The following is a 72,089-nucleotide window of genomic DNA, read 5'->3' as shown; positions in this document are numbered from 1 at the left end:
ACGCGAGGTGACGAGTACGTACTTGGGTTATATGTGCAAATTACATTGGTTAAAATCCTTAAACGCCCTTATGTATTAAATGGAAAATTATTGGCACTTATTAAATCCCTTAATTGTCTTGCCTAAATCCTTGCTTTGTTGGATTTATTTTTATATGATGATTTTTGGTGTGATTGTCACCTTGATTTTTATGTGAAATATTATTTTGTTGAGTTGTTCACTCTCGGATATATTTATTAAGATTTTGTGCACATTATGGTCGAGCCATGGGCTCCTTATTGTGGAAAATAATGTATTGTTGAATTATGTGGCGAGTTGAAATATTTGAGCATTTGATGTGCAATATGTGATAAATTATAACATTTGATCACTCGATGTGTGCAATCTGTGATAAATTGTAATATTTTAGCACTTGAGGTGCAATTTATGAGATGTGATATTAGCACGTTATATTATTGGAAAGTTTTGTTCGGGTGTTTGCACGAGGTTTCTGCCGTGCTATTATTACTATTGATTTATGCACATGCAGCGTGACAAGATGGGATATATATATATATATATATATATATATATAGAGAGAGAGAGAGAGAGAGAGAGAGAGAGAGAGAGACAAGGTGGGCTATGTCGGGGATTGATTTGTGATGGCCTGAGGGCATTGTTGTTGTTGCATATTTACTTTTGGGACTACGAGGCGGTACCTCGGGAGTGCCCTTTGTTGATATTTTTCTATGGTTGCACTTGCCGTTGGTTATTTTATTTTTTCGTGAAATGTAAATTCTTGTGTCCTTCTGTGATATATTATTTGATTTTACTATGTGTTTTTGTTTTCTTGTTGTATTGTGTTGATTTTGGCTCTTTGTACAAGACTCTGAGGATTTGTGTTTTATGATTTTTACTGGTTTTCGAGATTTGAGTTGTTTCTAATAAAGAAATTGCTATTATGTTCTAATTTAATAAATTTTTACGTCCAAATTAGTAGTCATTGGATGCTTCATTTTAATCGAAATATCATTTTCTTCACCCAAACGAATTCAAAAATAAACTCATTTTTTTGATGATTTCTTACTTGATTTATAAATTGTAAACTTACTTTATTGAAAATAAATTGATCCTACGGATCTTATATACATTGATATTTTTGACACGTGAGTTGCCCGTGTGGTTGTGATAGAAATATGGGCACGAGGTGCCGTAAAAAATATGAAAGTGGGCTGAGACCCGTAATTTTTTTTTTAGGATCGTAAAAGGAGGTGTCACATGGTGACTTTTACTTGGAAAGATATTTATTTGAAAGAAGTATATTCGAAAGATATTTATTCAAAAGAAGCATATTCTAAGATATTTATCTTAAAGAAAAATATGTGAATAATTTATATTTGAAGGACTTAATTAATTGATTGTACTTGTGTTCCTTACTCGTTTGAGCAATAATTATGATGTTCTTGTTGCCCTACTGTTTATATCACTGCTAGTTGTTTTCGATTATTTTAGTATGGTACAGGTTATTTGACTAGTGAGTGTCTTAACCGTACCTCGTCACTACTCCACTGAGGTTAGTCTTGATACTTATTGGGTACCGACTGTGGTGTACTCATATTACACTTCTGCACATTTTTGTGCAGAGCCAGGTAATGTGGAGTCAGTTAATCGATCGCTAGCAGTACGGATCTTGCTGTGGAGACTCAAGGTAAACATGTTGTTGTGTTCGCAGGCTTCGGAGTCACCTTCTAATTTGTATTCACACTGTTTACTTTATTTCAAACAGTTGTATTTAGAAAATTATAACAGACTCTGTAGATCTTATGACTTGTACTACCGGTTTTGAGAATTGTAAATTTTATAGAGATTTCCATTTCAATAATTATTGTTGTTATTTAGGAAATGTTAGGCTTACCTAGTCCCCAAGACTAGGTGCCATCACGATACCCAACGGAGGAAAAATTGGGTCGTGACAGATGCAAATTCGGTCGCCCGGACCCAGGCAGATGGTGTGGGGTATAGCACGCGAAAATTTAGGAGCCGGGCAGAATTCTAGTTTTATGTCCTTAAAATGCCAAAAAAGAGGAACGGTCATGGCAAGGCGATGACTATTATTCTTTAGATCATTTTTTATGGGTCCACAAAATTTTAGGCGATACGAGTCCAGTCTCCCGGACCCATATAGATGGTGTGGCCTATAGCACACGAAAATCTGGGAATCGGGCGAAATTCCAATTTTATTGCCCTAAAATGCCAAAAAATGAGGAACGGTCATGGCAAGACGATGATTATTTTTCTTTAGGTCATTATTTACGAGCCGGCTAAATTTTAGACGATTCGGGTCTGGTCGCCTGGCCCATGCAGATGACATGGGCTATAGCACACGAAAATTCGGGAATCGGACGGAATTCTAGTTTTATGGACCAAAAACTCCAAAAAAATGAGGAACGATCATGGTTAGCCGATGACTATTATTCCTTAGGTCGTTTTTGATGGACCGACAAAATTAGGCGATTCGGGTCCGATCATCTGGACTCATGCAGATAGCGTGGGCTATAGCATATGAAAATCTGGGTATCGGACGCAATTCTAGTTTTGTGGCCCTAAAACGCCAAAAAACGAGTAACGGTCATGGCGAGGTGATGACTATTGTTCCTTAGGTCATTTTTTGTGGGCTGGCAAAATTTTAGGCGATTTGGGTTCGGGCATCAGATTGCATGCCATGCCCGATCTCGTGTCATAGTGGCTTGTCGTGCCCGACCTTGTGTCGTTGACATAGGCATGCCACTACCGACCTCGGCCCATATTGCCCCGCCACGACCGACCGCGGGCCATTGACATAGGCATGCCACGGCCGGCCTAATTTCGGGCATAAATCCTGGGCCAAGTTATTTAGCGCAGCGGGAAGGAGAAGGTAGGAATCCCAGCCTTGTACCATAGTGGCCTACCATAGCCGTCTTCGTACCATTGACATAGGCATGCCATGGCCGACCTTGGCCAATAGTGGCATACCACGGCCGATTGACATAGGCATGCCACGACCGACCTTGGGCCATTGACATATGCCTTGGTCTCGCACGCGACACCTCGAAAAACCTCTATTTGCGACGTTGTCTTTGCATATTAGCCTCACTCTTGGCTTATGCCTGGGCATCGCACGCGACACCCCAAAAAGCCTCTAGTAGTGAAATTGGATTTAGTGTCATAGGCAAGCCTTTCCCTCGACATGACTAAATGACAAATCATGCCACTTAATACACAAATAGTATACATGCAAGGTCTTGAGGACTTATTCAATTTTCCAACACTTAGGCATATAATATAGCATCATTTAAGGAGTAAACTTTTTTTCAGGAAAGTTAGAAATTGATTGGATTGGAGGGGAGGGACGAATCGGAGTGACAAAGTCTGAATTTCAGTGGATTGTGGCAGTAAGGCCACTCAGCCACTTACAATACCCCGTCATGTAGTCATTTGCAATGGATTCTACCCCTTGGGTTGCGGCCCTTCGCCAGACTCTGCTTGAATGCAGGTTGCTTTGTACATCAAGCTGCCCTTTAAGGAGATAGGTGAAAAATCGGCAAGTGTGTGACTCTGAATCATATGAGAAGCTCATGGCAATTCTGGATGTAAAAGCTACCTTTAATGGGAATAGTTAGAAGCAGTATGGGCTTACTGAAGCAGAAGAAAAATGGAAAGAAGGATGTGTTCTGGAAAACTAAGAATGATTTACGACTTGTTCAAAGATAATTCCTCTCATTTGCAGTCAGAGACTCCTAATAAGATGCCTTTATTGTAGCCAAATATTAGGCTACGGTAATACATCTGGTCCAGCCAAATATGGAAGTTAAATAATGGTGGATTGGTGGTTGTTAACTAGCTTATTCATCTTTTGAAGTTTCATGCTGAAAAGAACTAGTACTAATTTTGATTTCAATACTCGTAAAAAGTCATTTTTAAGGGAGTTAATATCTTTTTAATTTTTTGTATTACTTAGTGCCAAAAGAATTATTAATCGGGTGTCATTTTATTTGTTCTTGGATTTTAAGAAATAAAGAACGAATAGAAGAAAAAAAGATTTTAGTAGAAGAAAAAAAGATTTTAGTGTGTGGAAAAGGCTTCTTGAGTTGAGTAGGACCACCATTTTATTCAAACCAAATTATTAATTACACGATTCAAATTTTGGTGATAATGAACCAACCTTTACGCTTATCTACTTAAATATCAAGCTTTTGTCATGTGGGAGAGTTAGAACATATAACATGCGTCTAATCCACGTATCACAAGTTGTACTATTACCACTAAACCAAAGCCCGGAGATCCTTTTGCAGCCAACTGAGCTTTGATTTCAAGCTTTTGAATGTGAAAGTCTGAAACTAATTGATCTATCCTAAAACATACAATAAAGTATCTCTAAAGATCAAGAAGCAACCAAGAAACATTGCATCTTTTGTGACATCTTTTTCCTTATCACTAACTTTAGTATTCCTGTACCACTTACAGCAATATGTTGTTCTTTTTTCTCTTTTAAACCAAGTAAAAGTACAACAGAAGCAAAATGGTACATCAGAGAGGTTGTATATAAGCAGAAACAAAGCTTGCTCTTAAGGAAACTATACATAGCATGCCAAGATCAAAAACTGGTACCATATGCCTTGAACTAATTTGCGCAAAATATTTGGGCTTGATGTGAATAAACTGCAGAACCCATTTTTTCCTAAATCGTTGAAGAATTATGTGAACACATCGAAATATCTACAAGAACGCCTTCGGTGGTATTCTAGCAAGCTTGCATACGTTCGATCCCAGATTCCAATGTAAAGAGACTCATCATCCGGACTCAGAGATACCCCTGATATCTCACCAAAAATATCAATTTCCTGACGTTTCTTGTAATCTGACTCGGTACTATAAATGTGGACAAAATCTGCAGGTTCAGCCACTACCAGGAACCGTCCATCGGATGAGAAACGGATAGATCGCGCAGCACCCATGTTTCCCTTCAAAATGGCCATAGACGAGGACAGGTTTCTCAAGTCCCAAATCCGACAGGTCTTATCTTGATTGCCAGTGGCAAATGTACGGCCATCTGGGTGCCATGCAGAAGCAAAAGAGTAGTCTAAATGACCCGCAATTGAGGCCACCGTCTGATACAGTAACAAAGAAGTTCAATTGTAAGTTCAGCAAATGGAAAAGTCATCATCAAAAACAAAAATATGGAGGAGAATTAGACATCTTCGAGCAAAAATAATAGTCTAAAATTCACAAACTTTAAGACTTATAGTGCAATGGAGAACAATTATGGATCAATAAAGACCGAGTTCAAACGCGTTTTGCTCCCACGAGAAAGATCTATATGAGAAAATACAAGAAACAAAAGCACACCGCAACTCTTTGCAAATTATTTTCCGGAATACTTTAGCCAAATAATCACCTCATCATAAGTGCAGTAACAATAACGACCTAACATGCTTCAGAGTGCGCTTCTGAACTAAGAAACTGACATTATGTATTTACATAACAAAAAAATCGCATTCCATCTGATGTAGAAGGTAATGACTAAAAATTTAAAATACCTTTCCATTGCGGGAATCAACAAGTAAACCATTTAGATCATCACCAACAACAGTAAAAAGCTTGCTATCTGGGCTCATCGAGGTGTGCTGCATTAATTACCAGTGAAATTATAAATACATGAGCTCCTGAAGGATGCAGTTTTGACCAGTATCGAAATATTTGTGCAACATAAAGCATGTAGACAGGAAGAAAGAATTTTTTTAATCCAGATGAAAATTGAAGCGAATGTGAACTAGCAATTTGGACATATAATGAATATCCCCACTTATTACTTTCGTATCCGAAAACCTCAGAGGAAATGCAATTCAAACTGGATGATGGACTAGGTCCTGAGCCCAAAGAACTAAATCCTCGCCTACCAATAACAAAATCTCATACTAGATCTGAAGAAACTAGTAGAAGGTTGATGGAACTTCTTGATAGCGGACAACAGCTTATGTGTTTCCACTATCTACACGCCAGTTCATCCCTCTAGTGGATATTTTCTTTCTTGGTGTTCGGGCCAGCTTGTGTGCACCTCGACTAATTCCACCGAGTACCTGCTCTTACCCACCAGCACAGGTAACTTTGCCCACCTTGAGAAGAAATTACCTAGTGTTTTTTGCAATCTTAAGCCTCATGCTAGAATTTCATTTAATTAAGAAAAGGCCTTATACTAGAAATTCATGAAGTTACTCTTTCCCGCCAACACAATAGATAATGATATGATGAAGGGGAGGAGGAGGACTACAATGACAATTCACTTATATAACAAATCGTATTATTACTTCACGAACAACCAAATAATACTGTGGTAAGTAGTAACTAATGAAAAGAAGTCAAAAAAAAGGAGCAAAGAAAGGGGAAGAACAAAAATAGCAGTAAAAGCACATAAAAAGACTTACATTCACTGGCCAAGGGAAGCGGAAGTGATTCATTTGCTGAAACTTCTCCATGTCGTACTCTCTCACACCACAGTCGTTGTTGGATGCCATAAAACGAGGCCCACCACTGTAAAATGTTTGAACTTTACTTTCATCAGTTGAAATTTTTTAAACTAGCTCAACAACTGATTGTGACATTCACACTCTACCTGACGCTTTCATATATCTCAATGGCATTTGTGATAGCATTATCCTCATAAGTGGTCCTTGCACAGAAGCTGACTCCCGGCTTGTCCAAACTCTGCAATATTATTTGAAAGCAAAGTTAAGCAAATACCACAACAACAAAAAAAACAAAGTTTAGCGGAAAGGAACTTCTTTTTTTAACTAAGAATTCACCAACATCACATCAGCTTTTTCCTGTGATTAAGAGATGCACTGACCTTACAAATGAGTTCTCCTTGGAAGCCACCAGCAACCACAAAACGGTTCTTCACTGCCATCGTGCTGATTTGGGTTTGTGTCAGACCCTCTAACAAACTTCCTGCGTGTTTCTAGAGGTCCAACAACAAAAAAGAATAGGTAAAACATAAACAAGAGAAGAAATAGTTATATCCATATGAAGCAAAGAGAAAAATGTTAAAGTGGAAAAATTCAAGTGGAACTTCTTTCTTTTTGCCCCCTGTTTTGTGGCAGGGAATGGTGCAGGATACTTCTATCAATACCCACCACAAAGCCAAGAAATCAGAGAACTGAAAATGCATATATGAACACAAGAGTCATTTTCCAAGCTATGTCACGCCTAAGAGGAGGAAAAAAGAAGCAAGAGCGTAGCAGAAACTAAAGTAGGGGACCATCATTAAATACTTTTCAATTACCTCCGTCGGTGTTATGTGTCCAGAGAAGTTGATAACTTCTGAGAGGTTGCGAGAAATGGATGACCAATGCATAAGTGAATAGTTCGAAATCATATACACGTCATGCTTTGAAGTTGCCCACACCAAGTTCCTTAGCTGCAAACAAGAGGCAAAAGAAGTCATTAAAAGACCGCCACTCAGCAAATTGACCACACCAAAAAAAAAAGGCCATAGGCAAAGATCACAGAACAAATCCAAACTTTGAAAATGTAATTAAGAGATACCCCCAAATAACATCACATATGGTATCTCACTACTTACAAGATAAGAAAATTGACATGAATCAAAAAACTAGAGATAATTCATTTGGCAACATAATGATTTTTGTTTATTACTGGAGGAACAAAAATATGCCTTGTGTTTTTATTTATTTCAATATGAAAGGGAAAAGAAAAACAGAACACAAAAAAACCGGGTCGTTGAGCGGAAGTGCCAAAAAGAGGACGAGGTAGACCTAAAATCACATGGAAGGAAGTTGTCTTAGCAAAAGATAGGACACAATGAAAGAAAAAGTTCTATAAATGCGATATATATTAGTTGAGAATATGTTTTTGACGTTAGCACTTTTACTATGTGTCCTATGCTTTCTAGGAGTGGTTTAGCCTTTCATAGATTTATATGTTTAGAAAATATACATAACTTATGATACTTTTTGTTTTTATTTGCATAATATTGACATAAGACGAGTTTAAATAGAGTGATGTGGTCGGCGAAGTGATTCGTATAGCTGGTCCCAACTTGGTTGGGACTGAGCCGTAGTTGTAGTAGTATGCCGATTGTCACAAAAGGAGTCCGAAAGAAGTCTCTGCTGTAGCATTAGGAATTCAACATTTTAGACATTTGGCAGGTCAACTTTAAGTAAGTGAGTAAAACACAAATTATTCTAGTGTAGGCGGAATCTGCAGAATAAAGCGGACCTGAAAATGGAGGATTGTAGGCTTAACGGATCTTGCATTATAAAAGAATTCGTAGTAGTTGGCACCCTTCTCCACTTGTTCGCATTCCTGAAAATGCAATCACGTAACTGACCAGCAAAGATGAGAATTTTACTGTGGTCGCAACGAATTGACCCAAATGGAATTCTTTAAACTAAAAAATTGCAGTGCAAAAACCTTATCGACAGCTTCCCCCGACAAAGGAATGTTCTCATAATTTCTATACTGTTCGAGCCTTGTCAATCTATAACTTTGCCTGGTTACATTCAACCTCTCCCACGGAATACCTTGTATATCCTTCCCTTTTCTTGCTTGTGCAGCCGATGTATCAGTCACTTTTGTTGGCTAACAAAATATCAAGAGTTCCAGGTAACTCAAAATACAAAAGGGGTATAAAAATTGATGATGATAATTTAGAACCAGACAATAAGTGATCCATCAGAAAAATAGGTAAATTTGACTTGGCCAAACAAATTGGACAAACGACAAAGAAACCTGACTAGATAAAATCCAGTAAAACTACACTAGTTCTCGAGTCTTGGCTGTTGGAAATTTTCAAAAGAGGAGCATTTTCAAACCATGGACCTTTGGCTGCTCCATGATAACATAATTATCAACAAGAACGTCTAGCCTAAAATGAATAGGAACAAACGAAGAACAAGGCAAAATTCAATAGAGGAGGAGAAGTGAATCAAGTTACTATATTTTACTAACCATATCATAGTCATCAAGATTTGTCTCCTCGTTATAGAATTCGCCCTCAAATTCATCGGCTGAATCAGTCACCTCTCTGTCGTCCGCCATGTAATCCAATTGGTCAACCCTTTCAAGAGACATGCCTTGAAAAATAGATAAAAATTGCAGATTAAAGGTTGCCCCAAAAAGAACAAAGAAAGAAAGGGGGGATATTAAAAAACTTAATCAAAAAAATGCACTCAAAAAATCCAAATAAGCAAATCAATGAAAAAAGTTTAACATCTCCTACCCCAAAAAACCACTAGCCAGAATAAGTTCCCAAATAACAAAAAAGAAAAACTTTCATTTTAATTACCAAGAAACTCCTAAAACTGAAATACCATTGATGAACATAATGCTGTGACTATCATCAATTTTACTAGTATAATTACCTATGTGTTGCCATAAATAGCAAATCCCAGAAAATCATTTCACAACAAAATTAAACAAAAATAAAAAAAATCATTCTTGAATTACCCACAACAGCTCCTCATACTAAACAACATTCAAAGCTTTAATGCTGAGATTACTATTGCTAATATAAATCCACAAACCAACAAAAATATTACAACAAACAATAAAATAGTAAAAACTAATTCTTGGAACCTGTGCATAAGAATTAATGCTGAGATTATTGCAGATAACTGCATAAACCCAAGAAACTATTATTACAATAAACAAAGAAATAGTAAAAGATAATCTTTGCATGAGAAGAGTACACACACCCAAAAAAAAAAAAAAGGAGGCGGCAAAAGAGAGTTTTGCAAGAACTAACCAGAAAATTTTCTTTTTGTTTTTTTGGGATAAAACAGCTTTTTTCAAAATACCCAGATGTATATTTATGTAAGAGGCACTTTTGTAGGAAAAATGGTAGTATTGTTTTTTCCAGCTTCTTCTTCTTGTTTTTGTTGTGAAATGCGTATGTGCAGTATGTGTAATGCTGAGATTACAACAGTCAAAGAAATAGTAAAAGATTTATATAATCTTTGCATAAGTACAGCACTTACAAAAAAGGCCATAAAAAGATAGTTGCAAGAACTAACCAGAAAATTGTCATTTTTTTCAAGAATAACCAGATGTTGGAACTTGGTATGCAAGGAAAAATGAGCTTGAAAATATTACAACAGCAAACAAAGAAATAGTAAAAGATATATTCTTTGCATAACCACAGCACTTACAAAAAAAAACATAAAAAAAGTTGCAAGAACTAACCAGAAAATTGTTTTTTTTTTCTTTTTCAAGAATAACCAGGCACTTGATATGCAAGGAAAAATGAGCCTTTTTTCACTTCTTCTTCTACTTGTTGTTGTGCAATGTCAATGTGCAGGTTGAATGATAGCTTCTAACCCCCACACACACACACACACACAAAGGATAGCAAAAGAGAGTTGCAAAAACTAACCAGAAAATCTTCTTTTTTCTCAGGGTGAAAACAGCTTTTTCAAAAATACCCAAATGTATATATGCAAGAGGCTTAAGCTTTTTTGTTTTTGTTCTACAAATGTGAATGTGCAGATTGAATGATAGCTTCTACGTCTGGTTTGTAGCTATGATATGATGCTACACATGTCTTGGAATTTGGGGTTATAATTTTTGTAAGATATAAATGCACGCGCCCGGGTATCAAGATGGAGTAAGTGGGCGTTTGGACATAAGAATTGTAAAATTGAAAAAAACAAAAGTGAAAAAATAAATTCACTTCAAAATGTTATTTGAAAATTAAAATTATGTTTGCACATAAATATAATTTTGGATTATTTTTTAAGTTTTGTGAATGGTCTGAGTAAAAAATTTAAAAAATAACTTTTTGAAATTTTTTAAATTTTCGAAAAATTCTAAAATTCGTCTTCAAGTAAAAATTAAAAATTTTACGCCTAAACACTGATTTTGAAAAAATAAAATTCTAAGAAAAGAGAAAATATTCTTATGCCCAAACGGACTCTAAGGTCTGCATACAGCCTCTCTGTCCCAGGATAGGGGCAAGGTCTGCGTATACACTACCCTCCTCAGACCTCACTAGTGAGATTATACTGTGTTGTTAGTTATAAACCGACTCTAAGAATCACCTTTTTACTTTACCTTTCTTATCAGAAAATGACAAAATGGTCCTTGTCATATATTTAATAAGCTCTAGCTGTTAGATTTAATGCAAATTAATGAAAAATAATAAGTTCCGTCAAATTTCAAAAATTAAAACACCAAAATGGCTCTAGATATCATAAATAGACCAAATTAAGGGAAACTACACCAGACGCCAGAAAATAGATTTGCATCAGACGCCAGAAAATAGACCCAAAAAAAGCAAAGATTGCAAAATTGCACCTTAAAATATGAGCTCATGTTCGATCTTTGTTAAATATTTAATGAAAACTAAAATTGCTCATTTTTTTACAAAATTGCACCTCGTACGTATATTTAAAAAGTTTATTTTAAACCTACCCCAAAAGGAAGACGATCATTTTTGCAATTTTCTCCATTTCTTACTACTCTTTTTCTTTATGTGTACTTTTTGACTTTTTTTATTTCCTTTGAATTATTGCAGAATTAGAACTAGAATATTGGACAAATCTATTAAAAGGGAATTTTAACCAGGAAATTCTTCAATGGAACAAAGAAGATATTGAAAAGAAAACTTGCAAAATATTTTCTATTTAAAAAGAATTAAATAAATATTTGAAGCACCAACACCAACTTTGTCATTTTGTATATTCTTTTGGGTCAAAGGATAATCATAATATACATAATAATATTTTGTATAGTATATAAGACTTTGTCCCTATAAGGTTATTTTCAAAAACAAAAGTTAGAAAAGAGGGAGAAAAGTCATAATACGTTGGTATATGAGTCCAAATGACTCGATCAACACTAATTGAGGACATCGAGCATTAAAGGATGCAACTATATTATGAGAATAAGTACTCAATTTAAGCTCTACATCGAATTTAGTAAATCAAATAAATTATGGTAAAATTCTGAAATCGAACTCATAAAATTTAAATTTTAAATTTATCTTTTATTTTCGATTGAAAGATTGCCGATGATTACAATTATAAAGATTCGTCCTAAGAGTTCTACCCAAAATTATGAAATGAGTGTGCACCAAATGGCGGCTATTCAAAAATGGCATGACATGAATAACAAACACAAGGCACAAATAACAAAATAGGATAAGGACAAAAAAAAATAGAGAGATTTACAATTACATACATTTTTTGGTAGGAAAGATAAGCTTATATTAATTATAAAGATGCATTCGTACAGAAAGGTTGGTGTTGGGGATGCACCAAAGTACTAATACTACAAATACTACTAGTAGAACTGTTAGAACATCTATTGTGGAGTGTTGATCCAAAGGATCATTACAAAAAGGGAGTTTCTACTATAGTAACTCCTGCATCACCATGTTGCAGAGGGTGAATGTCTGTTGCCAACAAGTTCGCCGGATGTGAATCAAAAAGTGGTGTTTGAGTGTCAAGCCTGATAGATTGCCATACTTGAGCGGATGGTACTTTCTGGAGAGTTGTAGCGTCTGATTGATCTGCTCTTAGTTGTTCGATAACAAAAATGGGTGGTGAGACAAAAATAGTTGGTGTTGAGTACTCCATCGTACAACCTTGCTTGGCTAACCTATCTGCTACCCGTTTTGCTCTATGTACACATGTATGAGATGCGGATCATGGAGCTGGTGGAGCATGTGCCTGCAATCATATTTTTATTACCCTTCTCATATATCTTGGACGCTAAAGAAAAAAGAAAAAAACTTAGAAGGGGTAAAAGGACTATTGGTAGGTGTAATAAGCTAGCTAACCAAAGAAGTAATTGACTAATTCTAGAGATTGTTGTAGATATATAAGAATCGAAAATGAAAACTTGGATAGTGAAAGGATAATTAATGTTGAGTTGTATTGATTGACAAACATTCTTACAGCTGGTCATACTATGAAATGGCAATATAATATAGACGACAATTTAATTGTTTTAAATATAATATACTCGATATTAAATTCCTTTGTGTAGTTAATTAGTTAAATATATTGCATATTTTTATTATCTTGACGTTATATAGTTTAGTTAACGACAACGCATGGTATGCATGAATTATCCTGACATTTTATAGCGAGATTTCATCAATTTTGAATTGAGAGTCAAGAGGTGTACATTACGAGTTCGAATTATATGACTTGTTTATTAATACTGTAATGAGTTTTTCCTCCTTCCATGTTAACTATTAAAAATAAAAAAAATTAATTATTTTCATAATTACAGGCTTACTGATTTAAACACTGTCACTATAAACGAAAACAATATATACACGTTTAATGTATGGAACATTTCAAACTAAAATTGGTCGAAGCTGCCAGGGAAATTAAAACAGCTATTGATAAAATGGACATTTTGATGCTTATCTATGGCCTGAAAACGACAAACCAAGTTAGGTAAAACAAATAGTACATGATTATTACCTCTAATTTAATTTAAACATGAGAAAACGTCCCAATTTATTCATGTACTATTGATCTATTTATACTCTTTTATTGTTAATTAGCAAATCGTCTTATATTTGTTTATCGTCAACCCAACTCCCTAGTGCGGATTCCACGTATGTACTTAGAGAGAAAATGTCCAAATTTATTCCTCGACCTTTAGCTCTGATTTAAAATATCCTGAGGTTGGCTTTAATGTCGAGAACAAAAAATGAGACTTTTTCTTAGGGAAGCTAATATCATATCAGAAAGTTTAACCAAAAGCAAAATTACTCAATTTCATATAGTACAGCAACAAATTTGACCATTTTTTCTTTAGACGTGTATCTTGTAACCTATGCCACAATTATGACACTTGTACCATTATCGATTCGTCTCATCCCTATTAAACTTTTGTTAGGGGCTAAGGGTGGTAAAATGGTTAAAAGAAAATAATTAATCATCCATATTATTCATTAAAAATGGGTTGGATAATAAATTTTTTTAAAACGGGTCAAATATAGATAAGAACCATATTATTCATTTTGAAAATGGATAACCAATTTATAACTAATGAGTTTAACTTTTATATTTGTAAAGCCTCAAATTGAGGGTTCCTCAAGTTTGGAAAACTAAGAATTCTCTAAAAAATGATCATATTCAAGAAGTCATAGACTCATATTATCCGTCGATTAACCTATTTTTTATCCGTATTAAATATGGGTCGGATCGGATAATTTATCCATTTTTTTATTACTCGTTTTTTACCCGACCCAACAGCCACCCCTAGGGGCTACCAACCATACTTATCAAAACAAAATATGTTGGCCAGATAAGCTCTAGCTAAGACATCACGAGTCATGAGTAGTCTTTTCTCTATCCCCACATATATACATCTTTCAATAATACTATAACACATATTGCCATCTTAATGTGTGATATGATATGATTGATCCCACATTCGGGACTGCTAGATAATGGAATATTTACATCATTAGGCCGTCACTTTTTTATGTATGTATTTCTTGGTCAAGGTATTTTGTTGCTGCTAGACTTTATGTTACAGCAAGAATCTCTTTGTTAAAGTACTTTTTAGTGGAAAATTCGAGGCCAATGTACAAGAATTACATAAGTAAGATCTAGCCAATGGGAAAGAATTACATAAGTAAGATCTAGCCAATGGGAAAGAATAATTCAAACCGAATAAATCGAAGTTACCGAACCGAATAAATCGAAATCTAAAGGAGAAAAATCGAATCTTACCGAATTTAATTAGGTACGGTATTGGTATAGCATTTTACGAAATCGAATAAAATGTCTAAATACCGTACTGTACCGACGGACAAAAACCCTAGTAAGATCTATCCAATGGTAAAGGGTAGGTAGTCACTGTTCAACCTTCAGCTATGTGTGAAGTCCGAGGAATTAAAATTCGAAATCCAGATCGAGATTGGCATATAGAACGGTATGACGTTCTAGCAAGCCTAACTTGTACTTATTTGCACAATCACATTTTTGGTTTAAGGGTTGCTCGCCCTGCCGAAAGGCTTTCGGGGCTTACATCTCGCTATTACAAGACCTAAAAAAATGCTTTCAGTAGCGCCCTTAATCTAAACTAACGTTTGATCATAGATTCTCAAATTTATTTTAAAAATCTGATTTGGATGAAGTTTAGTTTGAAGATGAAAATCTCTTTAGACATAATTTTTCAAAACGTGTTTCACTTTCTTTTTTTTTTGAAAAAACATGAAATGTGACTTATACCCATAAGTTTTAAAAACTATAAAAAATACCCAACAACTCTAAAAAAAATTCATACAAAACAAGCTAAACAAATCTGAAGAAAATTCATACAAAACAAACGAAACAAATCTGAAGAAAATTTATACAAACATTAGCAGATTTTAGCAAATTACCTTCAAATTTTGTCTTTGCGGTGGATTGCCACAGATTGGCACAACAACTTTGGCGAACGTTTTCTTCCGTCTATAGAGTGGCAAAGCCGCGTGAGTTTAATGAGGAAAAAATGGGTAGATATGGATTAGTTGGGTCATAATAACATAAAGTGAACTTTTCTTTGAAAAACAAAAGTTTAGGGCAATTTTTGAACAGCTCTTAAGCTGGTTTTGGGATTTTGAAATTTGCCAAAATATGAATAAAATCTATAAACAAACAGGTATTTATCAAAAAAAAAATATTGGAAAACAATTGACAAAATCTATGGCGAAACGGGAGCTAAGTCTTTCGCCAGTAGTTGTAGTTGTGGGTAGGGTTGTGCCGTGGATACCTAGATGATCGATTGAAAAGCTATGACATGGTACGTGATTTTCTGTAAAATGCAGTAAAAAAAACTTGTATTTGTCAAGACCCAATTCCATTAAGCATAATGCAGTTTATACCAGAAAAGAATGTTCAAACAACTCAAACCATCAGATATCATAAGAAGGCAACTCAACAACAAAAAGTGTTTAGTTTGTCAAGAAACCTGCCCGGATATTATAAGGATCAAAATTAAACTATATATATACAGAGATCTATTTACATTATGCGTTTTGTAACGTACAACCCAACTTCATGCAAAAATGGAGTGGTCTAGCAATTGTTCTTTAAAACAAACAAAAAGGCACGGTCCCGTGAGTATTCAGTATCTTAGTTTTCCTATCATCAGCCAATCCTGTATGTAAAATATGCACACCCTACTTGACATTCAGTGAATTGCTTTGCTGTGTCAATACTTGAAGAATCCCTTTCAATAACCGAGTCAAGTACCAGGAACTAATATTCATGTCAGCTCTGCCCATTAAATAGAGAATAGTGCAGCAGAGCTACTAATAACCAGAAGGTTAGAGCCATGTGAGAAGTCAAACTAGAAGCACCTGACAGAGAGTGAGCGCCTACTAAATGTACTGATCCAGTAATTTCATCCTTCAATCCAATGCTTGATGAGCCTGTAATAAACCACAGATAAGATTTTGATGAGTTAACATTGAGACTGAACAGTGGAGGCAACAATATAATAGTATCTCTTTAAACTCAAAATTTCAAGCAACATACAGCATCATTCAGTTTCTTCATATGTAAAGGAATTAATGATATTACTAGAGATAACGATCTCTGTAGTGGCAGGGCACTCATCATAGTGAAACTGACTTCGTGATATCATGTGTATTCAGGTCAATTAAAAGAGCCAGGTTCTACGTCAAATTTCAATTAGATTATCAGATCCAGGAAGCAGCATCATAATGTAATGAGACCATTTATACCAGGGACAAAAAAGAGGGAAAGTATACTATTACCAACATCCCGTTGTCAAAACTCAAAAGGCATGATTATTTTTCTCGTCGCGGTACTTATCATAACATGAACACTTGAGTAGCAAAATTTCCCCCCCCAAAAAAAAAAAGAAGCTAAAAATCCGTAACACTAAAATTGTTAATCTTTTGACCAGCAGATTACTCAATGGATAAACTATCCTGATTGGAGAAAAATTCTTCAGGATGGGCACAGTCGCTCAAATTCAACAGAAGTTAACACAACAGAGAAGCATAACATCAAATGCACTTGCCTAATTGCCGAAGAGCCCTGTGAACTTAAAGTTGGTCTAAGAGCATTCTATGGCCGAGACTCTTCCCTCTCTTCTTCTTCCTAAGATTCCACTACATCCATCAAGAGCCAAGCTTCCCGCGTCCAAACCCCAGTAAAGTTCTCCGGCAACCGAGCCCTCACGCGCCGCCAACTCGCCTGTTTTTCCGGCGACATCTCAGCCACGCGCCGGCGCGTGTGGCTTTTTACTAAAATTTTTAAATTTTTGACCAGCAGATTACTCAATGAATAAACTACCCTGATTGGAGAAAAATTCTTCAGGATGGGCGCAGTCGCAGTCGCTCAAATTCAACAGAAGTTAACACAACAGAGAAGCATAACATCAAATGCACTTGCCTAATTGCCGAAGAGCCCTGTGAACTTAAAGTTGGTCTAAGAGCATTCTATGGCCGAGACTCTTCCCTCTCTTCTTCTTCCTAAGATTCCACCACACCCAAAAAGAGCCAAGCTTCCCGCGTCCAAACCCCAGTAAAGTTCTCCGGCAACCGAGCCCTCGTGCGCCGCCAACTCGCCTGTTTTTCCGGCGACATCTCAGCCACGTGCCGGCGCGTGTGGCTTTTTACTAAAAAATTTAAATTTTTTTCTTCAGACAGCCTCTTCTCGAGGCTTTTCCGAGCCTTCCCGTGTCAGTTTCACCAAATTCCGACGACTTTTTCTTTTTCCGGCCATTAAACCCCAGATTCTGGCGATTGATTCCTTTGTTCAGTACGAGAAAACCTTCCTCCCTTCCTATATACTGTTTTCACCCACTGTGATTACTGTTATTCCAACTATTGAGGCTTTTTCGGGACAGCCGCATTTAGAATATGATGGAATGTATAAAGAGAAGCTCTTTCTTTTCTCTAGAATCTAGAAAACTAGAATACATGCCTTTTATCAAAGCTGTCTCTTGGCCAGCCCTAGAACTTGGGGGAAGATGCCATCGAAAGCTCGACGTAGGGTAAGAGCCGCACTTCTCGCTGCCCGAGGAGCACTCTCAGGCGCAAGGGTTTCTTGGAATCTAGTCTCATTGGGTCTTTCTCCAAATGGGTTGGTTCTCCAGAGGTTGTTAGGAACTGGGCAGCAGAGGCATGGAACGTCAAGGACGGGCTGAAAATATCGCAACTGGGGGACACTCAATATCTCTTTCGTTTTGTTGACAAGTCTCAAGCTTCAGAAATTCTTGTCAGAGGAAACAGGTGGTCCGATGGGAACTTCTTAAATCTATACAGATGGGTGGAGCATGATGGGTGTCTTGACCCTCGCTTCACTGGCGAAACATTGGTGGTCAACATGGTGGGTCTCCCGGTGCATCTTTGGTGTCTTGACCTATTCAAGAAGATAGGGAAAATCTGTGGGGGTTTTATTGATGTCACTTGCAGTTTACACGATCTCTCGCGAGTGAGGATTGTGGTGAGGAAAGGGGGCAGAATCCATGTCTCCACTGTGGTGGAAGATGGCTACTTGAGTTATAGGGCTTGGTTGAGCCCTGAATTTCACCTTATCTTTATGCCTGTGATAGTGGCGGAAGAAAAGGGAAGGTCAAATAGAAGGGAGGGGAGGGGAAATCAGTCTCTGAGGGGAGGGGAGGGCTCACCGGATCACTGGATTAAGCCGGAATCGGACGTTAGATCGAGAAGAGACGGGAGGTTTGAAACTGGGGGAGGAAGACAAAATTTTAACATGAGGGGAAGACGTGAAAGGGTTAGTGATGCGAGCTGGAAAGGCAGAATGGGCCGATCCTCTTCTAATTATCATAGGGTCGGGCAAGTTTTCAGCAAGTATAGGCCTGGGCCTCCTCACATGGGCCCAACAACTTTCCCCAATTCCATTAGAATTGATCCTAAGGGGCCCAGATTATTTCAAGCTGCGCATGATAAGGCTCCTAAGCATATGGGAACAGTCGTTCCTCCTTCTGGCCATGGTACTTCACACAGTGGCACTCCTTCACCGAGCTCTAGTGACTTGTGCCCCTCTACGATGGCCGCTGCTGCAGGGGCAAAACCGGCTAAAGATGGTGTTGTTAATCCACGGCCCCCCGCCTATGATGGACCCAGTTCCATCAACCCCTCACATGCTCATGGGCTTAGTAGTGCTGAGGTCACACTTAAAGTTTCTTCTTCTTCTTGGGAGATTGTTGAGCATGCCCCAATTGATGTTAGTGTCGGACCAGTACTTTCAATTAATATGCCGCCAAGGGTTCCATGCTCTCTTCCTCCATGCTACCCTACTGATGGTTCTGGACATTCCAATAGCAGCGGGGTGTTAATTTCAGAGGTTGCTGCCCCTCAAGGAAATGGTGAGACCCTTTCGGAGGTTAAAACTCCTAGTGCTAGCAATACTATGGTCTTGTATTCCTCTGGTAGTAGCAAGGAAAGGGTACATATAGAAGATGCATGCCCAATTTCGTCACGGATTGGAGGAGGGGATGTCTTTCTGGATGGAGGATAAACTATTAAACTTTGGGAAGTTTCTAGGTGTTTCTATTGAAGGGAAGGAAGGTAGGATGTTAGAATTGTTGAGGGAGATTGAGCAACAATCTCTTTACGATGGTGCAGGGAGGGAGTTGGGTAAAGGTGTTAAGCAAAATAACTTAGGGGATGTAGTGGTGTATCAGAGAAGGGGCCGGGTGTGTGACAGGGAGAAAGGGACCTCGGCTAGGGGGGTGGGAAAATGGGGGCTATTGTCGCTTATGGAAGTTAAGATCCTTTCATGGAATGTGAGGGGGATGAATGACCCAAACAAAAGGGCCATCATCAAAGTGGGAGTTGGGGAGTAGGGTGCCAACCTAGTTTGTGTTCAGGAGACCAAAATGGAAGTTTTGTCGGATGCGATCGTGAGAAGTGTCTGGGGAGGTAGTTGGGTGAAATATGACTAGGTCCCAGCAGCGGGAAGTGCCGGGCATTCTACTTATGTGGGATGATAGAAGCTTGGAGGTAAAGGAGATTAGAAAGGGAGTTTTTTCTTTGGCAGCTTCAAAGATAGAGTGAGTGGGGTGGAGTGGGAATTTGGGGGAGTGTACGGGCCGGCAGGGGAAGGGTCCAAGGTATCTTTCTGGGACGAACTGGCCAATATTATGGGGGAATGGGGCATTCCATGGTATCTAGGGGGAGAATTTAACACTATTAGATTCCCGGAGAAGAGATTAGGGTGTAGTGTGATTTCGAGGGCCATGGAGGAGTTTTCTGACTTCATCAATGATCACTTTCTCATTGACTTTCCTCTGTCAGGGGAAAGGTTTACTTGAGCCAGGGCGGAGGATTCCAACTCAAGGTCTAGACTTGATAGATTCCTGACATCTCCCTCATGGGATGAGCTGGTGCCGAATGTGCTGCAGATTCCTTTACCTAGGTTGACTTCAGATCATTTGCCTATTTTGCTAGATGGATGCAGAGGGAGGGGGGTGCGTGCTCCCTTCCGATTCGAAAACATGTGGTTGAAAGTGCCAGGATTCAGTGACAAGGTGAAAGAATGGTGGACAAGCTACGGGGTATCAGGGACACCTTCATTCCGTCTTTCGAAGAAACTTAAATTGCTCAAGGGAGATATTATTAGGTGGAATAAGGAGGTTTTTGGGAGGGTAGAGGTTAAAATGAGGAAGCTTATGCATGAATTGAGGGAATTAGAAAGAGGGGAAAGGGCGAGGGAGTTAGATGAATCTGAGAAAGCGAGATTGGGGGAGGTTAAGAGGGAAATCGTCGAGTTAGCAATAGCTTAGGAGACTAGTTTGCGGCAAAAATCGAGGGCGCTCTGGTTAAAGGAGGGGGATTCGAATACCAAGATTTTCCATAGGGTGGCGGTTGCAAATCGAAGGAGAAACTTCATAGAGTCCTTAGTTGTGGATGGGGTGAGGATTGAGGGAGAGGAGGAAGTAAAATGGGCGATAGCGGGGTTTTATGAGAACTTATATTAAGAGGAAGTTAGTTGGAGGCCGACTTTGGGGGAATAGAGTTCAACCATATAGGGGAGGGAGACAACGAGTGGCTAGAAAGGGTTTTCGAGGAGGAGGAGGTGCACGAGGCTGTGTCGAGTTGTGCTGGTGATAAGGCCCCCGGGCCTGATGGTTTCTCCTTGGCTTTCTTTCAGCTCTTTTGGGACACCATCAAGGGGGAGTTGATGGAAGCCATTGAATACTTCCATGTGAATAGTGTTTTCGAGAGAAGTATCAATGCTTCCTTTATTACTATTGTGCCTAAGAAAGAAGGTGCATCTTGTATCAGAGACTACAGGCCTATTAGTCTCGTGGGGAGCATTTACAAGATTATTTCTAAAGTGCTTTCCAACAGACTTAAGAAGGTTCTTGACATGACTGTTTCGTCCTCCCAGAATGCGTTTGTGGAAGGTAGGCAGATCCTGGATGCTGCCTTGGTGGCAAATGAACTTATAGACTCCAGAAGGAAAAATAGAGAACCCGGCTTACTATGCAAGTTAGACCTTGAGAAGGCTTTCGACCATGTCAATTGGGAGTTCCTGGATTTCATTATGATGCGGATGGGGTTTGGGGCAAGATGGAGGGGATGGATCAAGTTCTGCATTTCCTCAGTCAGATTCTCTGTCCTGGTTAATGGTAGCCCGTGTGGTTTCTTTGGCAGCTCCAGGGGTCTCAGGCAAGGTGACCCCCTATCCCCCATGTTATTCATTCTAGTGATGGATGCTCTGAACAAAATGATGGATCGTGCGGCGGGCGGAGGCTTCATGAGAGGATTTTCAGCTCCGATTGGGGTGCTCAGTGCCCGAAGAGTCTCACATTTGCTTTTTGCGGATGACACACTGGTTTTCTGTGATGCCGATATGGATCAGTTGACCTACCTGAAGCAGGTCCTGCAGTGGTATACTAACCTGCAGTGGTTCCAGTTAGTATCAGGACTCAAAATCAACATCGGCAAGTGTGAGATTTTTCCGGTAGGTGAGGTTGCTAATATTGATGCCTTATCTTATGTTCTCAGATGCAAGGTGGGCTCCCTTCCCACTACTTACCTGGGCCTCCCATTGGGCGCTTCATATAAGGATACTACGGTTTGGAGGTAAGGCAGAAACGAGCGGGTTGAAAAAAGATTAGCAGGCTGGCAGAAACGGTATTTGTCAAAAGGAGGTAAGGAAGTGCTCATCAAAAGCACTTTATCGAGTATGCCCATCTATTACTTATCCCTGTTGCAAGCACCGGTGAGCATCACAGAAAAACTGGAGCGACTTCAAAGGAACTTTCTTTGGGATGCGGCGGATAGAACTAGAAAGTTTCATCTAGTGAATTGATAGACAGTCACTTTCCCAAAGAAGTGGGGTGGACTTGGAGTGAAAGATCTTAGGGTATTTAACAGAGCTTTAATGGGGAAGTGGTTGTGGAGATTTGGGGTAGATGAGCACTCTCTATGGAGGGAGGTCATAGTAGAAAAGTATGATTCCACGGGAGGGGGTTGGAGGACCAAGGCAATCACAACACCTTTCGGGTGTGGCATGTGGAGGAGCATCATGAAGAATTAGGAAGCATTCAGTGGCAACATCACTTACAGGGTCGGAGATGGAAGGAGAATCAACTTTTGGAATCATAGGTGGTGTGGAGAGGATACTCTGAGGGTCTCCTTCCCCCACGTCTTCAGAGTTTCAAACCAGAAGGAACTGATGGTCCAACAGATTCGTAAGGAGCATGAAGGGGGTAGTATGGGACCTCTCATTCAGAAGGAACATACAAGATTGGGAGATTGCGGAGCTCCAAGATTTGTTGGCACTGCTATATGGGCAAGACAGGCCCCAGCCATCCTGCGACTCTTGGAGATGGGGCTTGCGCGGCGATGGTTTGTTCACCGTAAAGTCCTTTTACCAGAGTATGTTGGTGAGAGAGGAGACCACTTTTCCATACTCCTCGATCTGGATTACTAGGGCGCCCACGAAGGTGTGCTTTTTTGCATGGTTAGCGGCGAGGAGAGTGATCTTGACTGCTGAAAATCTCCGAAAGAGAGGAATTACACTTGTTAGTTGGTGCTACATGTGTAAAAGCTCAGGGGAAGAAGTTGATCACCTTTTGTTGCATTGCCCTGTGTCCTCTGCTTTGTGGAGGGCAATCCTGAATCTTTTTGGTGTTCAATGGGTGATGCCAAGCACTGTAAAGGAAATGTTATATAGCTGGGCCGGTTTCCGTAGAAGAAGAAAGCAAAAGGCGTGGAAGTTCGCCCCGTTAGCTCTCATGTGGATAGTATGGGGGGAGAGAAATAGGAGACCTTTTGAGGAGATTGAGTCTCCTTTTTCACATCTTAAGAATAGTCTTTTATCTTTGATCGCTTTTTGGTGCACTCATTTAACCCCTACTTGTATAGAAGATTGGGCGTCTTTTGTAGAGAATCATGTTCTGATGTAAATTCTCTACGTTTTGGTATACTTCGTGTATACGGGAGTTCTCTCCCTTTTGATTAATACAATTTACCTTATCAAAAAAAAAATGTTCACCGGACATTAGTATATAATTTTAGCTATCAAACTGATACAACTTACAGTTATATTCAGTCCAACCAATAGCCTGCTTCTCAAGATCATACAAGACTAGCTTATTTGAGAGAACCAAATCTGCAAGCACAACCAGAAGTTTACCGCAAATATTATCTTCAAGTTCAGAGAGATCCAAGGACACATAAGAGCATGATTAAAAGAACTCACATGCATTTTTAATCAGATTATCACAGCAATTAACAAAAGAAAATACTGTAAAAGGAAATTGGAAGAGAACCTGGTCTGAACAAAAAGCCAGGTTTTGTGCCACTTTGACTTACACCCAGGGTTAAATGCAGTACACTCAAATGGACAAGGACTACTCCATACAATGTCAAAATACTTATTTCCTGAATCCAATTTGTTTGGCACTTTTTTTTTTTTTTGTCAGTCTCAAAAAGAAAATTTTTGTTGTAGGCCCCACTTGATGCAAAGAAACAATTTGGTACTAAAGGTAGTTTTTGGTTTTTTATGCACATTTAGCTTATGTATCAAATGTCTCCGTTCTTTATTGAATACTATGTCTAGAGAAATACCACCAAAAATTGGGACGGAGGAAGAATAAAGTTGAGATAGCTCCCTTTGCAAAATAGTGCTAGTTTAAGATATCAATAGTTGGCAGGTTTTACAATAGACAGCAGTTTAGATCTCATATGTGGGCATTCTCTTTCCACCAATCTTTTCTGTAACCATGAAGCAAAACAAGTGATATAGCTACAGGTGAATGTCTCCCATTCATTAGTTAGCTAGCGAAATTGATGATGTTGATAATGATGGATGTTTAAAGAGCATGAGCTCCCCAAAACATTGGGATGCTTTGTGTTGCAAAATGACATTAACAGTGTGCAAAAAACACAAGCCTAAGTACGTCATCAACGTGCAATTATTAGCCGTTGAACCTAATAGGAGAATGACAGAAATACATAAGTGAAATAGAAATACAGAACAATGGAATTAAAGAAGCAGTCAACAACGGCAACCATAGAAGTACTCCGGAGTTACGCCTCTGCAGCCAAACTGAAGGGAAAATTAAACCTAAATATTCCCCAGTCCAAAGGCAATTGAACAATTTGATACTCTTGGCATTTGCAATCAAAACGAAATATACATAAGTAGGAAAAACACACCTCCAAAAACCGTGAGGTTCCATTTGTCTCGAGATAGACTACCACTATTTTGCCATCCAATGCAAAATAAATCTTCCTAAAAAACGTGCAGAAATCAAATATCCTCTTGTGTTCAAACAAAAATAAATAAGCATGACCAACAATGAAATGAAATGGCAGGTGGAAAGAGGGGAAATTATATAGAAAAGGAACAATCCCACTTTGATTCGCCAAATATTACTACTTTCACCACCCAATTTGATAGGAGATAAAAGGCACAGCAGTAAAAATAGAATCCCTGAAACAGCAATCTCAGCTTTGACTCGGAAGGCGATAGCCTCCAACTTCAGATGACTTGGTGAGTGAAGATTTCTAACTATAAATGCTAAATTCAAAGAAAAACTGGGTAGCAAGTGGCAACCAATTTCAATTCAAAAATTACCTCATGTCATAATAATACAAACTCATTATCTAAACTAAACCAACTCACCAATGTAATGAACATCTCCTGCTAAGTTTGTGTTCATCCAACATAACCATACAGAGCATATAATGTTTGCAATTTCAAAATCTTACAATCTATAAAAAGCAAAAGAGAAACTATCTTAAAATGCATTAAGCCAGATATCAAAACAAGATACTCATAAGTACTAAAAGGGCCAAGAACCTCTCAAAGGACCAAGAAGCTCCATTTGTAAACACTTTGCAAATTTTGAGGTTGAGATCGCAGAAAAAGAGGTTTTAATGAATCATCGAAGAAAATGAAGAGTAAAAACATGAGATTACATGTCATTATCCCAAAAAAGAGGAGAATGCATGCTTACACCTTAGAAAACATGGGCAACAAACTTTGGCTCTGAAAATATGAGGATATAATTTGGTTAAAGCGCTTCAAAGCTCGCCCATTTTCTGCTTGTTTGTTGGATATATGCTGCTTGGATGTCCTTCACATTACATTCACAGCATGTCGTCTACGGGTATATCATAACCAGAACTACTTTCTTCAAGTAGTGCAGTAATAAGAAGAAACTTTTCTTAAAATCAGGAAAGATGATTGTTTAGTCAAGAAGACGAGCATATATCTACATTTTACTCATCTCTTTGATATTTGTTAAGTTCAAGGAGTGAGTTGTTGTCTCCTTACCTCACGAGCTAATTTTTTGGGTTGCTTTAGTCCATATTTGGCCAAAATCATACGCAGCCCTTCAAATGTCCAAACTTGAGCATACGGGGAAGGGGAATTTAAGTGTCCCACATTGTTGAGGGAATATGTTGCTGTCTCCTCGTATGATCATGGAGAATTCCTCACCTCACGAGCTAATTTTTCAGATTGAATTAGGTCCAAAGTCCATTTTCTTAAGATTGATTATAGACTTTCTATTTTGATTGGTGAAGATCATTGTAGCAATGATGATTTGGAGGATGGAAAAATTTCTTAGAGGATGTCAACAGACGACCCCAACAAGCTTGGGCTTGAGGCATGTTGTTGTTGTTGTTATTGTTGTTGTTGTTGTTGTATGTCAGCAGAAGTTTCATATGAACCTATGCTTCAGAGTAATTGTTTGCTTTCATTTGCAGTAGTTACATAGGGAAAAGATTGAACCATGGAATCTGCCTAGATTGCTGGGACATCATATAACTCCAATATGTCCAGATTATAAAAGGGAAGTTGCCACCTATTTCGCAGCTAAGTAACAAATGCACATCTACTGCTTTATAATTATTCAATGCTAAACAATTGGCAGTCTATCCTTCCAACAATTTGTTATGGCCCGACAAATGCTACACTTTTTTTTTGGATACATAAGATCCCAAATTTTATTGATGTAAACTGGAAAAAAGAGAGTGCCAGTCAAAAGTACATCCAAAAGATTGGGGTCATTACAGGTTGCACAGAATGGTAGAAGCTAAGAAAGTCAATAGTGTCTTGGGCTTCTAACAAATTAGCCAAGGTCATGTTGCACCAAAAACTAAGCAAACACATGCGTTTGATTTTAAGCTTTACAATTTCTACATATAAAATTATTCGCCAACTCCATTCTAAATAGACAAGACTCCAAAAGTCATAAAATTACTAAGTTAAACCAGGAAAAAGGAAAAATTGATACTTTTTTACTGGCTAAAAAGATGATTTGCAAAAGATAAGATACTTACATAGGGGAATAGATACTCATGTGGACGAACTCTTAAAGAAACAGAATTTTCAAAATGAAAATAAACTTGAGGGAATCCATCATCAACACTGCAAGTTGGAAGCAAAAGTTACATTCAAATCAGTTAATCTGAAGGGCTCAGGAATCTGTAATAGACGGAAGAGAAACAATCAAGAAAACGAAGTGGTACATATAAAGAAAAGGCAATAAAGCAAGAAAAAGAAAATTAAGGATCTGGTTTATTAACATAGTTCATCTCAGCATTGACCACTTGGGTGAATGAGTCCTGCATATTAGCAGATTCGTTTCTCTTATCTTTAGGTCCTTTTTCTTTCTTGACTAGTGATGAAACAGTCAAGATGAAATAACTAAATGCCGCAGCAGCTTATATCAAGTGGGTGCATGTTCAACAGATCAATATACAATGAAAAATGATAGCTATTCTAGTACCCCAGAAGTGCTAAAAGATTTCAGGCAAATTATTGGACTACAAATAGATCAGGTTACAGGACTGAAAGGTAGAAGTAAAATTGAACAGTGCATCCATTTTCGTCCTATTTCCACTAAAATAGATAATCAATTTGCCATTAACGTAATTATGAAGTGACAGTTCTATCTTGAGATGAAATGATAGTCGATATCTTTTTAATCGGATAGAATGGTAAACAATTCCACGTCTTTATGATTTATATCTCAAGAAGTACAATATAACATGTAAGAGCAGAACGACTCCAAATGCCACTGTTTCTGGATAAACAAGCATAAAGCATGAAGTATCTACCTGTTGAACAAAATACAAAGAATAAAATAAATTCATATCATCTATAGACACAGCAAACAACTAAGTTCCCTCAGTATGCACCATACCTTCCAGAGTAATCAAAGCACGTATACTCATCATGAACTGTACGTAATCTCAGATCAGGTTGCCAGGAGAGTATCTAACAATAATTAAAAGGATACAAATGTTTCAAACTTTTAGATATGAACATCTGAAATTCAAATTCCAACATTTATGATTCATTTAAGAAACTAATTAACCTCCAAAAAGGAGTAAGGGAGATAGCTGGCTACCTTTTTCACTAGTGGCCCATAAATCACCTCAGGAAGATAAGCCAAGGTTGTTCCACTGTCAATTATAACTCCCTTGTTCTCTCCATTTGTAAATACATCAGCAGAAAAGTTTAGAATTTGATAACCAACTTCAACGGCTGTCATATTGACATTGTAGTGTTGCCTAAGTTATTTCAGGATCATGTCAGTATGAAGCATTAAACTCTTTTTGATATGCCGAAGTAAAGGGCAGAGAATATGTGATGCTGAATTGCAAAACAAAACCTGAAAAGACGTGAAATTTTCCGGGAAGACCAGTTGTATAAGAGTTTTTTAATAGATAAGTTATATGATGGATATACAGAGAGATTAACCCAAAAAAGGTAAAAATACTGACTATGTTAATAACTGAAGCTATATCAAGTGAGTTCATTTATTGTTATTGGCAGGTATAGGAGATTTTTAGTGGGATAATACTGGGTATCATTTATTGTTACTTGCACGTATAGGAGATTTTGAGATCCATGAAATAGTTCCAGTTAAGAGGGCATTCCTCGGAAGGAACATAGGAACATGGTTCACAATAGAAGAATATTTGATGACGCACAAGAATCATTCGACCACAGCTATAAGTTCTTTTAGTGAATAGCTCTCTACTCACGCAAAAGGACCACAATGAATCTACTTGCAGGAATGAAAACATACACAAAGACGTATAGCATAAGCAATTAGGACTACTGCCCCATATTAACTCATCTTTGTGTTGAAGTGTGTAACCATATCATCTAAATTCTTAAGTTGTTAGAGAGTGCCATTTATTTAAATAAATATGTTTTCAACGCCTCCTCATGTGCGGACCTGATTATATGTTTTATGGGCCAAGCACGTGAAAATTCTTTTGACAATTGGTGGTAGTGAGACTTGAATGCAAGACCTCTTGCCTGCTCTAATATCATGTTGAAGCGTGTGACTATCTCATCTAAAAGCTTAGGTTGTTAAAGGGAACGTACATTCTTATTTACTTAATTATATCTTCAACAGTAATAAATGTATAAATCAAGCTCATTGTTCACCATACAGATAATTCATGTTTTAGGGGTAAGGTCTGCGCACACACTACCCTCCTCAGACCCCACTTGTAGGATTACACTGGTTTAGGATTACTCCATACCTCTCTAGAGTATTTGAAGAGCTAAATTTTACATCCTATAACTCTGTCATTCTGACTCTAAATGGGAACCAAGACATCAGGACTCAGAGGATAGACAAAAATAAATGACTTAACTAATTATATTTTCCAGTAGAACAGGATGTCTGGAAATAAGCCAGTTCCAGGAAAAAGAATTTTACAAGTCCCTAGATATTACTCAAAATCGATATAAATTATATACTCGGAATCCCTGAATAGAAACTATGATGCAAGATTATGGTAAAATAAGGGCTCCTCTTTTTTTCTTCTCTGATGAATAGGAATAAGGAAGGTGTTTCATCAAAGCCCTGAAAGAGAAAGCTAGGTTCTGAAATGAGGCAAATCAATGACAGACATAATTTCAAAATTTAAGTTGAAGACTTAAAAATAATAAACTAAAAGAATTGGTCTCCAAGGAAAATGCTACTGGTAGACATTGGACCATTTAAAATTGTTTGGTGGTTGAAATATTAAAAGCCAACAAGAAGATATGCATTAAAACTACTAAAATAAATTAGAACCTAGTAGGACAATTCACATACTGGTTTGGTACTAATGCTGTCATGTTTACTTTTGGTTTAACAACGTTCCCAATGGCAAATATACCACCACCATTCACACCATCCAAGCAATGTGCAAACATTTTCTTCACTCTTCCAGATGAAGCCAGCTGGGAAAGCATGGATGTATTTGATTTCCCAAATCCCAGAACCCCATCAAGAGCATCATCTGAGGAAGTTAGATCTTCAGACTGTGTACCCCCACACCTGCGCGTACAAGAGGAAGAATGTCAATAAACTTACCCCAAGAGAAAAGGAGGAGGAAATGCAATAAACGAATTAATAGAAAATGTGTCACCTGATCCCAACCCAATGAAAGCACAATCATGGGGTCCAAATAAGAATGTTCAACAGTTTCAAAACAAAAAGAAGATAACAAGACTGTGGACAAGAAGTATACCAAAAGGTAGAAAACCTACAAAAAAGAAATATGATTTTCTAGAAAGAACACCAAACCTTATATACATAAAGGGACCTCATGGGTGCACCAAAACGCAGATAAAAGGCTATTCCTCAACGGTGTCAAACCAATCTCTACCCCTTCAAAAGCTCTCCTATTTCCCTCGTTCCAAATGACCGACATTAGTGCTAGTGAGGAAAACCCTCCATGCCCTCCGTCTTATCCTCCTTTTACAAAAATTCCAACTGAATAACATTTCTTTCACAGTGCCTCGCTATCACCTAAAGTACACCAAAACCATCTCAGAAGGTCCCACCATAAACGAGATATTACCGGACAATGTAGAAGATGGTGATCCACGTCTTCACTCGAGCCCTTAGACATATAACACCAACTGATGTTGGAAATTTTCCTCTTCCTCAGATTCGCAACTGTCAAGATCGCCCCTCTTGTTGCTAACCAGGTAAAAAAACGCAAGTTTTTGAACATCTTAGGAATCCAAATCGAAAGGTAAGGCTATGCAAACTTCTTTCAAACCAATAGCTTCTAGTAATAAGACTTACAGAATAAACACCACTATTCCTCGACCCCTGCCTCCAAACATCACGGAAATCCTGTAAATTGCTTTGTTTGTGTTTAACACCTCCCAATCTTACAAGCAGGGGCGGATCTAATGCAAGGGTTATAGGCTCTCGTGAACCCAGTAGCTTTTGCGTAAACTCCATATTTATACTAAAACTTCATTAAAAGTATAAGAATATTTAGCTTGGAACCCACTTCGTTGATCCAATTATTATGTATATTAACTTGAGATCGTTGTAGGAACCCATAAGTTTAAAATTCTAAATCCGCCTCTGCTTACAGGTTCCTTCTAAATCTCAAATCCCCAAAACATCTCTATCTTGTTTCCTCCTGACTCGTTGAAATGGCATTTCCTTCTGCCATGAAATTCTGTAAATGCTAGGAAAAGTGAGTCTCAAAGTGATATCCCCACTCCACCTATGTCCCCAAAAGCTTACCCTCCTGCCATCCCCTACCCTTAAAGACATATTACTGTTGAACTCTTCTCACCCCTTGGAATATATTCCTCCATACGCCACATCCAAAAGGCATAGTGACATTTTGTCCTCTAGCCCCTTTCCATAACCCCGTATTTCTCCACTATCACCTCTCTCCATAGAGCATTCTTCTCTATCCCAAGCCTTCTTATACATTTCCCTAATAAGGGCTTATTGAAAATCCTAAGTTTTTAACCCCCAAGCCCACCCATCAGTTTGGAGATGTAACAATCTCCCGCCTCACCTATTGGAATGTTCTTGCCCCATCTTAAGAATCACATAAAAAAAATTCGTTGGGATCTTTACAGCGTTTCTGTGACATTAGCTAGTGCATATAACAGACATGAAATATGTAGGGATGCTTGATAGTGTGCTCTGGATAAACACTTCCTTGCCTTCTGTGGACAAGCATCTTATTTCAAACTTTCAAGTCACTTTTAGACACTCCACAATACCGGATATCATTCTGGTTGATCCTTGTTTGAAGATCCTACAAGCCCATGTAACCATTATGAAGAGCGCCAACCTTACAATTCAAAACCTGAGCTAGAGACTCAATATTCTCCGCCCTGATAATTTAAGATGCTCTCATTATTTCCAATCTCCGGAAACAATGAAAGCATCTTAAATTATCAGGCAACGTAATGTCATTAGATCTAGGCTGGTGAAATATTTTCTACATTGTTCTAGTGGCGTAGCTCGTTTCACGTGCACTCAGCAATAACTTGGAGAAAGAAGATAAGAAAGCACCCAAATATAACTTTATCAAGAATGGAGCTGAGAACTGCTACTTAAAAAGAAAGGGTTGAGACACAGTCATGAAACAGTGAAGAATAAGTGAGGAACCCTCGCATCACCTAAAGCAACAGATTGACTGTTTTTCAAGACACTGTCACATAGACTGCATTTAGTTTACATAGGGAGAGAGGGACTATTTGATTCACTTCCCCGAGTATCCCCTAGCAATCCTCTCTTCATCTCCTCTAGAGAAACACTTATGTTATTTGGTAAAATTAGGAGACAATTAAATAAGATTCCTGTGTTTCTGCTTTTAGAGGAATTAAAAAAGTGAATCAAGAGATGAAATCAAGAAAAGAGAATGTGGAGAAATGTGCAATCAAAGAACTCTCCCTCCTACTTCTTAAGCTAAACCAGGGAACTGACATTTCTCTCTTTTACTTCCCCTCTTTCTTATCCCCTGCAGCCCCATTAGAAATATCTCAAGATTCCTGAAAGGCTGAAAAAAGTAAAGTTTTAATTTACTTCTGCTCTGAGAAGAAGGAAAATAAAGCCAAATCAAGATCAAATTGTGAATAATTCTAGAATATAGAAGACAATACGGGCATCAATAAGAAAAACTGAAAACGGAATAAGACGGACTCCTAAGATGATACCATGTTCTTCCTAGGACTTCCCCTTCGACTACCTAGACAACAAGTTTCATTTGAGAATTATATGATTTCAACAAGCTATTGACGAATTTTCTTGTTCTCAGATTACATCCAACATATATCTTACCCAAAAATTACACTTCCATTTGATGATTTAGTTTGGAGATCACCAGAAACCTGGTCATATTGAACAACGTCCTCCACAAAGTAGCCCAAACTATAGCTTCCATCTCCATAAGTTTCACTAAAAAAACATGACGTGTTACCATAGCATCCTGATACTGAACCCTTATTGACATCCTTGCAGTACTGGTGTCCACAAGAAACTAATTTACCAGAGAGAGAATCCTTTCGATTGTAGAATGCTAGCTCCAGCTGCCCAAAAAACACATTTAGATTAGAAAGGGAGAAAGAGAGCATGACAGATATCTTTTCTTTTACTTTTTTTCTGGGAGCAAGCATATACAGAGAGCTGAATAAGGATATACAATCAAAAACATAAGAAACGTACACCATGATATCCTCTTCTGGGGCATTGATCACATCCGATGCAGTTAACCCACATTATGTCGCTTCCCGTATCCACTTGCACATAATAAGCATTTGATGGTGTTCCAATCCCAATCTTGGCATAGTAAAGCCTATAATATATTAAAAATCAGACTACAATTATACTGGCAGGCCTAAAATGACCCAATATGGTAAAATAGTAAGGGTTTTCCAGAGCATTTTGCTATGTAAAATATTTAGTTTGCATCAAACTGAAACTTGCACAAAAAAACCATGGATCATTCTTCAAATTATTCAAGAACCAACTTCGTTAGCCTTAGCACTGAAATACTATTATTCAACCATGGACTTCCATACCTGCACAAGATTATTCGATATCACCCATCTTCTTCAAAATTAATATCACTACATGACTAGACTTTTTCCAAACATTTACATACTTATGAATTAAATCATCCAATAACTTCCAGGATATTCCGTCAAGTCAACAAGAAATTCAAAATGCAAAGCACTAATCAAGTTTCTATTAACATATTTAAGAAAAACTTTTCATGCACAAAAAAAAAAAAAATAAGCACACATATGCCTATCATATCATTACTAGGGAAACATATATTCTCCAGCAGTTGGCCCTTCGGTAAGATGACGAGCTACCATAGACTAAAGCATGTAGTTTTTCCACTATATGCTCAAGCAGCTACACTACTGCATTAGAGTAAGGTACAACTTAATTCACACGCAAGCAAAACCACCATCAAGTAAGTGCCGACTTAACACAATTCACTAATTGAATTACGAATTATGTTCCCCTCTTCCAAAAACGTTACAATAGTTCACTAAAGATTTGGAATGCTAAATTCAGCGATCCAAACTATTATCCTTCTTCTTTTTTTCTTTTTTGGATGACGATGGTGTCTGGGCCAGCTTGGGACCACCTTGATTTTTCCACCGGGTAAATATTACCTCCCACCAAGACTTAAGCAGATAGGAAGGAATCGCCTAGTTTTTGTTTTGTCTCCGCATGTTTGTTTCACCACACCCTTGCGCACAACTATTATCCTTCTGTTTTACAAAAGACTAGCAAGTTTTGCCATAAACTCAACTCAACTTTAGAAAAAACCACAAGTTAATATTTCTTTTCCCTCTGTAATTCAAAGTAGCTTATCTTAGCAAATTAACTACTATGAATTTGGTAGAAACTCGCACACCCGATCCTATTCCCACAAACCAAAACAATCAATTTATGAGTTTTAAGTTTTGTGCAGTATAAGAACTATTTACACAAAACCAGTACTAGCAGTAAAGTCCAAAGTACAACACATCAAACTAACATATATATATATATATATATATATATATATATATATATATATATATATATATATATATATATATATATATATGTGTGTGTGTGTGTGTGTGTGTCTAACGGGTATAAATAACATGCACTAAAGTACAAGTATATAAGCCTGAAGTACACACTCAATACAAAAAATACGGGTATGAAAAAAAAAAAGGCAGACCCGACGGAATCAGGACGACCGGTGCCGCCGATAGGAAGGTCGACGCCGGCGAGAAGTCTGAGATGGCGTTTATCATCATGAGCTTTTAGGGCACTGAGAGTCCGTTCAGAACCACTAAATTTGTAATTCACTTTGATTACCCCTTCAATTCCCCCACTTGCACTTCCAATTGTAATAAAAAGGAACAAAAACGTGTAACCCAGTTCGAATTTCACCATTGTTGAATTCACCAAGAAAAAAACCGGAGAGTGGAATTGAACTTTTAGGATTTGGGAAGAATATTATTAAAAAACACTGAGAAAGGCGTTTGAGTATTTTTTTTTTGGGGGGGGGGGGTGGGGGGTGTTGACTGTTGACCTCTGAGGATGGAGGTCAGTCTTCTATTGGTTGTTTTCGAAATGAACTTTTGGTACTAAAGCCGAAGGAGAAGCATAATTGTAATATTTGTAATCGCATTTGTTCGCATTCCTCAATTGGATGAATGGAATGCGATTTACAAATGGTATTCCTGAATCACGATTTATATATCGCACTTGGATTACGAGTTATTAATAGCATTTCTGAATATCGATTAATAAGTCGCATTCCTGTATTGCAATTTACAAGTCACATTCTCCACTTATAAATTATTTTCTACCACGCTGCATCTCGAGTTCAAACAGTTTATATTAACAATGTTAATAGTTCCACATTATTAGTAAATAGATAATCAAAATTGATTTACCAATGAATCACATTGTTCAAATGTGGGTATATGTCACAATTTCTCAAAAGCGATGTATAAATCAAAGCATTCGACAACATATCGATGTATAAGTCGCATTCTCCTAATGTAATTTATAAGTCGTTCTTGTATAAATCACAAGTCTTCAAATGTGATTTATAAGTTGTATTGCTATGCGGTTTATAGTATTGCTCAATTAAATCGGTTCCTCAAATGAGCTTATAAGTTTCTGAAATACCACTATTAATTGTATTTTCCAATATGCTCATCTCTTACACTAGTCGTTACCTCAAGTAACTTATAATGCATGTACATTCCATATTTGTGTTTTACCATGCTAGTAGAATGTTTTCAGTTAAAATTGCAAATGTTCAATTATTGTTTGGTTCAAAACACATTTTCCAGTTTCATTATTCCCTAAAAATTGAAAAACATACAAGTGAGTACAATATGCAAGTCATAATGAAGTTTAACAATTTTTTTCTTCTAAAAAATCAAAAAGACATGTCTTAAAATAGTTTCTCATTAAAATATGATAAAATGACTTCTCTCACTAATAAGATAATATTTTGAACATATTTAACTTACAAAAACGACAAATAATACGAACCCAAGATAATACTTGGGTGTGTAAATTAAATAACTTTAATGATTAATTGAGATACTATGCACATTTCCGCGGGTTCTTGAAGCAAATTGGGGATATGCTATTAATAGTTCGAGAAATTTCTTTAATTTAGAATATAATCCAGTATAACTAATGTTAGAAATATGTTCAAGTGTAATAAATAAGGTATAAAATTAGATGTGATGTCTTAAATGAAATGACATATTCTTTCATTATTTTGTAACCACTAAGTTTGTATAACTACAAAAGATATTGTTTATGAATTTAACTTCTTCCAACTTTACTTTTGCAGAAATTTGATTCTCTTACTAATATTCTTTAAAAATATCATTCTTTTCCAACTATTATAAACTTTAAAAATCAAATTAATTAATAGTACTTATTTTTTAAAGAACTTTTTAGTATTTGCTTAGTGTAGAAATTGAAAAGCTTGCCATATTTTTCATAGCGATCTCGGCAAGATGAAAGAATAAATATCAATTTTTAAGAAAGTATTTTCAATATGTTTCAAGCCTTAATATTATGTGTTCTTGGTATATATTTACCAGCAATTACACTAAATTATCATATGGTTTCGTATGATAACAGAGGATTATTCCATTGTCTCTTCATAAGAACCTTACGAATATGACAAAACAAATAAGTTAATTGTGATTTATTTACGTATTAGTACGCATATAAGGTAGAATAGCCTAATAAACATTTCTATTTGTCCCGCTTTGTCATCCGGTCCCGATACTCTACGAAGTTTCATCCAGGCACTCGTAGTTTTCAAAACACATTATTTTAAACCTCTTTGACCGTTGACCAAGCATATGTGACAACTTCATGACCGGGTTAGACAAAATATGTAAATTTCACGCGTATAACGAGAGTAAACATAAAAAAGTTAGACTAAAAATGATTAAAATAAGAAGAAGAAAAAGAAGAAATAGAAATAGAAAAAGTAAATGACAACTATTAAAAATATTCTTTAAAAATATCATTCTTTTCCAACTATTATAAACTTTAAAAACCAAATTAATTAGTAGTACTTGTTTTTTTAAGAACTTTTTAGTAATGCTTAGTGTAGAAATTGAAAAGCTTGCCATATTTTTCATAGCGATCTCGGCAAGATGAAAGAATAAATATCAATTTTTAAGAAAGTATTTTCAATATGTTTCAAGCCTTAATATTATGTGTTCTTGGTATATATTTACCAGCAATTACACTAAATTATCATATGGTTTCGTATGATAACAGAGGATTATTCCATTGTCTCTTCATAAGAACCTTACGAATATGACAAAACAAATAAGTTAATTGTAATTTATTTACGTATTAGTACGCATATAAGGTAGAATAGCCTAATAAACACTTCTATTTGTCCCGCTTTATCATCCGGTCCCGATACTCTACGAAGTTTCATTGAGACACTCGTAGTTTTCAAAACACATTATTTTAAACATCTTTGACCGTTGACCAAGCATATGTGACAATTTCATGATCGGGTTAGACAAAATACGTAAATTTCACGCGTATAACGAGAGTAAACATAAAAAAGTTAGACTAAAAATGATTAAAATAAGAAGAAGAAAAAAAAGAAATAGAAATAGAAAAAGTAAATGACAAAAAAAATAATATAAAATAAAATAAAATATATTTGTTCTTTCTTCTTTCCCCCACCCCACCCCACCCCACCCCATTTCTTTTTCTCTTTCTACCTTTCCCCTTTCCCGTTATTTCCCCACCCCTCCTCCCTTTCTCTTTTCTCTTTCTCCCCTTATTCCTTCCCTGTTATTCTCCTCCTCCATTTATTTCTTTTCTTTCTCCCCTTATTCCCGGTCTCCCCATTTTTACAAACCTCCGGTCAATATTTGAGAAAAAAAGTAGTAAATATTTTTTGAAGAGCAACTACCATTAATTTTTTTTAGATGAATTAGATCTATGTCTATTGTCAGTGTTGAATCTGATTTGGATAACAATCATTTCAGGACTAATAGATTCTCAGGTGATGGAGCAGATATTTAATGGTGGAATTTTATTTGATGAGAGAAGCTGAAAATTTAACTTTTTGGGCATTTTATAGTGAGGTGATGGTGAAGAGTAGTTTTGGAGGGTGAAGAGTGTTGACAAAGGTCTTTGTGAAATTAGGTGAGGTGTACAATGTAAAATTGTGTGGGCATTTGGGAATATTGAGGAATTTTAGTGGTGAAAGGAGTTCAAGGTGATATACATGGTGAATTTGAAGTAGTGGGCAACGATGTTTGACAAAAATCTCTGAAAGGGAGATGGACGATGGAAAGTTGAAAAATAGTGGGTTTTAGTTGTCCATCGTAGTGATGCCGCCGGTAAAGGCGATAAAATCGTGATGTTGTTTATGCTTTATAAAATAGAAGATAGGTGGTCAAGGGTGGGGAGGAGTGGGGTGAAAAAAGAAAAAAAAATAAAATTTTGAAATTAAAGTAAAAAAAAGAATGATGTGTCATTAAAAATCTGATGTGGACTATGATGTGTCGTCCACATCATATGTTTGAAGAACACGCGAGGCTGAAAGGGTTTAAAATAATATATTTTAAAAATTACAAGTGTATGGATGAAATTTCGTAGAGTATCGGGAGCGGAATGATAAAATGAGACAAATAAAAGTGTTTATTTGGCTATTCTGCCATGCATATAAATATTTTATATCTATCAATACATGGTAAACAAGAAAGTAGATTTAACATTTTTTTAACTAATACTTTTTTTTAAAATCATTGATATGTTTGCATAAATATATCTATCACTTTTCCTTTCGTGTTTTTTAATAATATATATGACCTTTGTCCTTTTCTGGAAAATGATTGCTGTCAAGTTCTGCGTTAATAATATTAATCTTCAAACACGAATTGTCCTTTGATAATTATTAATGTGATATAGTAGTAACTTAATTGAAACCATGCATCTTTAAAAAAAATCTATTTGGCGCACTCTTTCTTTTTAATTTTTAAATTATTGTAAAATCGTGGTGTGGAATGTACTAGTATGTGGTAATGGTGTTAAACATCAAAAATGAAATCTCCTTTTATAATTGTTAATTTCATATATAAGTTTTAGTAGTTAAACCATCTTCAAAATATTTTCTATTTCGCACACCAAATTTTAAAACCAACAGCTTACTTAAGTTAACCAATTAATCTTTGCCTTTAATTAAGTTTTGCATATATCTATTTTCCATGTTTTGCTTTATCATAACTTCCATCTCTCAAAGAATAATTCTCTTGCTTCTTTGGCAGCCGTAGAAGCCTTGAAATTTTCACGGATAAGTTTATAGTTATTATTGTTATGTCCGGTTATATAAGATGTCATTGAAACAATCTAAGACTTTATATCGAATACCTTTTGCTCATATATTGCTGCCGCTATTCAAAGTTGTAGTTGTTACGAGCACAAAAGATACTTGAGATGGAAAACAGGTATGAACAGCAGAAGCAAATAGCCAGGACCACTTGCATATAATATAGATAATACATAATTACAGATTTTGATTAAACTCAAAATAGATACTAATCTCTTGACGCGCGACCGCAACTACAAGATTAGCCTTCACGTTCAACGAATCATCATTAGTTCCGTAGCATATCAGCAGAACCACCACTGAATTACGATCACCACTAGTTCCGCGGTCTTCAAGCCAGTAACTATTATGTCATTTTCACTTGTAATTGCATATTCTAACCTAAAAATAGTTGCAATATGAGCTAGCCTTAATATAGTCAAATGAATAAGCACTGTAATATAACAAGAAGATATTTTACTTTTTCAACTTGTCCGTTCTAATACTGAAAAGTGCTCAACCAAAAATATCAAAACATGAAAATGGAGTAACAACGAAAAAAACATGCAAAGAGACAGAGTTGTACTTATACCTGCTGTGCAAGATAACTGTACATACGTTGCACTATTTAAAAAGTTTTTCTTGTATATATATTTACCCTGGATTTTTTTTTTCATAAAATCAATAAAAAAACTCTGTGAATGGTATACTGGATATAAAAATATTAAGAGACCTCTATCCGTTGATTTTACATTTTTCAAAGAGGAACATTTGTGTATTTATTAAACACACCAGCATCAAGATTTGTAAAAATTACTTGTCTCGCGCAGATCTCTAAAGTCAGAGTATAAATTTTATTTGCTAATGTGTAAAACTATTCAATTATTTATTAACTTATTAAAATACCATCTAAAAATAGAAATATTACTAAATTTCGAAATAATGGCCATTCAAGGTTTCCTCTTTTCAGAATAAAATGTTAATTTACTATCCAAACGTTTAATTTAAAATTTAAAAGAAAAAAAAGATTAAAAAAAAAAGTAAAGAAATACATTATGATTAATTTTGGTACTCTGATCTTCCTATTTACTTATGTTCACGTATTTTGTTTTCTTACAACAACAACAACAACAACAACCCAGTAAAATCCTACTAATGGGGTCTGAGGAGGGTAGTGTGTACGCGGACCTTACCCTTACCCCGAAGGAGTAGAGAGGCCGTTTTCGAAAGATCCTCGGCTCAAAAAAAAAAAAGGACAAAAGGGGAAAAAAGAGACAATATTAGTATCACAACAATAATCATAGGATAAATAAAAACACCATGAAATCCAGAAGAAGGATGCAAAGCAAAGGGAGACAATATTAGTAAATATTAGTATCACCACAACAATCATAAGAACAATAGGAACACCATGAAATCTAGAAGAAAGATGCAAAGAAAAAACGATAGCTAGTAAATAGGACATGCACTAAAAAGTGAAATAGTAAGCCACAATATTACCACTAGCTATCTCAGACAAAAACCCTACATGGCTAGTCCCACAATGGTACGAAGTAAGACACGACTCAACTACCTCCTAACCTACAACCTTGATACTCGACCTCCACATCTTCCTATCTAGTGTCATGTCCTCGGAAATCTGGAGTCTCGCCATATCCTGCCTGATCACCTCTCCCCAATACTTCTTAGGCCGCCCTCTACCTCTTCTCGTGCCCTCCACAACCAGCTGCTCACACCTCCGTACCAGAGCATCTAGGTTTCTCCTCTGAACATGTCCGAACCATCTAAGCCTCGCTTCCCAAATCTTGTCATCAATGGGAGCCACATGCACCTTCTCCCGAATATCATCATTCTTGATCTTATCTATCCTAGTGTGCCCGCACATACACGGCAACATCCTCATTTCTGCTACTTTCATCTTCTGGATATGTGAGTTCTTAACGGGCCAACACTCAGCCCCATACATCATGACCGGTCTAACCACCGCTTTATAAAACTTACATTTGATTATCGATGGTACTCTCTTGTCACACAGGACTCCAGATGCTAACCTCCACTTCATCTATCCTACCCCAATACAGTTTGTTTTCTTATGATATCTTAAATAAGTTATATGTTATGGAATATTAATATTAATGTAGAACTTAATATAATGGATTTGAGTTCTACTAAAATAAGGATATTAACTTTAAGATACCAATGACATTCTCTTTTAAACACCGTCGCGTTTTCAATTAATTAAGTCCTTATAAAATTCACAAAAAAATTATAAGCCAAAGTAGAATCAAATTCAATTCTGTTGATCTTGAAAGATGAAAGTGAGATTATTTATCTGCTATTTTTTATTAGATAAATTGAGATTAAAAAGAAAAACTTTTTTATTTCTTATTGGAGGAGCAAATATCATTTCTATTCCATGATTGGAGGAGCAAATATCATTTCTACTCAATGATAGTATGTCAAACAAGTTTTTTGGAATCATTAGGTTTTGTGGGTAAAGTCTTGAAACTTGATCTACAAAGTGAAAAAATAAACTGTTAAAATTACAATTATAAGCTTTTTTTCTCTATTAATAAGGGGGAATAAGCACACATGAGGTCAACATGCCTGCTTGGCACTTCAAGGGCATTCTGGTAATTTCACATTAAATGGAGCAATTTAATTGGATAACAAGACACCTTACTGTAGCTGCCATATAGATATTTGAGTGACTAGGACCGAATTGACCTTTGCTTATGTCAATCATACATCACCATTTTGATAGCCACGTCGCTAAAAAGTAATTACAGTTTTTATATTAACCATTGTAATTTATATATACGTTGTTTTTGTCATACTACTACATTGATATTCCTATTTAATTTTATGGCTATTTGTGTTACTAACTTTATTTTTAATTTACATAACATAAAAAAATATAGTTTATTGTTGGCATTTGGACAAATATTTGACAAAGTTGAAAAATAAATTACTTAAAGGAAAAAAATATAATTGGAAGTTAAAGTTGTGTTTGCACATAAATTCTATTTGAAATCATGAAATTGAGTAATTATTATAATCAAAATAATCCTCAAAAAGTGTTCAACATAACGGTTTGCCACCATCTCCATCGCATCCACTGAACTATGCAACAATGTTTTAACTTGCAGCACCATTAATTACTGAAAATTATTTGTTCAAATTTTTATCTGATTTCCTAAAATATTAATTTTTTTGTACTGTTTTGTCTAGAAAACATATTTGTCATAAAAGATGGCAATCCGGATTATGCTCTTTCAATTTTTAAGAATGGAATATAAATTTGATAATATTTAAGTTAAAAGGTAAATATACAATAACAGTTATTAGAATTTTAAAAAATATTTTAATCTTGTATACCATTTAAAAGAAAGGTAGAGAATGTGTAACAAAATATCAAAGCAACTTGGTATCCTCTTTTGACCAGATATAATCAGATAGTAACCAAAGAATCCAAATTTCAAGTAAATCAAAAGCTAACTACTGGAGAGAGAAAAACCAAGGAAAAGAAAAATAACACAAAATTCAAAATCCATCAAAAGTCACAATCCAACCATTAAGAACACCAAAAAAGAAAGAATCCAAAAATCTAAATTTGAAGAAAATCAAAAGCTAACTAATGAGAAAACTAAATCCAACCCGGCCCCCTTAATAAATCTAACATCAAATAAAATCGCAAACTAACTATTTAACTCGGAAGGAAAAAACCGAGAAAGTCACATAACAAAAAAATCACAGTCTAACAAATTAAACTCAAAAAGAAAAGAAATCTACAATAGGTTATAACATGCAATTTATCTATTTACTGTTGCACACATATCAATCTTTTTAACTTCTGCTTTTGCCTTGTAATTAATACGATGAATTAACACTATCTTTGAATTATGTGCTACATGTGACATTTATACTAATTAAGAAATGCATCATTTTTGCGATCTTTTGATATTTTTGATAAAGGAAATTAGCATTCACTATGCAATACTAGATCATGCAACTTTGATTCAATAGGGACTAATTCAACCTATATATGTGTGTGTGTATATATATATATATATATATATATATATATATATATATATATATATATATATATATATATATATATATGCTTTTGAGGCATTACATGGTAGCTTTCATGTACTTCCCTATGATCAAAAATATATTTTATTTTAGCTAAATTAATTTGGCAAAGGTAATTATGACTTTGAAAATCCAAGAAGGCAATAATTAGTATTTTTTTCAAACTATCCTTGAACCAATAAATGATCTACAAAATATGATGATATACAAAGACTAATTTAAAGAAGATATAAAGGATAACCTAGTTAAATAACGATTATATTAACACTATTAAATAATTCTCTTAATGGGTGTGTCAAAAACTTAAAAGCACTTATTTTGAACGATAGATAGCACCGTCTAATAATTCTTCCGTCTTGCATCATCATCAAACAAAATATACTGGAATGTTCCATTCCTGCTCTCTTACTGTGATTTAACCGTTCTCTCAGGTTTATTCTTCTCTTACTCCGTTTGACTTTTATTACATTTATTTATTTTATGAATTTTCATCTCATCTAAGACCATACGAATGGAAACTGCATCTCATTCTTACTTCTCTTTTATTAATTAGTTGCTATTGCTATGTCGTCCATCCTTTTCTCCGGCCATCTTCTATGGGAACTTTTTGACTGATTGATTTCAAACTGGGTTGAATTGCAAGGTAAATTGGTACGCTACATATTAGGGTGGGATAAACTTCTTCTACTCTAACACTGGCGAGGGCCCAATTCATCATTTACTCAGTAATTTCTACTTCTCTCTACGTAATTCCTTATATACTTTAAAAACTGATCCACAATTATCTATTGCTACTTAATGAGTTACTATTGCTTAATTGAATTTGTTACGAAATAATCGAGCCACATCAATTTTTGATTTTTCCTTTAGCGGGTTGAGTCATATTTAAATGGGTGTTTCTAATCTTTTAAATGGTTGGATTGCAAAAGAAATATGAACAATAATATTTAGTATGACCTAAAAGCGTATAATGACTTTTAAGTTACAATTGGTAAAATATAATAATTTTTGTTAAAAAATAAGGTAAAGTGACTTTCATAAACAATTTCTTTCAGTGACCTTCTCAGAAATGGACTCGGGATTTAATGATGGTTTTAAAATTTTAAAATTTTCTAATTTGTTATTGTAATAGTAGAAGCGCTATCCTGTTCGGGTTTTGCTGGATCGAAGGAGTACAACTTATATTCAATATGTTCTTTTGTTTTGTGAATGCTGTCGCATTTCATTTTTGATGTGTTATTTCTAAATTTTAAAGTAGCATTATTCGTCCTTTTTATTCTTCATTTTTCCTCTCTCTCACAAATTGTATTTGATAGTTGAATGAGCTCATATTTTGAAAAGTCCGAATAAAAAATTCTATCTTTGCCTTTATGCATCTTAAAATTGTACTAACTAATGTTCAGAACTTTTATTCGTAGTTTTGTTTTCTACCCTCCAAATTAAGTTGTCATATTCACTCTCATTGTCTCTATCATGCGAGTTTGGCTAAGATATTTTCTATAATAATTTGTTTTGTATTTGTCTTAAAGGTTGATATTAGTCTAGCTATGAGTTTTCAAGGAACAAGGTCGCCAAATAAAGCTTGATGTCATAATACTGGATGATAATTTTGTTGTTGTTGTAAAGGTTTGTGTATCGACGCGTTGTCATCTTTTACTGGAAGTTTTCAGGCTCCTTTTCTTATTAAAGCTAAAATGTCTTGCATTGTTTACGTAAGGAAATTTAGCATATTTTTAATATAGTACTTTAAAGATGTCTCTTATGTTTTCATAAAATTTGTATTGACATATATAATATTCCCATAAGTCAACCAATTAAGAAACTAATTTTGATTAGTAACAAAATCGCCTATGCTTATGCATAATTCGTGTGAAAAAATGTGCAACAAAACCTAATGTGATCTTGATATTTACTTAAAAACTATTAGTTTTTCTTTACTTTATTGTTGGAAAACAACATTTAATTGATTCTTCTTAACATAAAGGAAACTTTCCTGCATTTTACGGAGAGAGGAAAAAGCATCAAGTTAATGACAAACACATACTTTCATTTAACAGTATATACGGACATAGGGAGCTTTAAATATGTTAACTTAGAGAAAAAAAATTAAATATGTCAAACTGAAAAAAAAATACTACTTTATTCCTGCATCACTGTGAAAAAATATCAAAGTTATTAGATCAGTAACACATCAATATAGATACAAAGTCAGAGAAGATAAACGAAAAGGAGAGCAACAAGCATGAAAAATCAAATTCTTGGTAGGCAAATCCAAGAAGCTAATGAGTCCAATTAGCACTATAAGTAATCCTAATAGACAAAATTTGTGTGGTGTCTTACAATAAATTTTGCAGCTTCATCCAATAATGATTGTTGAATCGCAAGTTTATGTGAGAAAGTAACATAAAAGAAAATGAAATTGCAAGGGTATCTTTGAAGCCTCATTCACATTATTTTATTGTGTGATTTTTTGGTAATAACAATGTTGGAACATCACTCTTTTATTCAAAAAGAAGTTTAAAATCTCAACGTTTCTTGCTCTTAAATCTGCAGTAGTTTCCTTCAAGGGTGCATTGATGTTGTGTCAACCATTATGGTATATTGAAATTTAAATATAGAGAGATGCAAAGTTGAAATATTTGTTCATTATTTTAGTATTTCATTGTCATTGATAATTTCAGATAAGAATATCATAATTTAAAAGAGTCAATCTTTATCAAAAGAAAAGGAGAACATATAGTTTTGAGTTAGAAAAATTGATACAAATAGTGGTGGCTCCTGACTTGTAAATATTACATGATAAGATAGATTTGAATTTCGTTATAGGAAAAATGAATTCCGTTTTGCAGTTGTTATCTTTATTATGTAACGACACCACTTTGGTTATGAAAATTTTCCTCTAATTTAGGCCGAGACATCAATAAATATTTTATGGATGCTGCAGGAGCAACATTAGTAATGGAGAAAAGGAATATACATCTTAATATTTCTATTCTTTGTTTTGATTGAAAATTTGCGACTCTTTCAACCACTGGGGAGTATATATCTCAGTAAGATCGACTTGCAAATCACTGATAATTGCAAGGCAAAAAGGCATGCATTCCGTATCAAAATTTAAATTTCTTATTACTATAACCAGGTATTAAAGCAAAAATTACTTATGAGTTTGACATGCTCAACTTATTTGGTTATGTTTAGCTTCATATAATTGGAATAATTGATATATAATATTGTAGGGCATCCCCATTGTGAGTAACAGATATTCAAGTCTTATATTTGTTAGGTTTATGTGCTGCCTTAGAAAATATTTATTTCTTAACTTCTAGAGCTCCGAGGTTTCTTCGCCATTTAATGGATCCTAGCTCTGAAGAGATTCTAGTGATAAAAGTTGAAATTTCCAATGTAAAATGGACCTGAATACTTTTATTTTCCATGTTAGGTACATAGTCTCTTATATATATCTTTTTCGGGTATTAGAGTACCTGGAGCTTAGTATGGATCTCTGTTAACTGCTTTATATAGAGTGCATTAATCAAATAACTCTTATAGCTTTCTGACTCCTAGCCCATTGATTGTTGTAATAAGAGATTGTGTGTGTACTCCTAGCATTCTACTTTGGTTTGTGTGTGGATATGAATCTTAGGCTACAGTTTGGTCTGTAATTCATTTGCTACTTCTAAGAAATTTAGCCAAATTCAAATGTATAAGGATGTGAGGAAGAATTGCGCACGGGTAAACGAATAGCTATATCTTAGTATTTTCTGTATGACTGGAGAGGTAAGTAACACTAAAGAATCAATGAATGAGCAAAAAAGAGCTGATCAAATGTAAGAAAGTTTGTCTATTTACCTTTTCAAAAAGGAAATATGAAAGAGTAAGTTTTGTTGTCTTAATATAATAGTAATAGATATGTTAGATCTTTTCTTGTTTTTTAGTGTTTTATACTTTTAGAAAGAGAAAAAACTACTAGATAACCACATCAATTCATTTGCTTCTTGTACAAAAAGACATGATTGTCCAACAGATCTTGTACTTCTTGAAAATATATAGGTGCGGAAACGATATACTTACATTTGCAATGAGACATGACAAAAAATTGAAATGAAATCTATTAGCTCCAAGAAATAAAACTTTATGAAACAGATGAAGATGGACCACATAATACTTAAAGAATGACCGAAAGTTTTTAAGCATGCTTATCCAATGAAAGTTGATTATTTAAGAAACTCTAACAACTTATATGCTCTTTTAAATATTTTGAAGGGATATGGATAGAGGGCGAGGCTAACTGATGCCGATTCTAGAGCATGTCTTGAATGCTAGATTAGAGTCATTGGTACATATAGTTTTGTGTTGTGCAAGTTAAATTGGACATAACAAGGTGTAATACTTAGGGTGCTTCCTCTCTTTATCGGTGCACATTTCCTTAATAAACTCTCATATTTTTAACATTTCTATATTACTTTTATGCGTTCTTTTACCGGTGCTTCTTCACTTTTTCTAAGTAAAAGTAAAACGTATTAATGTATTTCATATTTCATGAATCAATATGTCGGGCCCGGGCTTAGCTCGGGCAACACACATCTAGTTTCATATATAGGAAAGGACTACTAGTTCTTTTATAAATAGAAAATAAAAAAAAATGAGCCACCTAACGTATTACTACTTCCTATTCAGAAATTGAAAATAAAAGGAGTAAATATCTTTAACAAAAATCAATTGTAATACATGATCAGAAAAGAGACTTGTTTTCTTTACCCGTACGGAACAGACTATACCCGATATTTACACCAAATTATATCAACTTACCATGGTTAAATGATTTAATAAGGTGAGAATATGAATTAATTAATCATGATTAAGTTAGATTAATAGTTTATTAGCAAACATATGTCATATATTTATTTGGATGATGAAAACATCTGGTGCAGGTAGTTTTTACTACACTTAACAGCCTTCCTATCGTTAAGACTTAAGACAGAATTTATTTTGTTAGTATATTTTGGTGTAAGTACACTGTATGAATAAGTTTTTATCTTTTATTTGCTAATGTGCCTGGGGTAGGTGAGGTTGGTAGAAATTATTCACAATTCACAACTCGTGTATACACACAATTCAATTTGCAATCAACATAAAGAACTAATATAATATTAGAAGATATATAACATAATGTAAATGTGATACATGTTTAATTATGAATAGTTCATGTCAGAATATTGTTTATAAATAGAGTCCTATCTGCAGTTAAGTCAATTTAAGAAGTTTCAACATGGCTGAGAGATTGTCATTGCTAAAACATGCTGTCTTCTTCACCACTATTTTCATGGCGATGACAGGTTATATTTCCAATAACTTTTTCGATTACTTTAATTTTTGTTTAGTTAAGTAGCTTTTGTGGATAAACACAATTATCATCCAACACCATTTTTTTCCCACCTCTCAAGTGGACAGGGGCGAAGTTACATGTATTAAAGGGTGGTCAAATTGATCAGCCTTTGTCGAAAAATTACACTGCATATATAGGTAAAGTATTAGGTTTTAAAGGTATATAACATATACTGAACACCCTTTATCGAAGATTCTTTTTCACTTCTTTCAAGTTTAAACACCCTTGAAGAAATTCTGGCTTCGTCACTACAAGTCGATGGAACATATTGTCTGCTTTGACTTGACAAAGATGACTTCATGAATTTGTCCCTCGGGCTATGGTAGATTGAGATCAAAAGTTCATGTACCAAGTGAACTTATGTTCTTTCTTAAACAAGACTTTACTTTTCACTCTATTTTCAATATTGGGTTTGTCAATGTTAAATGCACTCCTTTAAAAGTTTACCATCATTTTAAAAGTTTGTGAGTCTTTCTTTCGTTATGGACATCACAATATATGTTTACGTTTGTTTCAGACATGCAAGTGATGGCATTACGAGATTTGCCTCAAGAGATGATGATGAAAATTAAATTACTTCCACTTACAGATTTCATAACTTGTGACAGAAATTGTGTTACTAATAGTGACTGTTCCGATGGTTGGATCTGTAAATCATGCAAATATCTTCCAGTTGTTATACCACCTCAAATACCTTATCCTTATGAGTGGCGATGCAATGCCTAAAAATACTATCTTAATTATGAAGTATTATGCGATTCAAGAGTGAATAATGTTAGTTGATGTTACATCTATAAAATACTTTTGAGTGCATTTGAATTAGGTATTTCGTATGTAATGTTTGTTTTTCTTTTGAACTATGTGTAATATGAAATATGAATAAATGGAGTTGAAAAATCATGAGATTATTTTCTTTCCAACTTTAAATATTGTGGTTGCATAGCTAGTTCTATATATGCTCAAGTTTAATTTTTGTACATATTTAATAAAAAGAGTTTAAGTTAAAACTGGTGGGATCCGTCTAAGCTCCGCCCTTACGTTAACAATGAAAACTACTACTCTTAAGTCTTAACTCAACTCTTAACCATATATTTCCTTTAATTTCTGCTACAAGGTTTTAATCCTTTAATTCCTTTAATAATATTTCCTAGTAATACCAAGAGTTGGTTTTCACTACAAGAGGACGTGGTGAGTGAATGGGTACGCTAATCCTTTAACCATACGTCTCGAGTTCGAGTCTGGGTATGAAAATATCTTTGGTAGAGAGCGTCCTACTCCGAATGTTGTCTTACCCAATACCTGTCGCGAATTCGAATATAGTCGGACTCAAATGCGGGTACCGGACACTGGGCGAGAAACAAAAAAAGAGTTGGTTTTCATGTTGGATTGAGCTTAAAAATTACAGGAATTAAGCCAAAAAAACGCAACGAAAGAAAAAAGAATAGTACAATTTTTTCCCTGCCCCTGCCCGTAACCTCACCCCAACCACCTTCCTCCTCCACCACCATCGCCGCCCCGTCGCTGCCGCCAAAAAGCCTTTTGCTTTGTTAATTTTAGCGAATAAGGAAGGGAAAGTAAATCCTAGAGACGGCATTCTTAGCAAAAATGGAAGTTACTCGACCCAAAGATATTCACAACAAAAAGGTACGATATTTTTGCTGCTTTTGAACCATATATATGTTTTTTCATCTAATAAATTTGATACTTGCGATATGATATAGGATTGCAAATTTCAAAAGAGATTTGCTTAATTTTTATTTAGCCTTTTAGTTAAAGTTAGCTGAATATTGACAGGAAAAATACATGGGATTGTTACTCAAATAGCCAATGAGATTCACTATTTAGTTTTTGTAGCCGATATACATAAATTATACATTAATTACATATTGATTATAGATGTATACATATATTACATATGAATTATGCATATATTATACATCTACCGGCTATTTTTAGTTTAAGAGATTAGGTATATGAGTATTTAAGTTAAATCTTCAAAATTGAAAGGAAAAATTAAAATTCATGACACATTGATTAATCCCTAAATAACAGCCATTTAGAGTGATTACCTAGTATCATTTCTACCCCACAACCCTCAAGTATTCACAATATCCGCCCACAAACAATCCATAAAGTTATGAAAATTTATTAACAAAAGAATTATAGCGGTGATTCTCGCTGATAAAGAAAACCCCCATTTAAAACTACAAATCTCGCGGTAAGCAGGGCAGATTTAGGGGCGGAAGGCGGTTCACCTCCACCGAAAAATTACATAGTATATGTAAGGCAAAATTTATTATTTACTTCTATATATTATATTTTGAATCCCCTTGATGCTTCCCAAAAGCGTAGCTTAGTGGTCAAGGGGATTCAAAATCTTTGTGATGTTATGGATTGAATTCCCACTAATTACAATCTCTTTTAATTTTTTTAACTTTTTCCTCTTTTGAACCCTTAATGGAAATCCTAACTCCGTCATTTACTGTAAGTAGTAATATCTTATTGATGATATTGCAGCAGCCTAACAAGAAGATAAAAATAATAATATTACGAAGGAGGCAAAGTTGTAGTAGTACAAAGGAGGAGGAGAAAGGGAATTATGCAAATAGTGACTATCTTAGTAAGATACCTCATGATGTTATAACCTCTCTTTTTTCTGTGATACTCCCTTAAGTCATTATCCATGTTAAGGTGCACATCGAAGTCGTGGAATGACTTTATTATTAGTCCTTCATTCCTTTATTCTCACCTGAGACAATCAATGGTAAATGCCCCCCATATTCTTTTTATGGAACAAAAGTATTTGCGACGGTCAAAAAGGTCAAGGCTACGATTTGTTTCAGTTGACATGGAAGGAAGCAATGGGGAGTTATACACAGTCACTCACCCAGATAGTCAACTCGCTTATAACATAATGTATGTATGCTCTGGTTTGGTTTGATTGTCGTATTTATTTGTGCAATCCTGCCTTACAACTACTGTGTGAATTCCTGAAATTTTCATCTTCTGCTAACCGTGGAAATTACCATTTTGGGTTTGGATATCTTCTTGTTTTCTTGAGTCGAGGGTCTTCCGGAAACAACCTCTTACTCTTCCGAGGTAGGGGTAAGGTCTGCGTACACTCTACCCTCCCCAGATCTCACTAGTAAGATTACCACTAGTAAGATTATACTGGGTTGTTGTTGTTGTTGTTGTTGGGTTTGGACATCTTCACTCAAGGAAGGAATACTGTTGAAGTGAGCTATAGTCGGAAGCGGAAGCCAAAGTTTAAGTCTTAGCATTAGCCCATTCCCATTTATTTATTTGTACATGCCCATTATATTTTCATTTGTAATTTTTGTTATAGTCTTGGGTCAATATGCCCGATATATAAATAGGAGTCCATCTTTGTACAGAAACAGATTTTTCATTCTTCTACTCAAGTAATAGAAGAAACCTAAAATATATCTCTCAACCGACTCTCTCTTTCTCAACGTGAAACCCTAATAGAGTTTCATGATTTTAACGATTTCTCACAAGTTAACATGGTATCAGAGCGGGATCTCGCTTGGTTTCATCATCCTCTTCCGTCCAACGTTACCCGTATTCTCTTCTTCGTTCGTTTTTCGTTGCTGAGTTCGAGTTTTTTTTTGGTTTGGTTTCTTCGCTTGATTTCTTTTGGTGCTAGGAAGCTTGTTGTTGTTCTTTCCTTTACTTACTCTTCAATTTCAGAAGGCTGTATTTTCCGGTTGCGAAAAACTCCGGTAAATTTGTTTTTTTTTTCAATATTGCCTGTTAGGGTTTGGGTGCATGTGGATATTTTGAGAATTGATGAATATTTGATATGGCTCCGATCGATTCTGACATTAATAGTACCTCTACTTCTTGTGAACCTACTGAATTTATCCCTAGACCCTCGAGCCCTCTATTTCTTCACTCTTCTGATATACCCGAGCTATCTCTGGTTCCTGTGCCTTTTTCTGGGTCTGATTTTGGGGGTTGGCGAAGTACTATAATTGTTTCCTTGTCTGGCAGAAATAAAATTGAATTCATTGATGGAACTTTCCCTAGACCTCCACACAATTCTCCAGAATGCAAGCAGTGGGATATGTGTAATAACTTGGTTATCTCATGGTTGGCTAGTTCCCTATCCCCTAGCATTGCTGAGAGTGTTCAGTATTCTGAAACAACTGAGGATATTTGGACACAATTGAATAAAAGGTATGGCACTGTAAATGAAAGTAAAGTTTTTGAAATTAAAAAAGGAATTAACTTCCACAAATCAGGGTGCTCTAGACATTGCATCATATTTTAACAAATTGAAGAAACTTTGGGATGAGTTGAGGGTTATGCGTTCTAGCCATAGCAGCACTTGCACTTGTGCTCCTAAGGCTGGCATCCAAAAAGAGGAAGAGGAAGATAGGCTGCATCAGTTTCTTATGGGGTTGAATTACACATATGTTAATGTTAGGAGTAACCTTCTCATGATGCAACAACCTCCATCCTTAGACAATGCTTACAACATTCTACTTCAAGATGAAAGAAAGAGGCATGTCAATCCATCCACTCAGTTCGGCCATGAGTCTGCCTCTTTCAATGTTGCCTCACTTAATTTCTCTCAGCCATCACATCCTCAGAAACAATATCCTCAACGAGTGTCTTTTGATTCAAATAGAGCTGCTCAATTTTGCAAGTATTGTAAGAAGAGTGGTCATTTAATTGACAAGTGTTATAAGTTGCATGGATTTTTCACTAGTTTCAAGTTTACCAAGGGTCGGAAGATGGTTGCAAATGCTGAGGTTGAATTAGCCTCCAATAGTGCTTAGTCTCATGTTTCTACTCATGCTAGTCATTCTGATGGTACCTCCTCAGTCCCAGGCCTCACCAAGGAGCAGTATGCTCAACTCATTTCCTTACTGCAGCAGGCTCATGTGACTGATCCATTTTCTGCTCAATCCAGCAATCAAAACTCCATTCTGGAGTCGTTTACACATAAGTTAATATCCGGTCAACTCATTCAACTTAAGCTTCCAACCTTGAGACTAAGTATCCCAATTCATTCCGAAACATCCCTGAAACTAAACCAACCACCCTGAAAAGTCACATAACAACAAACGAACATAGAAGAAGCAATAAATGAGGAAACAGAGCTATAATACTCAAAATGATTGGTCAGGTCTTACAAAAATGTGAGGCTGTAAGCATGTAATTTTTGACCCGCGTAACTTTTAAAAGGAATATTTCAAAAAAAAAATTATTTATTTTTATTTTTAATAGGATTTCAGTCAACTTTTAGTTTTAATTTTAAAACATATGTTTGAAAATACAAAAATAGTTTCATGTCATAATATAGATATTTTAATTAATTAGGATTGATTTTACATTTTTATGGTATGATATTTTAGGAAAAGAAATTAATATTTTAGCTTTATAGAGTTAAAAGGCCACCTTTAAAGGCAAATTTGGCCCAAACTTGAGCCCAATTTCTGACAGCCCACTCCTCCCTTCAGCCCATTTACCCAATCCCTTAACCCTAAGCCCCTTCTCCCTACAAAAAGCTGATTCCGGACTTCACAAAAAAAAGGAAAAAAAATTAGGGGAAAAGCCAGGGTTTCAGAAAAAGAGTTCTCCAATTTCTCACCGGATTTTTCTGTTTTCTTTGAACATCTCAGAAGAAGGGATATACAAAACAAAGGAAAATGTTTCTATTTTAAGTTAATTAGCATTTGAATTTTTTTTTTTAAAAAACACAAAAATACAAAAATATTCCAGTTTCTTCTTTTGATTTTGAGTCTCAAATATGGAGTTCGATTGAAGCTGAGATTGATTCGAGTTCGCGTCCGTAAATTCATTTTCCAGTCGAGGTTCAAGTTGGTTGTACCTGATTAGCTTGCTGTCGTTTCAATTTTGTGGACAAGTTTGTCGCCGGACTATCTTGTAATCGCCTACTAGCAGGTTAATCGAAAGCTCTCATTCAGATGGAATTTGTTTGAAGTTCGTGTTTGAGTTCGGGTTTGGGTTCAAAATTTCGGTGCCGATTCAAGATCCCGTCTGGGGTTCGCGGTTTCAATTTGGCTCGCGGTTCCTACTTGATCGCTGCATTGTTTTCCTGGATTTTAGGAAGATTTTGAAATTGAAGAGTTGTTGATTGCTAATGTTCTGTACCGGAATTTGTTCGAGATGCTCTCTTTAGCTAAGAGGTAAACTCAAAAGAGTCCTTTGAGTTTACTTGAAAACGTGTCTGACTGCCGATGCATTGTTTGTTTGCCGTTGAATATTTCAACGGATTCCTCATGTTTTAGATTTAATCTATAATGAGTTTACTTGTGCGGCTTGTGATTTTGAGAATTAATTTATATCCCAATAGATTTGTTCTCCAGTATGTTGAAGTATGGATATGCTTATTCATTTAGAGTAAGATCTAAAGTCGAGAGTCACATGCTAAATAGAGATTTAAAAGGCACTAGCATTAAGTCATAATTTTGACTAATATTTAACTGGATTCAAGATTTACTGGAGGCGTGAGAGTATTTATTTGTGTAACAGTTGATTTCGATTGAGTCCGGGTTTTAGTTTGAAATCTGGGATCTTTTGTTAAACTAATCAGTTGGTATAGTGCTCACTTGAAATTAGACCTGAGAAAGCATTATCCATGTTCATGTTAAATGTATAAGCCTGATTGTTAATAGTTCAGGGTGATGTTTTCCTCAAATTTTCTGGAGATTAAAGGGTCTATTCTCACTTGTTTAGACTCGGGTCTGCTCATGAGGGTGTAGTCCGTTGGGGCCTGGCAAACCAGATACATTCTCATGAAAAATAAGTACTCAATCAAATCATATTTGTGACTCTAAATGAATTTCATACTACCTGCCATAATTTAATCTCAAAGTAGCTTTAGGAAAGTAAATCATTCAAGAAAACGCTAGTACGACTAATAATAATCATCGTGACTATGGGTACGGTTCCCGTGGCATGGTCGCGATACGTAAATCCCATTCGGGTGTGCATTTCATGCGACCCGACCACAACTTAAAATAATACTAAAAATAAGCATGTCGTAAATCGCGGGTGCATTTCATGTGCTGCGGTTTGCGACGTGTGCCAAAATGACAAGTGTACGACATCGTGACTTGTTCCAGAAATAATTTCATAAATAATTAAAAGCGGTTAAAAAGTAAAAATGCACAATAGGCTTTAAATATATAATAAATCAGATAATTAGGCCAAGTATTAATTGTTAAGCGACCGTGCTAAAACCACGGAACTCGAGAGTGCCCCACACCTTCTCCCGGGTTAACAGAATTCCTTACCCGGTCTTCTGTGTTCGCGGACCATAAAATAGAGTCAAATTTCCTCGATTTGGGATTCAAAATAAACCGGTGACTTGGGACACCATAAATTATCCCAAGTGGCGACTCTGATTTAATAAATAATCCCATTTCGAATATTGTCACTTTAATTGGAAAAACTCCCTTATCCCCTATCCCCCTCGGGAAAAAGGAGGTGTGACAGCTCTGGCGACTCTGCTGGGGAATTTACCCAGAACATCTGGTTCAGGGTTTAGAATTCGAGCTTAGATGACTGTTATACTTGGCTTTTACTTATTATCTGATTTTTTTACGTGTTTGAGCATAATGTGCTAAATGCCTATTTTTACTGCTTTGATATTGTTTGGACTGCATATAAACTCTCACGAAACCATTATCCTCCCCGAGTCTTCTAAATCTTCTGGGAAGTGCACGCTGGCGTGACTTCTTTTCTGTTAGTGTCATTTCCTAATTTAGAACGAGGATCGAATCAGTTACAAAGCCGGATGGCCTTTTGGTTACCGGTACGTTGCCCCCCTCGGCTCGAGTTGTCCGCTCGGGTAAGCCAGGTCTAGAACCATACACCTAGGGTTTTAAGCCTAGAATAACATAGCCTCATGCCGGATCCCTAGTAGGTACGTTTGCTTGTATCACGTGCATTTGACTTAGGGGACTCAACACAGGGGTTGGGTCCGTCTAGGACAGGTGTGCCCAAAAATTAAAGGACCATCCTGATGCATTCTTTACGTGCTACTTGTGCATTAATTTGCTTGGCTTGTATGTTGACCGGCTTCGTGAGTAAGGAAAAAAAAATCCAAAAAAAAAAAAGAAGAGAAAAAACAAGAGTGAGGTAAGACAGAAAAACACCTGGTTTTGATAATTTCGGTATTCAAAAATCCCGTTACTCTGTCAAAATTTCACAAACAAAGAGAGAATCATTTCAAAACAAATCATATTTTTCTGTGCATCAAAATGGCAGAACTACGCGGGTCTGATTCTCACCGGATGTGAGATACGTAGGCAAACCTCATCGGTTCCGACCCACAATTTTCAAAAACAAATCCAAAAATATTTTCCTTTATCTCCTCTTTAGAAAGTCTTTCTTTTAGACCCCAATTTTCAAAAATCTAAAAATATTTTCCTTTATTTCCTTCTTTAGAAAGTCTTTCTTTGAGACCCCATTTTTAAAAATCCAAAAATATTTCCTTTAATTCCTTCTTTTAGGAGTCGTTTTTAAAAGAAAATCCCAAACAAATAAAAGATTAAAAAATAATTTTAAACAAAAAAAAGAATATTTTATTTGTAGGAGTCTTTCATTAGAAAAAGAAAACAAATGAAATTAAAATCCAAAAAAAATATTTTCTACCTTTTTTTTAGAAAGTCTTTCTCCCAAAAAATCCAAAAAAAAAAAAAAACATTAAAAGCCAAAAAATATTTTTCTTTCTTATATAGAAGTCCTTCTATCGGAAAAATTAGAAAAAATAATCATATTCCAAAAATATTTTCTTTCTTCTTTATAAGTCTTTCTTTCGAAAATTAAAAAGAAAAAAATTAAAATCCAAAAAGAGTTAGTTTATTTACCTTATTTCTGATCCTCCCGAACTACGCACGATCTGATTCATGTTCCCACATAATACGTAGGCAACCCACATTAGGTTCGATCGACCAAAAAAATAAATAAATAAAAAAATAAAATAAAAATGATGATGATAATAAGGACCGACTGAGTCCATTCTAACGTGTCTCTTGTTTTGAATCATAGAAAAAGTTTGAGGTGGTCGGTTTGTGGTAAGTTGGCAACACAATATCCAAGGGAAAAATGCCATTGACAACTGGCATCGAAGCTATTACAAGTGCTCAAGAGACTCAGGGTCAGAGGGTTCTACAAGAGTCTACTGTGGTTGAGGAAAATAGAGTACTGAAGCAGCAAATGACTGAAATGTGTCAAGCATGGGCCAATGGCCAAGGACCGCCTTTTTCTATTCATGGTTTCCCAGAGTTCACATCCATTTCGACTACTACCATTCCGGTCTCATTGCCCGATCAACCCTATCCACCTGGGTTCAGTCTTTATCCCAACTGTATGACTACAACTGAAACTTCTGTTGCGCGCTCCCAAAGTGTGCCATTGACAACCAATCAGACAACCACTACTGTTATACCCGTCTTCACCATCCCACAACCGACGGTGGTGCAAAAGAAAACTCACGAGTCACAATTTGCTACCCAACAAGAACAATACCATTCTCCTGAGTACCACTCGTACCTATTCGATCTTCCTACAAAGATTGAGAATCCTGCCCGTAAGATGGCACAGGAAGAAATGACCCAAAGAATGAAAAGCTTAGAACAGCAGTTGAAAAATATGCAAGGGTTGGCAGGTAAAAAGAGTGTTGCCTTCAAGGATCTATGTATGTTCCCCGATGTTCGTTTGCCACTTGGTTTCAGATCCCCAAATTTGAAAAGTATGATGGACACGGCGACCCCATAGCTCACTTGAAAAGGTATTGCAGTCAGCTAAGAGGTGCGGGAAGAAATGAAGAATTGCTAATGGCTTATTTTGGGGAAAGCTTGACAGGGGTGGCCTCTGAATGGTTTATTGATCAAGACACCTCTCACTGGCATGTCTAGGATGACATGGCCCTGGCCTTCGTCAGACAATTCCAGTACAATATCGACATCGCCCCAGACCGTAATTCCCTTTCTAACTTGAAGAAGAAATCGACTGAAAGCTTCAGGGAATATGTCATTAAATGGAGAGAGCAAGCAACTAGAGTTAAGCCACCCATGGATGACCATGAGCTAATCACTGTCTTCCTTCAGGCTTAAGAGCCAGATTATTTTCAAAATATGATGTCCGCAGTTGGCAAATCCTTCTCGGAAGCAATCAAAATTGGGGAAATGGTTGAGAATGGCCTTAAGACAGGTAAAATTATAAGTCAAGTAGTTCTCAAAGCTGCAACTTAGGCTGTCCAGATTGAGAAGGATGAAGAATCCATGATGACAATAAGGTCGAGAAGAGGTCCTAGGAGAACATCTCGAAGGTATAAGCAGCTTCATCAGGTTTCCGATGATTCCCCTGAGCACTACTATCCACCTCAGAACCCACAATACTCTATTGCTCCACTTCAATATGTTTTCCAACCACCAAGACACCCCAGAAGGCGAGCACCAGCACCACAAAATCTCCACCAACCTCCACAAAATTTTCAAGTGCCCTATAACCCACAACGGAGCCAGGGGTATAGAGGGGAACAAAGGTTGAAAGATAATTTTACACCAATAGGAGAGTCCTATGCAAGTGTGTTTGAGAAATTAAAGCATTATGACATGATTGCACCTATTCCTCCAAATTATGTGGACCCACGTGCAAGAAACTTTGACCTTTCTAAAAGGTGTGAATACCATTCCAATGCCCAGGGGCACAATGTTGAAAGTTGTCGGGATTTGAAAAGAGAAATAGAAAGGATGATCCAGGAAAAACTGATAGTGATCCAAGATAATGACCAGAATATCACGCAGAATCCTTTATATGCACGTGATGATGCACACTTTGTGGGGATGATGTGTGGTGACATGGAGTATGAGAATCCTCTCGGGAACTTGCCGACTGAAATTGGAGAAGGCCATGGTGATTCTGATGAACAAATTTGTGGCTAAATGTCAAGCTTAGCAATTGAAAAGTCATTCCCTCCTCACTAGGAAGGAATCTTGGTAGCTTGTTTTGATGTTTTTTCTATTACCTGGGTTATTCCAGGGTGTGATCCAGATTTTATTTGTTTTATTGAGTCGAACCCTTCTATCCCTCTATTTTGTCTGTGGGAGTCTTGTCTGTTCGTTTTGTTGCTATTTTCATTAGCCGGGTTATTTTAGGGTCGTAACTCGGATTTTAGTTTGTTTGTCTTATTGTCAAATCCTTCTATCCGTTATTCAGTGAAATACAGTTTGTCCTTGTTTCATTCCATGCTTAGTTCTTTCGCCGCTAGTTCTAGTGACATGGCATGCATGCGGAACTTTTGGCCAGATCTTAGAAAATTGATCTAATCTTGAATCGGATAACCGAAAAAAGAAGAAGATATTTTTTAGGATGAACAAAGAGTCGAAACACTTTGGAATTAAGCTCGAGTAAGTTTTACCTTCAAATCATTGTGAAGATCGAGTTTGGGAAAGAATCAATTGAAGTTTGTTGGAAAGTTTGACATTAAGGGATGGAAAGTGTCTTTCGACCACGACACACCAAGAAGACAGACATGTTCATCAATGTTGTATCGCGAAAGGAAACCATGTTTGGCATTCTCGAGGCTAGGAGGCCATTTTTCTGCTACCCAAACACTTTACCCTTTGTTACCCCTTTTGAGCCTGTGTTATTTTCTTCGACCACCCTCTTTTGGAATCAAGTTTAGAGGTAAAAGTCTAAAAAATAAAATAAAATAAAATAAAAAAATGAAAAGAAAGGTCCATGCCCAAAGAGTACGAACTGGGGCAACTCTTAGAAAGTACAAGTAAAAAAAAAAAAGAAGAAGAAAAGAACAGTCAAAAGCTCATACCCCCAGAAAATAGAAGTTGGGCAACTTGTTTTGAAAAAATAAAAGAAAAAAAAACGGAAAAAAGAAAAAAAAAGAAAAAGAAAGAAAGATAAAAAAATTAATAATATTAGGTCAGATGTTTGAACTACGTTAGACCTGATTCCTTTAAAAAAGGAATACGTAGGCAGCCTTACACGGTTCGGTCCAACCAAATAAGAATTCAAAAAAAAAAAAGAAAAAAAATACAAAAATCCCCAATATCAGAAACTGGGGCAAAAATTTTATTTCACTTTTGAAAGAGTCGATTCCAAGAGTTGTAAAGTGTACAACCCATCATATTGAGTCTACTTAGAGCCTCCATACCGACCCATCTTTCCAACCCTATCCAAAAACCTTCCAAATAAAGACCTCCCGATATGCCTTCAAGAATGCCAAGAGACGCATGCAAAGAGCAGCAGTTGTCACACGACATAGAACATTGTCGAGTTGCTCACAAAAAAGAAAAAAAGAAAAAAAAAAGAAAACAAAGAAGAAACAATTAGAGAGTCTTACTAGTGAAAACCCTCACGGGCACTGTAAGACGACGGTAAGCAGAGATGAATAAATGAGAGAGACTTGTTGGTGAAAATCCCTCGGGGCACCACTAGTCGAAAGTGAGTCATGAAGCTGTTGCAAAGAATTGGCACAAACAAGTCCGACTTCAAATGTCATAGGAATGGTAAAAGGAAAGATTTGAACAGTTTGAAAGATCATGCCGCTAAGTCCAAAATGCATGTCATGATCATAAGGGCTAGCTGCCCCCCCCAAAAAAAATCTTCCTCCTTTCCTTCCCGACAAGGGTATTTCTTGTTAATATTGTTTCTTCGCATCATTGTGTCATTCGCTCTAAGTCAGTCCTTGTCAAAACAAGCAAGAAAAGATTTCAAAATCTGCTACCAGCTTTTCAGTTGCACAAAGTAAATTTGGCCAGCACACTCGGGTTTTACAGTCAACATGCATTGAGGATTCATGCAAAGGCTTCCCCTCCAAAAGACTCTTGTCAACCTATTCGGGTAAAGCAAGCAAAGATAACCTCAAGGTTAACCAGAGATTCTCTGAAGTACCGAACAATGACTACGAAGTGTGCACATCGTGCAAAAGGCACTTACCAGTTGTGATTCTCTCTGAGAGACAAAATTGCTCCAAAAGCAAAAGCCATTCAAGATATCTGAAAAGGTTATCCAAGAAAAGAAATCTCTTTTTTGAGATAAGGCTGATTGAGCCACAAAACACAAATGGCATTGGGAGCGAAACAATCAGGGTTGATACAGAAAGTAAAGGTCCCTTGTAAGGAACAACAGAGTCTTCCAGCAGTGCAGCCAACTACCAATGCAGTCAGTCTTCCAAAAGTTGGATGATCACAAAGTCAAGCAACCCAAGACTCAAGGCCGCAAACCGACCACCACTTTTAAAAACTGACAAAATTTTCTTTGTTTGAAACAGGAACAAAGCAGTGCAAGGAATTTGGGTTTTCAAAAAAAAAAAAAAAAAAGAGAAAGAAAAAGAAGAGAAGAGCCGACAAAGGTAAGTTTCTCAAATTTTTGTCTTTATCTGTCTTGCTAGTGTGCATAAATGTTGCCATTGCTTTTCACATTTTTCCTCCTAGGATAAAAAGTCCTAGTCTGATGGATTTTCTCCCAATAAAAATCTTAGTCTGATGAATTTTTCTCCTAAGATAGAAAACCTAGTCTGATGAATTTTCTCCTAGGATAGAAATCTTAGTCTGATGAATATTTCTCCTAAGATAAAAAAAGGAAAGAAAGACCTAGTCTGATGAACTTTCTCCTAGGATCGAAATCTTAGTCTGATGAATCTTTCTCCTAAGATAAAAAAAAAAAAAAACTTAGTCTGATGAATTTTCTCCTAGGATAAACGTCTTAGTCTGATGAATCTTTCTCCTAAGATAGAAAACCTAGTCTGATAAACTTTCTCCTAGGATAGAAATCTTAGTCTGATGAATCTTTCTCCTAGGATAATAAGTTTTTTAAAAAAAAAAGAGAAGTCTGAAAAAAAAAAGTCAATTTTTAGTTTTCTTAAGTTATCAATCTTTATTTTTCTTGAAATCAGGGGTCCCGCCTGGAGAATAGGGTCAATTTTTAGTTTAGTCATGCTTAGTTTATTGTTTTCTGCAAGCTCAATCTCAAATTTTGGAGACGCACTTCCTAGTTTGGGTTTTTCAGATTTTTATTTCTTTAGGAGACGCACATCCTAGTCGAGTCTTCAATTTTGCTCTCATCATTGCATCCTTCATCAATAGCATAGGTAATTTATAGTTCTGCTAATAACTCACAAATCTTCCTAGTGTAAACTGGGGCAGAAAAAGTTTCTTTTGTTGTTTCCATTTTGTTGTAGTAGCAGGCGCCCACCTGAAAAACGAGGGAATTCATTTTTTTAAAGTCAGCAGGCGCCCACCTGGAAAACGAGGGAATTCATTTCAAGTTTTAAGTCAACATCAGGCGCCCACCTGGAGAATGAGGGAATTCATTTCTGTTTTAAGTCAGGCGCCCACCTGGAGAATGAGGGAATTTATTTCAAGTTTTTAAGTCAGCAGGCGCCCACCTGGAGAACGAGGGAATTTATTTAAAGTTTTAAGTCATCAGGTGCCCACCTGGAGAACGAGGGAATTCATTTCAGTTTTAAGTAATCAGGCGCCCACCTGGAAAACGAGGGAATTCATTTCAGTTTTAAGTCATCAGGCGCCCACCTGGAAAACGAGGGAATTCATTTCTATTTTAAGTCAGCACAGGCGCCCACCTGGAGAATGAGGGAATTTATTTCAAGTTTTTAAGTCAGCAGGCGCCCACCTGGAGAATAAGGGAATTTATTTCGAGTTTTAAGTCATCAGGCACCCACTTGGAGAACGAGGGAAGTCATTTAAGAATTCAATTCAAGTTAGAAGTAGCAAAAGCTCGCCTCAAGAATGCGAGCTGACAGTCCGAGATGACCAAAGGAAGAAGTCTCAATCCAGAATAAAAGAAAAAAAAGAAAAAAAGAAAAAAGAGAAGTGAATCCAAAATGCATAAGCCGATGAAAGACATGAACTGCTCAAGACATGGCTGAATACACGAGCACTGCAGGTCCTGTCTTGATCCGAAGAAGCTGTAGAAGAATGAATCAGCACCTGCAGTTAGCAAGCCGCAAGGTTCAAATCAAAAGTCTGCATGAAGAACCATTCAAGCCTCAAGATCAAGCTTCAGAAGACTTATAGATAGGAATCTTGTAACTCATAGCTGACAGGCTTAGTTAGTCTTTTTCATTTTTTGATTTTGATGTAATAACAGGACCGCAGACCGGAACCTCGACGGAACGGTATCTCACTCGACTCTGTCATCCTCTCCACACATTCCACCACTTCATTCACCTCTGAACTACACATGACCTGATTCCTTTAAAGCCAAGGATATGTAGGCAGCTCAAATACCAGGGCTCGGTCACAATCTTTTATCCGTCTTTGTTTCGTTTTGAATAAGCGTCGGGTCATAAATCAATTACGTTGCTTATTGTTCTTTGCTCCGAAAACTCTTCGTATTTCCAAGCAAAGAGGGGCAGCTGTAAGCATGTAATTTTTGACCCGCGTAACTTTTAAAAGGAATATTTCAAAAAAAAAATTGTTTATTTTTATTTTTAATAGGATTTCAGTCAACTTTTAGTTTTAATTTTAAAACATATGTTTGAAAATACAAAAATAGTTTCATGTCATAATATAGATATTTTAATTAATTAGGATTGATTTTACATTTTTATGGTATGATATTTTAGGAAAAGAAATTAATATTTTAGCTTTGTAGAGTTAAAAGGCCACCTTAAAAGGCAAATTTGGCCCAAACTTGAGCCCAATTTCTGACAGCCCACTCCTCCCTTCAGCCCATTTACCCAATCCCTTAACCCTAAGCCCCTTCTCCCTACAAAAAGCTGATTCCGGACTTCACAAAAAAAAGGGAAAAAAATTAGGGGAAAAGCCAGGGTTTCAGAAAAAGAGTTCTCCAATTTCTCACCGGATTTTTCTGTTTTCTTTGAACATCTCAGAAGAAGGGATATACAAAACAAAGGAAAATGTTTCTATTTTAAGTTAATTAGCATTTGAATTTTTTTTTTAAAAACACAAAAATACAAAAATATTCCAGTTTCTTCTTTTGATTTTGAGTCTCAAATATGGAGTTCGATTGAAGCTGAGATCGATTCGAGTTCGCATCCGTAAATTCATTTTCCAGTCGAGGTTCAAGTTGGTTGTACCTGATTAGCTTGCTGCCGTTTCAATTTTGTGGACAAGTTTGTCGCCGGACTATCTTGTAATCGCCTACTAGCAGGTTAATCGAAAGCTCTCATTCAGATGGAATTTGTTTGAAGTTCGTGTTTGAGTTCGGGTTTGGGTTCAAAATTTCGGTGCCGATTCGAGATCCCGTCTGGGGTTCGCGGTTTCAATTTGGCTCGCGGTTCCTACTCGATCGCTGCATTATTTTCCTGGATTTTAGGAAGATTTTGAAATTGAAGAGTTGTTGATTGCTAATGTTCTGTACCGGAATTTGTTCGAGATGCTCTCTTTAGCTAAGAGGTAAACTCAAAAGAGTCCTTTGTATTTTGTTATATTAATCGATTACAAGACTCCTGTTTCTTACTTGAAAACGTGTCTGACTGCCGATGCATTGTTTGTTTGCCGTTGAATATTTCAACGGATTCCTCATGTTTTAGATTTAATCTATAATGAGTTTAGTTGTGCGGCTTGTGATTTTGAGAATTAATTTATATCCCAATAGATTTGTTCTCCAGTATGTTGAAGTATGGATATGCTTATTCATTTAGAGTAAGATCTAAAGTCGAGAGTCACATGCTAAATAGAGATTTAAAAGGCACTAGCATTAAGTCATAATTTTGACTAATGTTTAACTGGATTCAAGATTTACTGGAGGCGTGAGAGTATTTATTTGTGTAACAATTGATTTCGATTGAGTCCGGGTTTTAGTTTGAAATCTGGGATCTTTTGTTAAACTAATCAGTTGGTATAGTGCTCACTTGAAATTAGACCTGAGAAAGCATTATCCATGTTCATGTTAAATGTATAAGCCTGATTGTTAATAGTTCAGGGTGATGTTTTCCTCAAATTTTTTGGAGATTAAATGGTCTATTCTCACTTGTTTAGACTCGGGTCTGCTCATGAGGGTGTAGTCCGTTGGGGCCTGGCAAACCAGATACATTCTCATGAAAAATAAGTACTCAATCAAATCATATTTGTGACTCTAAATGAATTTCATACTACCTGCCATAATTTAATCTCAAAGTAGCTTTAGGAAAGTAAATCATTCAAGAAAACGCTAGTACGACTAATAATAATCATCGTGACTATGGGTACGGTTCCCGTGGCATGGTCGCGATACGTAAATCCCATTCGGGTATGCATTTCATGCGACCCGACCATAACTTAAAATAATACTAAAAATAAGCATGTCGTAAATCGCGGGTGCATTTCATGTGCTGCGGTTTGCGACGTGTGCCAAAATGACAAGTGTACGACATCGTGACTTATTCCAGAAATAATTTCATAAATAATTAAAAGCGGTTAAAAAGTAAAAATGCACAATAGGCTTTAAATATGTAATAAATCAGATAATTAGGCCAAGTATTAATTGTTAAGCGACCGTGCTAAAACCACGGAACTCGAGAGTGCCCCACAAATTCTCCCGGGTTAACAGAATTTCTTACCCGGTCTTCTGTGTTCGCGGACCATAAAATAGAGTCAAATTTCCTCGATTTGGGATTCAAAATAAACCGGTGACTTGGGACACCATAAATTATCCCAAGTGGCGACTCTGATTTAATAAATAATCCCATTTCGAATATTGTCACTTTAATTGGAAAAACTCCCTTATCCCCTATCCCCCTCGGGAAAAAGGAGGTGTGACAGAGGCGACATGCATATAAATACACATACTTTAAGCCAAATATCAACACCCCACACTTAGAGTCTTTCTCGCCCTCGAGCAATGTAACTCTTAACTACACCCCAACTGATGGCATCTGCAAACTTTGCTGGTAATCTTTCTTTAACTGTCGGTGTAGAAGTTCAGTATAGTGCATCTTTGTTGAGTAGAGTAGCTGAATATAGTTGGATTTTAGATTCTGGGGCCAAACATCATATGACTTCACACAAAAATATCCTTTCCAACATTCAACCTTTAACAATTCCCTATCTTGTCACACTTCCAAATGACTACAAGGTGAAAGTAACTTGTACATGATCTCTTAAGTTGTTTTCCTTCACCTTAGATCATGTTCTTTATGTTCCTACTTTTCACTATAATCTCATTTCTGTGTCTCAGCTAGTTATCCAACTTCATGGCATGGTTCAATTTGACTATCTTTCATGCATTTTACAGGCCCCTTCACTGAAGAGGCCACTGAAAGTTGGTAAGCTGGAGCATGGTCTTTACAGACTCCTTATGTCTCCCTCAGAATCCACTACATATGATGCTACTGTTAGCTTACCTTTTGTTTTCAATGCAACTTTACATTGTAAATATCCCTTGAATGTTTCTGATTCTTCCTTTGTATCTCTTCCATCTGTTTTGTATTGTAAAATCCATTCTTCCATTAATAAAGAGGAAGTGTTATGGCATCAAAGGTTGGGTCATATTCCCTTTATTAGATTAAAAGATGTTTCTGGTATTCCTTGTGAATTCTCTTCCAAACAGTCATTTACCTGTTCCATCTGTCCGATGGATAGACAGTCAAGGTTACCTTTCCCTGACAGTAGCATAAAGACTTCCCATCCTTTCCAATTAATTCATGTTGATACTTGGGGGCCCTGCTATATTTCTACTTATAATGGTTATAAGTACTTCTTCACCATAGTTGATGACTTCACTAGAGCAACCTGGACACACCTCATGGGTTCCAAAAGCAATGCTTTTCCTTTACTTCAAGCTTTTCTTGCCATGGTTCAAACTCAATTTTTCACCAAAGTTCAATGTGTTAGAAGTGATAATGCCTTGGAACTTGGTTCTAGCAACCATGCTATCCAATTTTTTAAAGATCATGGAGTTCTACATCAAACTAGTTGCCCACATACACCACAACAAAATGGTATTGTAGAAAGGAAACACAAGTATTTGCTTGAGACTTTTAAAATTCTGGATACGCGGGCGGCTCTAGGGTAAGGTAAGTTATTGGGACCAATATGACTAACATGGATGACACGTCACAAGCCAACGTGGACACGGTGACTCAGCAGGAGGTTGAAGGCGTGAGAAGGAGTCAGCGCGTGAAGATTCCGTCTAAAAGGCTAACTGATTTCGTTGAGGGAGTTGCGGGAAAATAGCATGGTGCAGAGCATGAGAGCTAGGGGCATATGTGGATACTTCATAGTATAAGTAGCTAATAACAGGCTAGTAGAGTAGGCTATTTTGTTGCATAAGTTCTCGTTTCCTCATCTATCAATTCTCTTTATTCTCTCCTCGCCTCTTTTGTGCTTTTTCTTATTTACAGCTTACTATTCCATTGCTTCAGTTGTAATTTCGTTTGGTTGATAAATACAATCAGTTGTTTGGGTTTGTTAATTGATTGTTTCATTGGTGCTTTCGTCCGGAGGTCTTTAATGGAAGACCAAAAAGTGCTCAAGGCCTTTATCGACGAGTCGATTCATACCACAGTTCAGGAAGTGAAGGATTCGTTTGCCAAGGATCTCATGGAGATGCGAGATATTCTCATGGAGGTGGTCGCAAACACAGATCCGACGGGAAATAACTGTCGTGGAGCAACAATGGAACTCGCACGGCAGGAGAAAACTTATATTCGGAAGGTGGAGTTTGGTCGATTTTTGTGGCGAAAACCAGAAGCTTGGATATTCCAAGCGGAACGTTAATAAAATCGAAGAAGATGAGCAACTTACGGTGGCGTCGTTCTATCTCGATGGCGAGTCTCTAGAGTGGTATCGATGGCTCTTTAGGAACAAACAGTTAGTTGACTGACCGCATTTCGCAAATAAGGTGCGAATTCGTTTTAAGTAGAAGGGGCTGGAGTCGCCGGAAGGGAGGTTAGCGAAACTCCGGCAGGTTACCACCGTGACGAAACTGCAGGGGAGGTTTGAAGCCATAGTTAATGAGACACATGATATTTCCAATCGGTTGATGCTAAAACTTTTTATCTCTAGGCTTAGGGACGATATCAAAAATATTCAGTCCTTTGTCATAGGCCCAAAATAATTGACGAAGCCCTAACCCAAGCCCACATACATGAGCGGAGGATCCAGGCGGAAAAAGGCTGATCCGACCCGCATTCGCTAACAAAAGGTTCCCCTCTTCTCCCTAACCCCAGCCACACAACTTCATATCAAAATACCTATGCCGCCCTTGTTCCTTCCGGATCCCACGGTAAATCGACCTCCTTTGAAATGACTCTCACACACACACACTGAAATTCAAAGTCGACATGAATGTGGGTGATGTTATTATTGTGAGGAGAAGTACACACTGAACACAAATATAAATCCCCACCCCAATTATTACTTCTCACAAATGGATGGGTCCAACGTTGAACCGACTTTACCGGAGTCCTTCGTCTCTGATGACATACTGGCCGAGGAACTGTAATTTTTGGAGGTGAGGAACATTCAACTCTATCCTATCACGCCTTGGCTGGGGTAATTCATCATATGCACTCTGATTTTTGGGTCACGTGAACGGATCTCCGATCCAAGTCTTGGTGGATGGGGACAGTGACCATAACTTCGTCCAAACTCGAGTGGAAACCTTCCTTCAGATGTCAATAGAGGTCATTGCGAGTTTTGCAGTTGTGGTGGGTAGTGTTCAATGGCTGAGGTGTGATGGAGTGGTTCGGCAAGTTTCACTCACTATTCAAGGGTGCAACCTCGTTCTCGACCTGTATGTGCTTCAGTTAGGTGTCGATGTCGTTCTAGGCACATCTTGGCTATCCACATTGGGTCGGTTGGTCACTGACTATGCTGAGTGCGTCTTCGAATCTGTTCATGAGGGAAACACTATTATTGATACCCTCTTGTGCCCATCCAGTACAGCTACATAGTCTACGACGATATACTGCTACGGACGTCGTCTCTTCCTATTACTGCATTCAGATATGCCTGACAGAGATAACATAGAGGAGCTGCTTCATCCAACATTAATAGATCTGCTAGAATCGTTCGCGGATGTATTTCAAAAGCCACAAGAGCTACCTCCACCTCGACCACGGGGCCACGCCACTCACTTGGCTGCAAGTGCAGAACCTGTCAACGTAAAACCTTATCAGTATCCATATTTCCAGAAGCAAGTCATGGAACAGATGGGCACCGAAATGTTATAGGAAGGGGTTATCCGAGCCAGCACCAGGCCATTTTCTTCACCGGTGTTATTAGTCCGTAAAAAAAATGGAACATGGAGATTTTGTATGGACTATAAGGCCCTCAATGCAGTGACCATACGGGACAGGTTCCCCATTCTAATAATTGATGAACTCTTTGATGAGCTTCATGGCGTGAAATATTTTTCCAAGCTTGATTTATTGTCGGGCTATCATCAGATTCGGGTTATACCAGAGGATGGATTAAAAACTGCCTTTCGCAGGCACGAAGGGCACTACGAGTTCCTTGTCATGCCGTTTGGGCTGTCTAATGCACCATCCACGTTCCAAGCCACCATGAATGATATCTTCAAACCATATCTGCGTTGATTTGTTCTTGTTTTCTTCGACAATATATTGGTGTATAGCTCCACTTGGGAAGAACATTTGAAGCATTTATAGTTGGTGCTTAATTCACTACGACTACACAAGCTCGTGGCAAAGAGGAACAAGTGTCGATTTGGCCAGATGCCAGTCAATTATTTGGGGCATGTGATATCTGAACAAGGATTGAGCATGGATTCAGCAAAAAATTCAGCTATTCAACAATGGCACAAGTCTAAGAATGTGAAAGAAGTTCGTAGTTTCCTCGGCCTAGCCGGCTACTATAGACGCTTCATCCACCATTATGCGGCAATTGCTGGACCTCTTACTGATCTCCTACGCAAGGATTATTTTCACTGGTCACCTACGGCTCAAGTAGCGTTTGAGACTCTCAAAAGTAAGCTTGGTTCTACACGGGTGTTGGCATTACCAGACTTTAATCAAGAGTTTCAACTTGAGACTGATGCTTCCGGCTTGGGGATTGGGGTTGTACTTTCACAAAAGGGGCATCCAGTAGCATACTTCAGCCATAAGTTAACTATTAGGATGCAGGGTGCATCCACCTACCATTGGGAAATGTTCGTCATTACTCAGGCAGTTAGCAAATGGCATCAATACTTGCTTGGGCGAAGATTCACAATTTATACTAACCATCAGTCCCCCCGAAGTTTGACAAACCAGACTATTCAGACCCCGGAACAGCAAAAGTGGCTCAGTAAGTTAGTTGGATTTGATTTCCAAATTATTTATAGACCGGGAAAATTGAACCAAGCTGTCGACTCCCTCTCCCGCACTTGTGACGTTATTTTCCTCACCGTCACAGTCAGAGGTTATGATTTGGAGTGTGAACTCATGGACTTAAATCAAACTCACCCCGGATTATTAGCTCTACAACAGTCTTTACAAAACCCAAATTCCTCTGACTCGGGATTCCAATTCCGGAAAGGCCTTCTAGTTTTTTGTGGACGATTAGTTATTCCTGCCGACTCCCCACTACGCCACAAGTTACTCTACGAGTTTCATGATACCTCAATTGGTGGTCATGCGAGTATTGCTCGTACTTACCACCGGATGCCTCCAATTTCTATTGGAAGGGAATGAAGAAAGATGTGCACAATTTTGTGTCCGCTTGTCAGATATGCCAACAAATGAAGGATTCTAATCATCTTCCATCAGGTTACTCCAACCTCTGCCCATTCCCTCACTGGTGTTCGAGGATATCGTGATGGATTTCATCACTTGTTTGCCCATCTCGAAGGGAAAGTCAACATCATGATGGTGGTGGATAGGCTTTCCAAGTATGGGCACTTCATTGCCCTTCTATTTTCTCTACTCAATCGGTTGCTGAAGCATTTGTGGTGGGCATCATTCGTCTTCATGGGCCACCGAGGTCTATTATATCTGACCGGGACCCTCGTTTCTTGCATATCTTTTGGCGAGAGTTAAATAGGATAAAAGGCACTACTTTGACCATGAACACGGCATATCATCCTCAGACGGATGGCCAATCTGAAGCGTTAAATAAATGTGTGGAACAGTACCTCCGGTGCTTTGTGGCTGATACACCCACTAAATGGGTGGCAATGTTACCATGGGCTGAATATTGGTACAATACCTCCTACCAGTCCTCTGCTGGCATGACGCCCTTTAAGGTAGTGTATGGAAAAAATCTGCCTACTGTTGCGCCCTATGTTCTGGGCAGCAGTCCGAGTGACTTAATTGAAGCATATATGGTAGATAGAGATGAAATTCTTGCTCTCCTCAAAGGTAATCTGAACCGTGCTCAGGATCGTATGAAGAAGGTTGTTGATAAGCGATGACGGGAGGTGATTTTTCAGGTGGGTGAGTGGGTGTTCGTGAAGCTAAACCGTATCGACAACACATTGTCCGCCTTCAACAGCACCCAAAGCTTGGTAGGCAATACTTTGGGCCCTTCAAAATTCTGAAACGTGTTGGGG

The 72,089-nt window shown here is 36.7% G+C and overlaps 3 protein-coding genes and 1 long non-coding RNA gene across 11 annotated transcripts; 2 read left to right on the top strand and 2 right to left on the bottom strand.

Moving 5' to 3' along the window:
• Positions 1 to 4,427: 4,427 nt before the first annotated feature.
• Positions 4,428 to 10,580, bottom strand: LOC107813762 (putative WD repeat-containing protein C2A9.03). 6 transcript variants are annotated; one of them, XM_075229162.1, is made up of 10 exons: positions 10,409 to 10,580; positions 8,986 to 9,110; positions 8,449 to 8,616; positions 8,254 to 8,340; positions 7,298 to 7,432; positions 6,863 to 6,973; positions 6,629 to 6,720; positions 6,441 to 6,546; positions 5,556 to 5,642; positions 4,428 to 5,126 (listed from the first exon to the last, which is right to left on the bottom strand). In XM_075229162.1, the coding sequence occupies exons 2-10, from the start codon at positions 9,106 to 9,108 to the stop codon at positions 4,713 to 4,715; spliced, it is 1,323 nt and encodes a 440-aa protein (XP_075085263.1). In that variant the 5' UTR covers positions 9,109 to 9,110; positions 10,409 to 10,580; the 3' UTR covers positions 4,428 to 4,712. The 6 variants fall into 6 exon arrangements, with proteins under 6 accessions (XP_075085263.1, XP_075085264.1, XP_075085262.1 ...); XM_075229163.1 differs by having other exon boundaries at positions 10,219 to 10,470; XM_075229161.1 differs by lacking the exon at positions 10,409 to 10,580 and adding an exon at positions 9,782 to 9,956.
• Positions 10,581 to 15,936: 5,356 nt separating this feature from the next.
• Positions 15,937 to 34,889, bottom strand: LOC142168646 (aspartic proteinase 39-like). 2 transcript variants are annotated; one of them, XM_075229159.1, is made up of 10 exons: positions 34,475 to 34,889; positions 32,953 to 33,082; positions 32,569 to 32,816; positions 29,575 to 29,799; positions 27,865 to 28,027; positions 27,658 to 27,731; positions 26,792 to 26,879; positions 24,659 to 24,734; positions 23,538 to 23,609; positions 15,937 to 16,417 (listed from the first exon to the last, which is right to left on the bottom strand). In XM_075229159.1, the coding sequence occupies exons 1-10, from the start codon at positions 34,690 to 34,692 to the stop codon at positions 16,257 to 16,259; spliced, it is 1,455 nt and encodes a 484-aa protein (XP_075085260.1). In that variant the 5' UTR covers positions 34,693 to 34,889; the 3' UTR covers positions 15,937 to 16,256. The 2 variants fall into 2 exon arrangements, with proteins under 2 accessions (XP_075085260.1, XP_075085261.1); XM_075229160.1 differs by lacking the exon at positions 24,659 to 24,734 and having other exon boundaries at positions 34,475 to 34,888.
• Positions 34,890 to 43,568: 8,679 nt separating this feature from the next.
• LOC107825333 (uncharacterized) lies at positions 43,569 to 47,479 on the top strand. Of its 2 annotated transcripts, none has more exons than XR_001657044.2 (3): positions 43,569 to 43,653; positions 43,866 to 43,947; positions 44,752 to 47,479. It is a non-coding gene; the product is annotated as an uncharacterized LOC107825333 (long non-coding RNA). The 2 variants fall into 2 exon arrangements; XR_012698473.1 differs by having other exon boundaries at positions 43,571 to 43,653; positions 43,776 to 43,947.
• A 4,952-nt stretch (positions 47,480 to 52,431) lies between these two features.
• LOC142169175 (uncharacterized) lies at positions 52,432 to 53,413 on the top strand. Its single transcript, XM_075230410.1, has 2 exons — positions 52,432 to 52,818; positions 52,874 to 53,413. Exons 1-2 carry the CDS (start codon positions 52,432 to 52,434, stop codon positions 53,411 to 53,413), a joined length of 927 nt encoding a protein of 308 aa, XP_075086511.1.
• The last annotated feature ends 18,676 nt before the right edge of the window (positions 53,414 to 72,089 follow it).

This window comes from Nicotiana tabacum, chromosome 14, assembly GCF_000715075.1.
Source record: "Nicotiana tabacum cultivar K326 chromosome 14, ASM71507v2, whole genome shotgun sequence".
Classification (NCBI taxonomy): domain Eukaryota; kingdom Viridiplantae; phylum Streptophyta; class Magnoliopsida; order Solanales; family Solanaceae; genus Nicotiana; species Nicotiana tabacum.
This window is presented reverse-complemented; position numbering and strand designations above follow the sequence as displayed.

Excerpts from the sequence above, each read along its gene's own strand:
- LOC107813762 (XM_075229162.1), bottom strand. The coding sequence starts at position 9,108 with ATGTCTCTTGAAAGGGTTGACCAATTGGATTACATGGCGGACGACAGA. Across the intron at positions 8,341-8,448 it reads CGGGGGAAGCTGTCGATAAG|GAATGCGAACAAGTGGAGAA; the intron begins GTTTTTGCACTG and ends TTGCATTTTCAG. Across the intron at positions 6,547-6,628 it reads GAGATATATGAAAGCGTCAG|TGGTGGGCCTCGTTTTATGG; the intron begins GTAGAGTGTGAA and ends AACATTTTACAG.
- LOC142168646 (XM_075229159.1), bottom strand. The coding sequence starts at position 34,692 with ATGGTGAAATTCGAACTGGGTTACACGTTTTTGTTCCTTTTTATTACA. Across the intron at positions 26,880-27,657 it reads TGCTTTGATTACTCTGGAAG|TGTTGATGATGGATTCCCTC; the intron begins GTATGGTGCATA and ends TCCAACTTGCAG. Across the intron at positions 24,735-26,791 it reads ATGAGTATCTATTCCCCTAT|GAAGATTTATTTTGCATTGG; the intron begins GTAAGTATCTTA and ends CACGTTTTTTAG.
- LOC142169175 (XM_075230410.1), top strand. The coding sequence starts at position 52,432 with ATGGCTCCGATCGATTCTGACATTAATAGTACCTCTACTTCTTGTGAA. Across the intron at positions 52,819-52,873 it reads TGAATAAAAGGTATGGCACT|GGTGCTCTAGACATTGCATC; the intron begins GTAAATGAAAGT and ends TCCACAAATCAG.